At 40.9% G+C, this 63,041-nt stretch overlaps 3 protein-coding genes and 1 pseudogene across 5 annotated transcripts; 2 read left to right on the plus strand and 2 right to left on the minus strand.

Annotated features, from left to right (window-relative positions):
• Window positions 1–1,346: 1,346 nt before the first annotated feature.
• On the minus strand, window positions 1,347–2,916 carry LOC147887355 (gibberellin 20 oxidase 1-B-like). Its single transcript, XM_087394733.1, has 3 exons — window positions 2,439–2,916; window positions 2,021–2,357; window positions 1,347–1,862 (listed from the first exon to the last, which is right to left on the minus strand). The coding sequence occupies exons 1-3, from the start codon at window positions 2,900–2,902 to the stop codon at window positions 1,602–1,604; spliced, it is 1,062 nt and encodes a 353-aa protein (XP_087250859.1). The 5' UTR covers window positions 2,903–2,916; the 3' UTR covers window positions 1,347–1,601.
• A 26,464-nt stretch (window positions 2,917–29,380) lies between these two features.
• Window positions 29,381–30,958, plus strand: BRK1 (BRICK1). Of its 2 annotated transcripts, XR_015543221.1 has the most exons (3): window positions 29,381–29,648; window positions 29,737–30,124; window positions 30,287–30,958. XR_015543221.1 is itself a non-coding variant. In XM_087394650.1 (2 exons), exons 1-2 carry the CDS (start codon window positions 29,519–29,521, stop codon window positions 29,862–29,864), a joined length of 258 nt encoding a protein of 85 aa, XP_087250776.1. In that variant the 5' UTR covers window positions 29,381–29,518; the 3' UTR covers window positions 29,865–30,265. The 2 variants fall into 2 exon arrangements, 1 of the variants encoding a protein (XP_087250776.1); XM_087394650.1 differs by lacking the exon at window positions 30,287–30,958 and having other exon boundaries at window positions 29,737–30,265.
• Window positions 30,959–47,021: 16,063 nt separating this feature from the next.
• LOC147887357 (uncharacterized) lies at window positions 47,022–47,768 on the minus strand. Its single transcript, XM_087394286.1, has 2 exons — window positions 47,355–47,768; window positions 47,022–47,204 (listed from the first exon to the last, which is right to left on the minus strand). The coding sequence occupies exons 1-2, from the start codon at window positions 47,766–47,768 to the stop codon at window positions 47,022–47,024; spliced, it is 597 nt and encodes a 198-aa protein (XP_087250412.1).
• A 6,850-nt stretch (window positions 47,769–54,618) lies between these two features.
• LOC147887358 (histone-lysine N-methyltransferase ATX4 pseudogene) lies at window positions 54,619–57,357 on the plus strand (annotated as a pseudogene). The gene is made up of 2 exons (XR_015543209.1): window positions 54,619–56,709; window positions 56,910–57,357. The product of XR_015543209.1 is annotated as a histone-lysine N-methyltransferase ATX4 pseudogene (transcript).
• The last annotated feature ends 5,684 nt before the right edge of the window (window positions 57,358–63,041 follow it).

Genomic DNA, 63,041 nt, shown 5'->3' on the forward strand with positions numbered 1-63,041 from the left:
ATTCTCTAGGCTTTGTGATTGTGTGGACACTAGTATGTGTGTGTGTGTGTGTGTATGTGTGCATGCGTGTGTGTGTGTGTGCGTGTGTGTGTGTGTGTGTGTGTGTGTGAGAGAGAGAGAGAGAGAGAGAGAGAGAGAGAGACATTGGTGGATGTCAAGAATGGTGATTTTGTGCTTGTTCGACTGCAAGACACAATGCACCCAATATGCTTGGAGTCACACAAAGTGATATATATGTGAGTCAAGAATGGTGATTTTGTGCTTGTTCAATTGCAAGACACAATGCACCCAATATGGCTTGGAGTTACACAAAGTGATATAGATATGAGTACGACTATAAAAAGATTCTTGTACAATAATGGGTGTGAGTTTGCACTCGTCAAAATGCTACAGATGAAGAAGTGTATTTAGGGTGTTGGGATAAAATTGTATTTAAATGGATGCATAAAAGTGCTTAGCTCCCCAAAAGTATCAAAATCCCACCAAAACATGCAGCACAGGGAGGTAAAGGCTTAAGAAAATCTACGCTTGGCCTATGGGGAGGCACATTTGTGATGTAACAAGATTATGAAAGCCTTATAAGCGACGTTATAATCACCACCAATATGAGTGTTCATAAAGGTGTTTCATAAACACTACCAATATGAGTAATATCACCTTGTACCATGTGGATGGATATTTCTAGTTTCATAAATACTACCATAACACATGCCTAAAAAATGGAGGTTTATGGGGTTAATAGCATTTGTATTTCTAGCAAATATACTATTTCATAGTGAGTTCCATATTAACGAAATTCCCTAAGTTAATGGGATTTTTCTCATTGGGAATTCCCAAAGTATCTGAAAATTCCCAATTCTCTTATATGGTGTTCTTACTTCTTCTCCTTCCCTCATGAGGTTTCTCCTTTTTCCTCGACCCTTTGCTACGATCTTAGACAATGCCCATATAGGAGAAAAGATGACCATGAGAGGTCATAGTGAGTCATAATTGAGAATGCCCAAAAGCAACATAGGAAAGATCAAGATCAATGCGTGAGAACATCCAGAAGATTAAGCTAGTGAGGAAAATAGAAACTGACAAAAAAAAAGGCAATAACTATCGGGATGATAGTGAATTAGATGGCACAAACATGATGAAACAAAGCATATATGATTATGTATCTCAACAAAAGCAAGAACTCATGCACATGAGAATTTAGAATGGCAAAAAACATGAAACAATTTGACTTATGGTGACCATAAACGAAAGGAAACTTTTTATTAAAAAAACGGAAGCAAACTTTGAATCTCTACGTTGATGGAGAGAGAGAGAGAGACAGAGAGAGAGAGAGCGCATGCTATAGCCATGACCTTGGCCCATATAATGGTATTTACAAACCCCCTAGACCTAAAGACTCTTAAATAAGAGAGATAAAAGTACGATTAAGATCATGCGCTTAAAGTCCACAAAATCAAGTATTGATGTGAACAGTCTCATAGGGCAACCTCAATATGCTTAGACTTAATGTTCCCGTTCACTAAACAACCCATCAACTAGTTCCTCATGCATTAAGGGCTATATATTCTGTATGTATGTCCAACATGGAGATCATCAGAACGTTATAACTCTCTGCTAGTTGTCCCTGCAAAGATATTGAGGGCTTCCGTTCTTTCTTTGTTTAATGTGGCTCTGAAGCGCTTGAACTCTCCGAAGTGGAAAGGCTTGAACCGGGAGGGGTGCTGGGCGTCTACTAGCTGCTCCACGGGCTTGATGATCGTGTCCACTGTAGGCTGATAGAAGAATCCCAACGATAGCCTTTCTTTGCTTGAGTTTAGCTCCACTCGATGCTCAGTAGATTGATACTCACCGTTCGACCATGCCTGCATCCATATCACCACAACCGGCTCCGTCATCCACGCATTTTAACTTAAGAGTAAGGAGAATTATTGAGGATTCACCTATTGTCATCCATGCATTTCAACTTAACAACATAGAGAATTATTGAGGATTCACCCATTGTAATATTAAGGCTGCTAACCTTCATGACGTCACCCAAATTCACTACCAAAGCATCCGCTCTCGGCTTCACTGCTGTCCACACGCCACCCTTTGTGCGTACCTGAAGACCTCCTACTTCGTCTTGGTAGAGCAGTGTAAGGGCATCGGGATCCGTGTGTGGGGCATGACCTATTGGCAGCGATGCACGTTGCGACTCTTGCGAGCATGGAGGATAATGGTTATAACGAATCCCTGATGAATGATTTTTTATATATTGGGTCACAGAACTCGGTTCCAGGTCCAGTCCTTCCATTAACATCTCTAGAATCGTTTGTCCAAGTTCATTCATCGAACTTACATACTTCTCGAAGCATTTGCTGCAATCCACAGCCGTTGTCACACATGAACGCACATGCTGATACTTTAACTGCAATAGTGTGCCTCAGATTCTCAATTACCTGACTTCGTTGTTTCCCTCCGGCCAGATTATGTCGATTAATGTGGAATGATAGATCTCCGGAGCTGCCGATAGATTAACACCCTCGAGCCACCACTGCGCCAATGGTGAGGGGTCGAATTTCCTTTCATAACCACTAGCCTTCTCTTTTGTGCTGGAGGGCAGTTCAAAGAAGCTACGGCCAATCGATTCCATACTTTTCATGATCTCGGGCGGCACGCCGTGGTTAATTAGCTGGAAAAAACCGCACTCTTTACAGACGGTGCTCAGCCACTTGGCGAGCTGACGCCTTTCTTCCGGAGTATTGCAATCATGAAGAATGGAGAGGTCGAATACAGGAAGGACGTGCGGCAGAGAAGCATCGAAGCTTGGGAAACAGGATTCAGGAAGGAGGAATTGAGAGGGCAAGGTGTTGGTATAGGTTACAAAGGCGGAGGGAGGCAGGGGGGCTGGTGACTGCGCCATAGCCGGTGGTAGAGATGGTGCAGATCAAATTTGAATGGAGGAGGATGTTGATGAAACGTATATATCTTCTATGTCTTGGGTAGAACGGTGCACGTTACAGCCATCTTTCTAGTTGAACACGGCACCATATTGTCTCGGACATCACCGCCCATGTTAGAGAAACTGTCGCCTTCAAATGGTGTGACCTCCCGGGAAAAAGAGGGAATAAGCATCAAATGGTGTGACCTCCCGGGAATAAGGATGCTTTTTGGGAAAAAGGGGGAATAAGGATGCTTTTTGGTCTGCCCTCCGGGTAGCCTTAGCAACTATGAGATTTTGGCAAAGCAGAAATTAGGCATTTCTTGAATTTCTTGAATTTTTGGAAGTGCATTTTTGCTATTGGCTCTTCTTCATCGGACTTAAATGTAGACTTTAAAGTGGTTGACTTTCTCTCTCTCTCTCTCACCTCTCTCTCTCTCTCTCTCTCTCTCTCTCCCCCCTTTATCTCCTCTTCCTTCACACCATTTTCAATGGATTCCTTTTTGTTTACTTTTTTTATCTTGGGCAAGCCTTATGAATGATTGAATATCATTCACTTTGTTTGGATGCTCTTCCCTTGGAAGAGCATATTTCTAACTTATAACATAACAATCCAAGGCTCTCTATCAAGAAATGTAACATAAGTGTTACATCAATGGTTCGCACCCTAGTTTTACGTTATTCCTATTTCCCATGTATTTTCCCTATATTTCCCATGGTGTATTTTGCAGAGCATAACGAAAATACCTCTTTGTGATATAAGACCCCTAGATGTTGCCAAATAAGTTATGATTGATCTCTTTCTATTTTCAATAGGGAATTTTGGACTAAAAACGAGCCTCATAAGGAGTGGATTTGCAAAATGGATTAAGAACTAAGAAGGCCTATAGACAGTCCCATCACCCCCATATGAGTGCAAAAAAGCACATCTCCCTAGGGTTTGGTGGCTCCCATGTGGAGGGGCATCCCACTTACAAGAAGTCCACCGTCTTTATACCCCAAGGTGGTCCCCATTTCCAAAAAGTATCTCGTGGGTACCATTCTTTAAAAAACTTGAAATTTTTCAAAAGTTCCAAAGATGACGTGAAACCTTCCCCCAAACCATACCCTTAGGGGGTGCACTACTAAGAAACCCTATGTATCATGTGCATTCAAATGGTATTAAAAAAACCCCTCAACTAAAATTTTCTCCTAATTCATACACCCCTCTTTACTAATGGACTAAGTGATTTTTTTCTAGTATTGAATTTTAAAACCCCTCTTGTTATTGTAATCTTTTTAAATTTTTTTGAAAAGTCTAATTAAAATACCCCTCCTTTTGAATGCACATGGTACACTAAAATTTTATGAGGTGAACCCCATGAGACTCACTTTCCAACCACTAAATCCTCCTTCTCGCCATAATCACTTTCTAACCCTTGAATCCTTCTTGGTCTCCCCATAACCAATTTCCAACCCTTGAACCCTTCATCTCTCACCATAATTACCTTTTCTTCTTCTCATCATAATCTGAAAAGCCATTTTTAAAACCCTCTCATGGCTCCATTGTTGTGATTCCCCTATGGCATGGTGCTTGGTAGTTGGTAGTATAACAATAAAGCAAAGGATGCAAACTACACGATGCATGCTAATTGTAAGGGACACCCCACTATGATGAAGGGGAAGAAGAGGAAGCAGAGGAAGAAGTGAAGGAGGGTATGACAAAAGAGGCTTTATTGCAAACCCTTTCATATGTTTTGATTGAAAATACTTTTCTCATTGGTATTCAATATGTGAAGAAGCTGAGGAAGGATCAAGCAATAGGGGCACTCTTCGCTTGGAGAGTAGTATTGACTTGAGCTTTCTGAAGGAAGGACTTAATAGATGCATAAATTTGCCACCTGCCAACACAACATCCAATCTTAACTATATGGGAGATAATGCATGACTCAAATCACGCAGAATTCATAAATATGGAGTTCCATGAGATCCGGGTAAAACTATCAATGGAGAGGCAAAAGAAACATTAGAGGATTGAGAGCAGTGTGGCATCCTCATCATCAGCACTACCTATGAACATTGATGAGAGCAAAAACTCCATCAATATTTGTGCAGAGGGTTATGACTAAATAAATGCAAGACAAACTGTAAGCTAATGACATTTTGTTAATATTGATGATTCAATGTTTTTAATTTAGAGATTTTAAAAAAAGATTACTGATCCGCTTATTGCTTCTAATGGGTCTCCTAATCTTAAAAATTCATTATCTACACACTTATGCATCGGATTTTCATGGAATTTGTTCCAGCAAGTTGATAATTTTGTGTTTGAATGGTGTGTGCATTCAGAAAGTGCATTGCATCTACAGAAATTACATTGTTTGCAAAATTCTCTAAAAAAATAGTTGCTAATCTAATTAACAATTTAACCTATGTCAAACTCCCTATTATTAACCTAATTAATCTAACAATAAGTAATCTAGCACCTCGCCTGCCCCTCCCCCTCTCATCACCCACCTCACCTCCCCTACACCTCATTGTCGCCATCCCCTCTCTCAATCTCCACCTCCTCTGCACCTTGCCGCCACCTCTCCCTCTATCAATCTGTAGTTTTTCTCCTCTAGGTACCTTTCTTCCTCCCAAAGTCTTCACTTTCTCTCAGTAGATCTTGCTGGAGCTCCCGCTCCTTCGTCCTTCATTCTCCCATGTCCACCTCCTTATCATTTTCCATAGGTCACAAATCAGATAGGCAAGTGTGCAAGTTGCAAAAAGAGATAAACGAGATAGTGGGGAAGGTAGTGCAAATGTTTCCATACAGCAGGCAGGAAGGGGGGTGGGAAGGACCTGCTGGGGTTGAGAGAGAAAGGATGCAAGGAGAAAGGCATGACCGATGGTGTTGTTGACACATAAGACACAGCGAGGAAGGAGGGCAGGTGTAGAGTGATCAGAAGGAGCAAGAGTGAGTACCTCATCCCGTACTCAGGAGAACTCATAGTGGAGGACAATGGTGCATGGCGGAGCACAGGAGGATGGAGTGGTGGAGGGAAGCATGTAAGGTAGAGCGCAGGAGGATGGAGTGGCAGAGGTGGAGGGCAGGAGGACGGAGTGGCGGAGGTGGAGGGCAGGAGGACGGAGTGGCAGAGGGCAATATATAATTGTGGGAGGTTTCCAAAAACATCGTTAATTTTGCATCTACTTTACGTTAATTGAGCCTTCCTTTTCACCCCTCTTAGCTCTCCTAAACGAATTAATGCTATTTTTTCTCTCATAGCCCCCCTATTAATTTTCATGATGTTATTGAAGTTAATGATTTTGTAATGCGATATGGGGGTTGAGGTGATAGCATTGGTGCGCACTCTGCACTTCTACACTACATGGGGATGTTCAAGCGTCATAGCCTAGTTTGCATGCATTCCTTATGCTCACCTCATGGAAAGGAGGGGCTGATTAGATGCAAGGCACTTTCAAAGTTGGTGTCCATTGTGCCCTTACCTCCATCAGCCCATAAGTGCATTTTGGTGAGATGAGATCTCGCTCTTTTAAGTTTTGGGAAAAGATTGATAGGAAGGCTTTGTGGCTACTACTATGGGGGCTAGGTTTTTATGATGCTGCTCAAGTTGTGGAGACTTTCACACAATTGATTATCTTGGCACCCTAGCAAAGAGCTATAATATTGGACAAAGTGAAGGAGGCAAAGCAAGCAAATATATTGTAGATGAAATCATGCTCATTGATATCATGTTGTAATGACTTCAGTATACCAAAACATTGTAAATACAAATGGAAATCTAATATATACTCTTTGGTGATGTTAATTTGCAACGACACTAAATCTCATTGTGGTAAAATTATATTTGCATTATGTGCATTTATTTTAAACAATTTTAATGTGGATTATGAAATCAAAGGTTTCCAAAAATAGTATCAATAATTTGCCAAGGACTTTGCATGAAATGTAAAGGATTGCCTTTTAAAAAGCCCACTTGGCCAATTTTGGCAAATGTTCTCAGGATGAAATGCATACAATTTGCAAAAATGCTATATGCATGCCTCTGGAAGGAAACCCCCTAAAGAAACATTAAAAAATTGCCCTGTCCATAAAGTTTCATATCGGATGGCCAACGCAGAGACCATCTCATCCTCTCCTTGATAGAACCGATCCAACTGCAACATCAAAGCATTTGGCGACTCCACTACCCCAAATCTCTGCTTCATTACAGCCACCACTTGGTCCCAGTCCTCCTTGGTAGAGTCCAGCAAGGCCTCATACCAACTCAAGGCTACACCTTCAAGAAAATCAGGAAAAATCTCCACCCGATCCTTCATGGAGTATCCAAAAAGCCGGCATCCTCGAACAAAATCCCAAAGATAAGACTCCAGGTCTTCCCCTTGGGTCCCTCAAAACACTGGAATCTTCACCGTGATGAAACACAAAAAGGAAACACCAAGAGCCAAATAATATCCCAAACAAGATCCCATATAGCCTTAGTATACCAAGACCAACTTATTATGTATAACCACTTGTTCAAAACCCTCCACAATGTGATCCTCAACAAAATCTTCAAAAATAAGTGACCAACCAGCACCATGAAAACATTGTGTATACATGCATTCAAGAATCACCCTTGTCACAATTGGAAGTGCACATAACAGCTTCAAGATATTGTACTCTTCATCATTTTCATAGCAAAAGAAGTTGAAAGCATTGAGAATTACCACTCCACTGTTATAGTCAAAAACTACCCAAAGACTCAACTCTTCTTCACACCAAGTTGCCAATGCATGAAACAATCCCCTATCTATCATTGTGCCTACTACCGGCATTCTCGATTCACCAACATATTCAAGAGTGCAAACATAAAGGATATGATCATGATGACTGTGCGAATAGCTTGAGCACAACTTCACAATCTTCTAGTTCTCTTGAATAGGCTGCAATCTCTTCTAACGGAGTTCTTCTAGGCATCTTTTTTATCACATCAGAAAACACAAAGGCACGAGAAACCAATGGAAAAAGGGAAGAGACAATCAAGAGAGAGAACCTGAAGTGACCTTTATTACCAATAGAGTGAGACTCCACTCCAATGAAACTCAAAATACTACAAACCCAAGGGAGAAGAAGAGGTTTCATACGTACAAGAGGGAGCAGAAGCTCCAAGACTACTCATAGAGAGAGAATAAACTAGAGAGAGATAGACTCAAGAGTCTACATAAGAGAATATCTACAAGAGGGAGAGAAGGCTCATGGAAGAGGCTTGAGGAGACTAGAGCTACAGCAACATGAGGCCTAATGGTAGAAGAGATGATGAACAAGGGAGAGGAGGGCTCCTTTTATAGAGATTTTGTCACCCTCCTTCACCCATTTATAATTGTTGCCTGTAGATTCCTTTCCCCATCAATCACATAAGCCCGTATGTCACCATCCATGTCCTTTTTGGCTACTCTTGCCATGTGTCCCATCAAAAGATGCTCAAGAATCTTAAAATATTGAGAAAGTCAAGAGTCTCCCCACATGGAGCCCATAGGGACCCTCTCTTTTCCATATGTCCACATCCTCCTTATTCCACATAGGAATTCTAGAAGGATTCCTCTTGACTCCACACTCCTCCACATGCCTTCCACACGCTTGGCATGTGGCCTCTCTTATATTATTGGAACACATGGACATGAGCCCACCTCTTTATATGACTCACTCTTCCTGTTTTCTAAAAACCCCATAATATCCCATACACAAATAACTCTCACCCCATACCAAGGTATTTATAATTCATACCTATGGTATTTACAATGATCCATTCCACTCACCCTCTCAATCCCATACAATATCTTAGAAAGTAGAAATAAGTGAGAGCCACTAGGCTATCACTTGATACTCAAACCCTTATCAAACATAGAGAAAAACAATACGAATGCCAAATAAAAAATATCAATTTTTGGCATCACACCAGTCAAGGCAAATCACCTAGCTTGGTGTTTATTACCTTAGTGTACCTTCTCTCACCACAACATTGAAAGTGGCATATTAACAATTCAAAAGCCTCAAGAAAATGTTTTTTTGAGCATCACAAGTGCTCACAAAAATAGAATCATAGTATAAAATTCACGGTTGAAATATAAAAATCCCGATGGCATTTGAAGGTTGCCTTTAATTTTAAGGGATATATTTTACATATTTTAGTTATAAATCAAGATAACTGTATATTTTTTAGGGACTTGTATAATTAATCCTTTAATATTCCCTTAAGTTTTCTAAGGGTCAATCATTGAGTCTAGAGAGAGAGAGAGAGAGAGTATGATATATATATATATATATAGAGAGAGAGAGAGAGAGATAGATATATATATATAGAGAGAGAAAGAGAGACATATCAATCATTTTAAAAGTCAATACATTTTGGGGGGGAACGATCCTTCCAAAGTCTTATCATTAGCAGTCTTTTGTCGCTCTATTCCATTAAGTCTCTGCATTCTGATAGCACCCCCCTTTCAATGCCCTGTTCCATCACACCTCCCTCTAGACCATTGACTTGCATGCTATAGTCGATCCACTTGTGGAGCCGGTGCCCACATGAACTGTTCTGAATCTACCCTCCACTGATAGTGAGGCTGCACTACTGCACTTCTCCGCCCACCTTTGGAGCTGCGTCGTCCTCATCCTCTTTGGCTAAACATCATGCAGGTTGGTACATTCTTTGTTTTTCCTAGAGAGAGAGAGAGAGAGACATACAGATAGATAGAGACAGAGATAGAGAGAGAGAGAGAGGCTGACAAACAAAGATAGAGACAGAGACACAAAGAGAGGAAGAAGAAGAAGAAATTTTTAACATTAAGCCACAAGGTAGGGCCGTCATGGGGTCTTCAAATGTAGATCTTGGAATCCACACACACACACACACACACACACACACACAAAGACAGAGAGAAAGAGAGAAAGAGAGAGAGAGAGAGAGAGAGAGAGAGAGAGAGAGAGAGAGAGAGAGAGAGAGAAAGAGAGAGAGGGGGGGGGAGGGGGCGAGAGGATTTTTTCTTTCATGGCACTATTGCCAGCACTATTTTCTACAGATACGAAGGATTGAACCCACACACACCACATGGGGCACTTATTTCATTAATTTTGGACTCATATGTCTACTCTTGGACTAATCCCAAAAATCCTTCCCAATTGAAAAGTTTACTTTATGAAAATATCATTCGAGAATCAAAAGTTCACTTTTTGGCACTATCATTTCCACACAATAAATTTTGCAATCTATCTCTATAAAGGTGCACTACTAATGCAAAAACTTCGATTAAATCCTACTTTTGTACTTCTTCTTTTTAACAATCCTATTCACGTTTTAAAAAAATCATGAGTTATTAATTTAAATCCATGAAAAATCACTTAAAGACTTATTAATATAACTTAATCCAAAAGAATGCACTTAAAATTTGTTGTAGAAAACTATAACACCCTTGAAGGCCCAAAAATTTTAAAGGTTAAAATAGACAAGAGGCATAGAAGAGTCTTTAAATGTGCTCCAAAAATAGTAATATATGTTAATCCATATAGAAACAATGAGACACAAAGTGTAAATCTTTATTCCAAGAGTGGTTACATATATAGGCAACTGCCTCCATGTAGGTAGATCCTAGATCCACAATCATCTCCCTAATTATCTCAATCAATCACCTCCTATGATCACTCACTCATCACACCAACCTGACACACCTAACTAGAACCTTCTAGCACACCTACACTCACACACTTCTTGCATAGGACTCCAATCCCATAGGCACACACACACACACATCAATTTGCCCCTTCATTCCCCCTCACAAATTGATGACCTCATCCCTTAGCAATAGTACATGGGATGCTCCATGGCTTGCCCACTATCATGTGACAACACTCACAGCCCCAACCTATGACTCACTCATAGGATTCTTGGTTTACAACTGGGAGATGGACAAAGACTATGTATGTAAAGCCCAATGAGTCCAACAAGGAAAAATCTTAAAAGACTAACAATCATTTAAGGATGGACTATCCATGGTAGAGAACCATTATTGACCTCATTACACACATAACTCAGAAAACATATGGATCCTTACCCTTGCCAGATTTGACTTGGATGTTGTAAGCAATGAGAGCTTGAGTTTTGACATTCTTTGGTTCTTCTTCTTCTTCAGTTTCTGCTTCCTCAACAAGATTGGCTGAACATCTCTTTTTGGCATAACATTCCTTTTCAAAGTGTCCAGGTTTGCCACAAAAGTTACATTTCATTTTGCTCTTTCCCTTGAAGTTGCTTAAGTTGCTTCTGGCCAAATATGCCCCTTCTTTGTAATCACTTCTTTGTTTGATCTTTCTCTCCTCCTCCAAGAGTGATGCTTCAATTTCTACTAGACTCATCTCTGGAATATTGGTGAGTGTGGTTACAATAGTGCCATATTCTTCATTGAGACTTCTAAGTAAGATGGCAATGACAATATCTTCATCAAGATTAAACTTGATGCCAGATAACTCTGTCAAAATGCTCTTCATTGAATTTAGATGTGAAGAGATGGTCTCCCCCCTATCCAATCTTAAGTCAAAACACTTGATAAGCAAGCTAAACTTAGAGCATCTTCCCTGTGCTCCAAACCCATGCTCAAGATGAGTCCATGCAGCAAGAGCAGTCTCACATCTATCAATGTGATGAATAAAGGAATCACTCAGACCAAGAGCAATTATAGCAAGAGCTTTTTCATCTTTTGGAAGCCATGAAGCTTCTCGTTCTCTATTTGTAGGTTTAGTTTCTTTGCCATTTGCTACCTTCCATATTCCCTTTTTCATAATAATAAACTTCAGTTTTGTTTGCCAAGTATGGAACCCCTCTCCTTCAAACTTATCTATTTTTAGTTTGGAAGCCATTTACGAAGGTCTTACCAAATTAATGGCAGTGTATAATCCCTTTACAAAAGGTCAATCTTTCTGAACAAAAAAATCACCTTCACCATATAGATGCAAATTGCAAGATAAGAATTCTAAAAACCCTAATTGTTTGGCATAATCATAACCAGTTGGCTTCTCCCACAACCTCTTAATTGGGGTCTTCTTTACCTTGTACTTTGTCTTTATAGTCTTCTTGGCACTTGAAGAAGAAGATTGAGAGTGTGGCATTTTGTCAAGAAATCAACATCAACAAAACTTCAAAGAGCATTCTTTGATCTAAAAAAGATGACTCAGGTGCGTCAAACCACATGACAGGTCATGCAGAATGGATGCAAGATGCAAGGAAAATGGAAAAACCAGGATTTGTGGAGACTGGTGATGATACTGCACATCCTATTGTGCAGATTGGCAAAATTCCTTTGTCTATGCAGGATGGGAAAAAGAAATACTTGTCTGATGTATTTCATGTCCCGAACATCACCAAGAACCTGGTTTCTGTTGGTCAAATGGTTGAGCAGGGCTTGCAGGTCAGATTCAATCCTCATGGATGCTTTGTTGAGGATATGAAAAATAATGGTCGCTTGATAGCAAAAGGAAAGAAGAAGGGCAGGATGTTTACGTTGGATGCGGACATGCCTGAATTGAGTACAGCAATGTTTGCACATGGGACCGATGTAGTTGCAGATATTGATATCTGGCACAAACGCATTGGTCATGTTAATATACAGCGACTTAAATCAATGCAAGCCCAAAATATTGTTGTAGGATTGCCTAAATTCAAGGTTGCAGAAATGCACAAGGTTTGTGAAGCCTGTCAATTTGGGAAACAGGCAAGGAAACCTTTTCCTAGGCATGTTCAAGAGAGTAAAAAGCCATTGGAATTAATCCACTTTGATGTGTGGACTACTAAAGCTGCATCTATTGGTGGCTGTCACTATTTTGTCACATTTATTGATGACTTCAGCAGAAAACTTTGGGTGTATTTTATGAAAAAGAAAAGTGAAGTGTTTGGGCACTTCAAAGCTTTCAAAGCTATGGTTGAAAAAGAAACAAGCCTGCAAATAAAATGCCTAAGGTCAGATGGAGGGGGCGAGTACCTCTCAAATGAGTTTGCAAGGTTCTTGCAAGAGCATGGTATAAAGCAGCAATATTCATGCAGTCATACCCCACAGCAAAATGGAATTGCAGAAAGGAAAAACAGGCATATTGGAGAGGTATCTCGGGCTATGCTAAATGAAAAAGATCTACCAGATTATTATTGGGCTGAAGCAGTTGCTATAGCAGTTTATATAATGAACAGGACTCCCACTGCAGCAATACATGGCATGATGCCAGAGGAGATGTATACTGGTAGGAAACCAGATATTTCTCATTTGAAAATTTTTGGTTGCATTGCCTATGTCCATGTGCCAGATGAGTTGAGGTCCAAGTTGTGGATCCAAAAGCTGAGAAGTGCGTCTTTATTGGTTATTCTTTGCAGCAGAAAGGGTATAGATGCTATAACCCTTCTACTCGTAAGTTTACAGTGAGCAGAGATGTTGTTTTTTATGAGATGAGCAGCTGGTATAAACCAGCAAATGTGATGATTGATGTAGATGCACAAAATGGTAATGCTGCACAGAATTCACAGCAGCAATCACAAAATATCAGTGGACCTACAGTGTCGTCTAGCAGTGGTTCACATACTTCGCCATGGATAGGTAGATTGAGATCAGGAGAATCTCCTCAAAGCAATGCAGATAGTGGTACGCAGGTATCACGAAAAGGAAAAGAGAAGGTAGATTAGCCCATGTTTGATGTGAATGCAGGTCACTCTTATGTGGATGGTGAATCCAGTGGCTCAGAACAGAGCATTGATGATGAGTTGGGTATTCCTTCTGTTGTTACACCTGGAGTAAGGAAGACCAGGGATGTTTTGAGAGCACCTGGAAGTGAGCCTATTTTGCGCAGGTCTACCAGGGTTAGGTATCCTGTGGATAGGCTGAAATATGATGGATTTATAGCCATTCACTATGCCTATATGGTCAAAGTGATACAGGAACCAGAACCCACTTCTTTTGAGCAAGCCATGGGAAATGAAAAATGGGAGAAAGCCATGGATGAAGAAATGGATGCCTTGGATGCTAATGCTACATGGGAATTGGTGCCTTTGCCTAAAGACAAGAATGCAATTGGCTATAAGTGGGTTTATAAGATCAAGCACAATGCAGATGGTTCTGTGAATAGATACAAGGCAAGATTAGTTGTCAAGGGGTATGCATAGACATATGGCATTGATTATGAAGAAACTTTCAGCCCGGTTGCAAGGATGGCAACCGTAAGAGCAGCCATTGCTATGGCTGCATCAAAGGGATGGTCTTTACATCAGATGGATGTAAAGAATGCCTTCTTGCATGGTGATTTGCAAGAAGAGGTCTTTATGGAGCAGCCAGCAGGTTATGCTCATACTACTCATCCTGAGTTTGTTTGCAGGTTGAAGAAAGCCTTGTATGGCTTGAAGCAAGCACCTAGAGCATGGTCTGACAAGATAGGACAGTATCTTGTCACTATTGGCTTTCAGATTTCCAAGGCAGATTTCTCACTCTATGTGAGAAAAACAAAGAAAGGGATTATGCTGCTGGTCATTTATGTTGATGATTTGATCATCACAGGTGATAGTGATGAAGATATCCTTCATGTGAAAATGCTATTGAGGCAGAAGTTTGAGATGAAGGATTTGGGAGAGCTGCGTTATTTCTTGGGCATTGAGGTGAAGATATCCTTCATGTGAAAATGCTATTGAGGCAGAAGTTTGAGATGAAGGATTTGGGAGAGCTGCGTTATTTCTTGGGCATTGAGGTGATTAGATCACCAAGTGGGATACAGCTCTTGCAGAGGCAGTATGGACTGGACATGCTGTCCAAATATGGGATGACAGGTTATAAGCCTATTTCAGTTCCTTTGGAGCAGAATGTGAAGGTGAGCGCAGATGCAGGTGAGCTTTTGGAAGACCCTACTATGTACAGACGCATAGTAGGAAGTTTGATTTACATGACTATTACCAAGCTAGATTTGAGCTATGCTGTTGGGTTGGTAAGTCAGTTTATGCAGGCTCCAAGGAAATCGCATTTGGATGCAGCTAGACGCATACTCAGGTATGTGAAGTCCACATTGCAGTATGGACTATTCTATGAGGTTGGGGTTCAGATACAGTTGCATGGATACACTGATGCTGATTGGGCTGGTAGTATTTCTGATAGACGATCTACCAGTGGATATGTGTTCTCTTTTGGGAGTGCTGCAGTCACTTGGAGCAGCAAGAAACAGCCTACAGTTGCCTTGTCAAGCACAGAGGCTGAGTACAGGGGTGCAGCAATGGCTGCATGTGAGGTAGCTTGGTTGCATAAGCTACTCTATGATATGCATTAGTCTACAGATGGGCCAGTTGTCATTTATTGTGACAACATGAGCAGTATACACTTGGCAAAGGACCCAGTCTTTCATGCTAGAACAAAGCACATTGAGGTGCATTATGACTATGTGCGTGAGAAAGTGTTACTAGGTCTTATTGATCTAGTTTATGTCAGCACAGAGGATCAAGTAGCTTACATCTTCACAAAAGCATTGGGTGCAGAGAAGCTGCGCAAGTTCAGAGACCTGCTTGGTGTGCAGGAATTGGGATTGAGCTTGAGGGGGAGTGTTGAGATATCGAGCTCCACTCGCGATATGCCAGGGTGACTGTTGTGCATTTATGTCACCGACTTGTTAGCTGGAGATGCGGTTGGTATACCGCCCACGAATAATAGCTGGATGACAGCTATCCTTATCTACACTAGTTCGTGGCTCAGTTAGTATGCCACCTTAGTTAGTTGAGTTTGGTTTGAGACCCACATATAGGGTTCTTCTATTTCTTTGTACTTGAGTTCTTTTGGCTTTCACAACTAAGAAGAGGAAAACTGTTTTCAGCCTTCACCTTCGTGTGTATTCCCCCATTGTGATTGTGAGAAAGCCCCGAGTGAGACTCCTTCCCTCTCTCCCACTATCTTCACATCCTATATGTACTTATTGGAATAACACACCTACGACCATGTTTTTATATGGTTGTGCATGACGCTAAGGAAAAAACAATGTTTAATTCTTGATCAACCATACAAAGCATATCCGATGGACACAATACTTTGCACACATCTCAACCTAGATGGTATTGAATTGGGTGCAAAGTGGCGCACCCATCCGATAAGTACTTATTCGGATAACACACCTAGGAGCATGTTTTTTACGGATGTGCATCACCGTGAGACAAAAACACTGTTTAATGCAAAAAATGACCATGCACGGCATATCAAATGGAAAAAATACTTTGCATGCACCTCAACCTAGGTGGTATTTACTTGCTTGAAAAGTGACGCACCCATCCCATAAGGACTTGTTCAGATAATACACCTAGGAGCACATTTTTTGACAGTTGTGCATAACACTAGGGGAAAAACAGTATATAATGCATGATCGAGCATGCAAAGCATATATGATGGGCACAATACTTTGCACCCACCTCAACCTAGGTTTTATTGAGTTGCATGCAATGTGGTGCGCCAATCCGATAAGTACTTGTTGGAATAACACACCTAGGATAGTGGTTTTTGGATGCTTGTGCATGACACTAAGACAAAAGCAGAGTTTAATGCTTGGTCGACCATGCAAATCATATCATATGGACACAATAATTTGTACGCATCTCAACCTCGATGGTATTGACTTGGGTGCAAAGTGACGCATCCATCTGATAGTACTTGTAAGGATAACACACCTAGGAGCATGTTTTTGATGGATTTGCATCACAGTGAGGCAAAAACAGTGTTGAATGTGGGAATCAACCATGCAAAGCATATCAAATGGGCACAATAATTTGACATACATAAACCTAGGTATTATTTACTTGCATGAAAAGTGGCACAGCCATCCCATTAGTACTTGTTCAGATAACACACTTGTGAGCGCGTTTTTTGATGGTTGTGCATAACACTAGGGGAAAAACAGTATATAATGCATGATCGAGCATGCAAATCGTATCCGATGGGCACAATACTTTGCATGCACCTCAACCTAGGTGGTATTTACATGCTTGAAAGTGGATCGCCCATCTGATAAGTACATGTTGGAATGACACACCTAGGACAATGTTTTTATATGGGTGTGCATGACACCAAGGCAAAAATGATGTTCAATTCTTGATCGACCATTCAAAGCATATGGGATGCGCATGATACTTTGCACGTACCTCAAGCTAGATGGTATGGGCTTGGGTGCAAAGTTTCATGCCCATACGGTAAGTTCTTATTCGAATAACACACCTAGGACTATGTTTTTTTATGGTGGTGCATAACAGTAGGGGGAAACGGTGTATAATGCATGATCGACCATGCAAATCATATCTGATGGACACAATACTTTTCACATATCTCAAACTAGGTGTTATTTACATTCTTACAAATTGATACACCCATCCGATAAGTACTTGTTGGAATAACACACCTAGGACCATGTTTTTATATGGTTGTGCATGACATTGAGGCAAAAACGGTGTTTAATGCTTGATTGACACTAAAAATCCTATCCAATGGGCACAATACTTTGCATGTGCCTCAACCTAGGTGGTATTTACATGCTTGCAAAGTGGAGCACCTATCCAATCAGTACATGGTGAAATAACACACCTAGGATCATGTTTTTATATGGTTGTGCATGACACTAAGGCAAAAACGATGTTTAATTCTTGATCGACCATTCAAACCATATGCAATGGGCATAATACTTTGCACGCACCTCAACCTAGATAGTATGGACTTGAGTTGAAAGTTGCGCATCCATACGATAAGTTCTTGTTCAAATAACACAACTAGGACTATGTTTTTTTATGATGGTGCATAACACTAGGGGAAAAATATTGTATAATGCGTGATCGACCATGCAAATCATATCCGATGGACAAAATATTTTGTACGCATCTCAACCTAGGTGGTATGCTTACAGAGTTGTGCACCCATCCGATAAGTACTTGTTGGAATAACACACCTAGGACCATGTTTTTATATGGTTGTGCATGACATTGAGGCAAAAATGGTGTTTAATTCTTGATCGACCATACAAAGCATATCCGATGGACAAAATACTTTACGCACATCTCAACCTAGATGGTATTGAATTGGGTGCAAAGTGGCGTGCCCATCCGATAAGTACTTGTTCGGATAGCACACCTAAGAGCGTGTTTTTTTTAGAATGTGCACCACAATGAGGAAAAAACGGTGTTTAATGCTTGATCAACAATGCAAAGCTTATCCGATGGACACAATACTTTGCATGCCACTCAACCTATGTGGTATTGACTTAGGTGCAAAGTGGCGTGCCCATCCGATAAGTACTTTAGGTAACACACCTAAGAGTTCGTAAAGTTAGTGGTTTTAAAAAAGGCGTGATTCAATGGGGATAGCCAATTTTGAGTAACAATTTACATGAAAATTATTTGTGAGGTTAGTAATTTAAAAAAACTTTTATTTATTAAGAAAATAATTGAGCCTAATTATTATGAAATCATTTATGCTTAGTAGGATATTTATTATCAAGAAAAGGATGCCTATAGAAAACTATTTGTGAGGTTAATAGTTTTAAAAAAGGTGTGTTTATTATGAAAATAATTAAGTATAATTAATAAAGAACAATAATTGTGCTTAGTATGAAAGAGAGAGAAGGGTAAAAGGAAAGGAAAATGAAAAAGGCTAGTGAAAGAAAAGAAAAGGAAAAAGAACACAGAGGGGTAGAAAAGGAAAGTCTTAATTTGCCCTAAAGAAGTATAAAAAGGTCTTCTTCTCTTCATTCATTCTTATCTCAATCAATTGGAGCAAGAAGGAGCAAGAGGAAGAATCAAGGAGCCTACAAAACCGAGTCTACATCTTATCTACAAAACCTTCAGCCACCTTAGCCAGGTATGGAGAATTTATATTCATGTTTTCTTTTCTTAAATATTTAAGAAATTGAAATTGAGAGAAAGGATCGATGGAAAAAGGAAGAGAAGAGAGAGAAAGGATGAACGAAAGAGAGGGAACGGGAAAGGGATGGGACGAGAACGGAAATAGATGTGTGAGGAAGTAGGAAAGATCATGACTGAAGGATTAAGCATGAGGAAAGCAAAGATTGCGACTCAAAAAGATCCGTCACGACATAAGTAAAGATCGTGATGCAACAAAAAAGATTGTGACGAAAGGTATGAGGACGAAACGGTATGAGGATCCCTTCCCTTATTCCCTAGTAGCCACGGCCGCCAAGAAATAAGGAAAGGGGTAGGGAAGGGGGTTTGTAAACCCTCTTCCAAACCCCTTCCCTTTACAAAGGGTGGTGCATAGGCGGGGTGTGGGCGGTGCACGGGCCTGTTATGTGCGGGTGAGGCACGAGCGGTGCAATTTGTCACCGGGGGCGGCGGTCCGTGGGTGGGTATTGCACCAACGGGCGGGTGGCAATTGCATCAGCAGGTGGGCGGTGACAAATTGCGCCGGCAGGCAAGGCGCGAGCGGGTGGCGATTGCATCGACGGGCGGGCGGTGACGGAATTTTGGATGATGTGGAGCGATGGTGGAAATTTTGGCGATGGTGGGCTGTGGCGATGGCAATGGCAGGCTAGTGATGGCGATGGCAATGGCGATGGGGAATGATGGAATTTTTGAACATAAATCGATGTAGTAACGGGGATTAGAGAAATCAATGTTGTGGTGATCGGTGACATTAACATTGATGGAAATTTTGATTGACAGACATTCTAGAGCGGGATGGAGGGGAGAGAAAGAGGTTGGAAGAAATTGAGATGGAAAACCAAGTAGAAATAGCAGAGAAGGAAGTGTCGTACTTTTAAAAAATACAACAAAGAAAAAGTGTCGGAAAGATCTCTTACTCCTGTACTATTGTCAGTAAGAGATCTTGGGAAAGAGAATGTCATGCGAGAGAATGTCATGTGTTTTCGATGAGGAAAGGATGAAAGAATGTTTAGGAGAATGTCGGGTTTTTTTGTTTAGGAGAATGTCATATCTTTTATTTGTATTTTAAATTCAAATCCTCCAGCACTTTTAGTTTATATTTCAAATTTGAATCTCCCAGGCAAATTTTCTCCTAAACTCTCTCGAAATTTGAATCTCCTCATTTCTATTCTCACTTTCCTCACGTCTTCTTTTCCTAATCTCCTCATCCCCTAATTCATCGTCATCGACACCGATGATCCTAATAGGTAGAAATTTTACTCTCTCCTTCTATTTCTTCCCACCCCTTAATCTCCACCACCGCCGCCTTAATCCCTTTCTTCCCACCCCTTAATCTCTCCAAACTTTCGTCTTCTTCCCACCCTTTATTCTCTCCAAACTTCCGTCGCTCCATCCAAATCTTCGTCGCAACGTGTTGCGACGAAAGAGAAGGGATGGGACGATGAAAAAAGGAGAGGGAATGGGCATCGAAAGTGGGCGTCGAAAGAGAGGCGACGAGATGGGGAAGGTTCACTACCCCTCCCCTTATTCCCTAGCAGCTGCAGTTGCCAGGGAATAAGGGGAGGGGTAGTGACTCCTCCCTTATTACTCAGGGTTAGTTAAGGGGAAGGGGGTTGGGCCACTAGGGAATAAAGGGTTATAAGGAAGGGGTAGGGGATTATAAGTAAAGGGTTAGTTAAGGGGAAGGGGGTTATAAGGAATAGGGTTAGTTAAGGGGAGGGGTTATAGGGAAGGGGGGTTAGTAAATTAATTAGTTAAGGGAAGGGGATTAGTAAATTAATTATTTAATTAATAAAGGGAGGGCTATAGGAGAGGGGTTAGTAAATTAATTAATTAGTTATTAGTTAATTTGTTATTAGTTGATTAGCTAATTAGTTAATCTAGCGTAAAGTGGAGAGAGAGGTCTACCATTTCATAAATTTAATTTCATTAGTTTGTATATCATTTTTTATTTAAATCAAAATTAATGAATTTAATATATAAGTTTTTTGTATTTTTAAATTTAAGTTCAGCTTAGATAATGTATTTATATTTTTAATTCATTTTACATTAAATGTATATTTTAATTTAGTTTCAAATGTTTAGCTATATATATATAGCTATGTATATATATATATGTATATATATGTATATATATATATATATATATATACATGTATACATATATATGTATATATACATGTATACATATATATGTATATATACATGTATATATATGTATATATAGGCATATATATATGTATATATATGTATATATACGCATATATATATGAATATATATGTGTGTGTGTGTGTGTGTATGTATATATATATATATATATATATGAATATATGTGTGTGTGTGTATATATATATATATATATGAGAAAAAATGAAGGATTTTTTTATGTCGATCATTTCATTCTTTTATTTTTATTTATTTTATCTTAGTTTATAATTTATGTGTTTACATACTCTCTATTTCATGAGTTTGTAATTTTTATTTAATCTTTAATTTTTTATTTATATTATATTAAATGTATATTTAAAGTATATTTAATTTAGTTTAAAATATTTTGCTAAATCAAATATACTTTAATTATATGTGAAAAGAATCAAACTTTGTTAATAACTCTTATCTTGCAGCAGCAGGTAACCTATTAAAATGAATATGAAAAAGAAATTATTTCTTGCATTTTCTTCGATTCGACGATTGGTATAGCTTAGATTAGCATAGATTAGTTTTTCCATAGAGGAGAGAACTCCAAAACAACCAATCAAAGCCATGCTCAAAAATTCCCGACTAGTTCCTAATCAGCATCAATCCTACGTTCACATGCGATTTCACACTCATAACACAACCCTATGAGCAAAGTTTCATATTCAGATGACACATCAGAGTCAGAGTTTCGGTGGGCAGAGTTTCAATGGACACAATGTAATTGTTAGTGATGGATCATAGTTTTATTTTTGCTGATCTCATTGTAAAGCCTTATTGGCTATTTTTTTTTTATTTATGTACATATATTGAGCCTTGTAAAGCCTTTGGGGCCATTTTTTATCATCCATTCAAAGATTTTGTTAAATGGACACACACTTAATTGTATCAGTGGACACATTATAGCTTGGGCACATTACAGTATGATGGGCAAAATGCATTGTCTTTTAGCTTGGGCACATTACAGTATTATGGGCAAAATGCATTGTCTTCTAGCTTGGACACATTACCGTATGATGGGCAAAATGCATCTTGGGCACATTATAGTATGATGGGCAAAATATATTTTCTTTCAATTTGTACTTTAATGCCTTATTGGCTATTTTATTGAAGCACTTTTTCTAAAGTCTTGTGAATTATTTTTTATGTAGGGTTTTCTACTATTATGGAGCACTCTCAAGAGATTAGAGCTTTTGTCTCTATCACCACCTTACATTTCACTGGGAAGGAGTATGCCCCTGGTAACTTTGAAGGGAAATGGACTCACATGCACATGTTTCTCATTCAAAGAAAAACTTAGCTACATCTGATGATGTCGAGAAAAGATATGGAGCAAGATGAGGATCCATGGAATGAACGCTTCTCTAAGAAAGATATAACTTCTAGCATGGTTGTGGGAATTACTATGGAACCAAACAGCCCATACTTGGATATTTTTGTGAAGTGTTCACAACCTAGTATTGGGGGTTGCGAATACATGCTTGGCTCAAGAGAATGCAGAAGCAAAAGAATAGTGTGCAAAGGAGGTGGTGCATTAGGTCGCCCCAAGAGCTGAACCCCAATCAGATGCTACAGCAGCAGGCTGCGAATCAGCCCCAAAGGTGGTTCAGGAGGAGTCCCATCCGCAAAGGTGTGTTGAGGATTTGTGGAAGGTAGTTGGGAAAAAAGGCAAGGCTAAAGAGATGGTTCCTTTCTCTATGGTGGATAGATCGAGCAAGTCGAGGAATTCTAGGGATAGTTCGTTACATGCATCGTCTTTGGTGGTACTTGATCGCTCGAAGTCCAATGTGCCGGTTTCTATAGTCTTAGGCAGGGTTGTTCCATTGCCCGACTCTTATTTGCCATTAGCACAGTACCTCTTATTAATTTGATTAAGAAAGCAGTCCAGCAAGGGGATTTGCAGGGTGTGAAATTGCCCTCGGGTAATCAAATGTCCTCTCATGACATCATGATCTTTGCTCAAAAGAATGAGAAGGGGTTGGTGACCCTCAGGAGGATGATGGATGTGTTCTGTAATGCCTCAGGATCTATATGTAGCTAGCATAAATCTTTTGCTCTGCGTACTTGCTTAGATCCACTCCCCAAGTGGGCTAAGGTGTTACCGATCTCATGGGTCCCTCGTGGCCAAGTAGTTAGATATTTGGGAGCTCCTAGTGGGCTGGGTGTTTTGGTTAAGCAGAGATTTCTCTGGTTTAAGGACAAGATGTTGCAAAAATTAAGGCATTGGCATGGGCTTTCCTTGGGCTGGAATGCACGGGTAATTGTGATTACTATCTATAGCCACCACGTATGTTGCCACTGTTTGGAAGTCAAAAAGTCTCATTGGGCAGAGGTTAGTAGGATGCTACGTGCCTTTCTCTGGGTGGAGGAAGGATGGAGGTGCAAAATGCATTATATTCCTTGGGCCCCTCCACTGAAGCTACCAAAGTTGCAGGTGGGTTGGGACTTATTGACATTGCAACCAAGAATACGTCTTTGCTTGGGAAATGGTTGCCTAAGCTATTTTGCCATTCCATCCCATGGGTTGAGATGTCCAGGTGGTTTATTGAGTGCGGTAAGGGTAAGGAAGTTGGAATGTGGGCGGGACTTTCATGGTATGAGAGGTTATTCTCGTACTTTCCCATTAAATTCTCTGGCTCTGATTTGGTTTTTGGCCTAGTGGAGGCTTGGAAAGGTCGCATTGAGCTATTAGAGTGAAAAGGTCGAGGAGGATTATGGGGGGATGCAAGTCTTAGAAAAGGTATTTGGTGGGGCAAGGTGGTAGATGCAGCGGGTATTCCATTTGCTCAACTGAATCTATCTTGTGCTCGGAATCTCTTCAAGAAAGATGTAAGATCTTGGGCTCAACTGTGGGATCAAGCTAAAGGGGATTGGTTGCCTTTGGAGATGATTCGTGGGCAATTTAGGTTGAGTCAGCGTGAACCTTATCTCCTTCAATTGATGCTAGATAGGGTTCCACAATCTTGGCCAACAAACTATGTGGAGTTTGTTGGATTGAGACCGAAACAATGGGTTTTGGCTAGGACCTGTAGATAAACTGTCAGCAGCAAGAGTTCTTTACACAGGCTTCGTGGGTAATAGTAGAGATGCACAAGATCTGAACAAAGTTTGGGGCTTGTGTAGATCCCCTGGATGGTGGATGAGAGCCTTAAAAGTATATGGAAGGACTGCAAAGTGAGACAAAGCAATTTTCTCTTGTGGAAGATGCTACATAACTGGCTGCCACTGTGAGCTAAACTCATGAAAAGAGTTGTGGTTAATCCATTGTGCCCCTTATGTCGGAAAGCGATGGAACATGTTCTTCATCTGTTATGGCGTCGTCCGGCCACGAGGTTGTTATGGTGCAAGGTGGAGGTGGCAATAATGAATGCACAATTAATGTCGAATTTCAGGCTGTGGAAGCGGGGGGTCCTAGATGATACCTCAAGGCTACCATCTACCCTTGTGGCATGCTGGCAATATATCACAGCTGCACTGGCGAAGGCAGTTTGATCTGTTTGGAACAGGATTTGTTTTGGTAATATACCTTCTCAGGGTTTCAGAGATTCAGTGATGTTGGTTTGTTGCAAGAGTTCACTGCTAGACTTTTTGAGTATCATGTTCAAAAGTGATTCACTAGTTGCTCAGTCTTTGAAGGATATAGTGGGCTTCATGCCGGTGTAAATATCATCCCTTATAGACCTAGGGTGTTGTGTTTGGGTGCTAAATTTAGCATGGTCCACGGGTGTTGACCCTGTTGAGTGGCCTTTTTTTTTGTAAGGGGTTTCGATTTGGGAGTGCCCCCTCCTGCTTATGCAATATAAGTCGGCTGTTTATTATATATATATATATATATATAAACATGAAGAAGAGTTTGGATAAGGGTTCTCGAACCCTTATTTCTTAAATGACGTGGCACTTTAAGCCTCTCTCTAAAGTCCCTCAAAGCAAGTCAACACAATGTTGGTATTGTTTCTTTCTTGCAACTTTTTGGCAAGTATGTTACTTGATGGATCAAGAGCCCCTTATTTGTTAATCTTCTTTAGAATCCTTTACTTTCAAGTGTGTTCCTACACATACTCAAAATCTCTTGTCATCAAGAGATCATCATTGCCATGGAATGAAGAGAGGAAAATATGACCACATATTGACTCTAAGTACGCTTAGGTTTTGTAAAGCTGACTTTTATGAAAGTGCTCTTTGTAATTATGGAGTACACATTGCCCTTGCCCGTCAAATGAGGCAAGAGGTAAGACCCTCCTTTCTATACCATATCAAGAGTCGCAAGAAGTGTTTCATATGAAACAAGTAACATGAAATAATAAAAACCACACGACCCGCGCACAAACATACTTGTAAAAATCTTGCCTTAGATACCTAAGATACAAGACACATAATCCTTGTAATCTAGGAAACATGGTTCTATGTGTAGCTAATGTAACTCTTTCTCAATGTTACATTGAGGGAGGGTGTTAAGAATCATGGTGTAAAAATCACTCCCTAAGGTTAAGGGTCATTGTATGCACATGGTTCACATGCAAAAAATCACATGAAAGATCATGGACTCCATAAATGGTGCCACATGGAGCATGCCTAGTGTAGTTTGTGGTGTTGGATGTAGACAAGTATGTGGAGGAGGATGTACACAAGTGTGTGGCTTGTAATCCTCAAGGGTGGAACTCTTAGCCTCTATTCAAAGGGCCTAAGAGAGTCTTATCATATGGACACAAATACAATTGGCCTTAACCTTCTATATAGATCAGATTCTCATCACGTGTGTCTCTGTCTCTCACTATCTCTTCCATGCTCAGGTATTTTCTCTCATGCAAGTAGCTTCCATTGTCTACATTCTTTCTCTCTCTCTCTAGAGTACATCGATCCTTTAGAAATCGTAACAAAACTGAATGCATATGGAGTTGCCTTTAAACCTATAAGTCCCCAAATGCGTGTTCCAGTTGTGCCATGATGCACATGCTTTCCTCCTTTACTAAATCTAGAGCTACTAGTAAATCCATGCAATGGTATGGAGTTCCTTGTAAATGCAACAACGTACATCTATTCACATATATGATGTAGAATGTACCTAGGAAACGGTCTACACCTCTCCTTTTGCAATCAGATGAGTAGTCGATGCACAAATTTCTCCTTCATGATGGCGGCAGTGCACATATACTCACCACCAGTTAGTGTGTGGTGAAGCACAGTACCAGTTGGCCTAAAGCTACCAAGAAATCATCGCAACAATATGGGCCTAGTTTTAAGTCCAAATCTGTGTGGTCATGCATAGTATATTCTCAATCCAAGCAATTGTCAAAAGAGAGCGGACGGTGTGGTAGAATGCCATGAAATGGTTTTATTCAATAATAGGCAACAATATGTGGGTTCGGTGGATTTTCATCTGTTTCTCAGAAGTGCCACGATGGTGCTGTGTGTCTACAAACTTAGATCAACTCTATAGATGGCAGTTTGACCCCACCTAGCAACAACAAAAGTAACCCCACACTTGTTGATGTCCTTGATTCTTATCATAATGGGATTGAGAATAATTTTGTGTATCATTTTGGCTTCTCTCCCTAGGAAGTTTTTTCTTGGTGTGTTCCCAATCGGATCCCATGGTTTCCCAGATGCCAGAATTACATAATGACACACAGCTTCAGCATTTTGGGTGTTTTCAAAGTATAGGTTCCTATGATTGGACATGGTTATTTTGTTGAAAGTGGCCCTCCTAGTGCTTTTCAATGCATTGAGAGGATGGAACAGATTCCTCTTCATCTATGGTCCTTTTATGATGTTCTTTGCGAGATTCTTCCCATCATGACCATGATGTTCGGGATGTTGGTACACCGCATGTCGCAGATGTTGGAGCTTCACAGACACATCCGATCATTCACTCTCAACTGAAGACACATATGATGCACACTAACTTTCATGCATCTGATGGTCTACTCCATGCACTTAGGAGCTCAACTAATCCATCTTTGGTTTTCTTTGTACATCTTGTACAATTCTCATTATCTCATGTTGTATCTTATGGGTCCTCATGCTTGGTAGTGAGTCCTAAAATGTTGTAAAATCCTTAGGAAAATTTTCACTACACTGCTAGTCCACACCATTGTGGGTTCAACATATTTCCATCCAACCATCATAAATGCCAATGTGTTGGAGGTACACACCATTGTGGGTTCAACAGATTTCCATCCAACCATCATAAATGCCAATGTGTTGGACGTCCGACCGCTCCAACTCGAAAGAGTCTGAACTTAAAGATTGCAAACCATCTCCAACCGTGCTTAGGTGCCAACCACCACTAGGCTTGGAGTTATGCACATAGAGTGGTATCTTGGTATCGTATATGATGAGATCGTAGCATTTATGGAGGGACAAGTGAACACTGAGATAGACGTTAGAGGACCCCTACCTATATCTTTGTATGCCCATTTTCATTTTTCGATGATGATCAACGCCCACTTTCAAGACTTGTATGTGATTCACCTTTCTATCTATATGCAGTTGTATGTTTTCCTACCAAAGTTGCACGTTGATTTTCCCATGCATAAACTCCATTTACAAGGAGACTAATCGGCATCTCAATGAAGACATGCATCTTGACTTAAGCTTTATCAAGGGCCTCCTACATTATGTCCTGACACTCTGATTAGTTGTCAGGTGTAAGCATGATTAGAAAGCAAAAGTAGCACCACTATTGCCTTTAACCTTTCCATTACTGATAAAAAACATGCTTCTAGTGCCTTTTAATTTTAAGAGCACAATTATTTGTCCACCTATGCTTTGAGCGCCCTAAATCAATCCTTAATGGTAGAGTCCTTGACACTTCTTTTTAGTCCACCCAATCATGCCGACTCCATATCATTAATTTGAGTTGGCTACTTTGGAGAGTTCTCTTACCTCTTCTTGATTATTTTAATGACTGTTTCTTGTTGATTGGACATAAGCATAGGGAAAAACATAAGAGGAAATGTTGAATTTTTTGAGATGCAAAGGTCTCTTGCAATTTCATAGATAATTATGACGATTTGTAGCTTTGCCTTGTTTCAAATACTCAAAGTTCCCTCTCTATTTTCTTTCATGCTTTATTCTTATGCCTATATATTTGCCATACTTGTAAAACAAATGAACCCACTGTGAATGGTGGTATGACTTGAGGTTCGTAAAGCAAAGCCTAAAAATAAAATTTTGGATTCTAACTGTTCATGTCTCCTTGGTATCATACATAGTTGAGTGGCGCTTCTCCCCTCTACCTCTAACTCCCTAGTAAAGAGAAGCACAAAGCTTGAAGTATTAACAAGCATCATCCTAGAAGGTGAAGAATCCATCATACGAGGAGTTTTTAAGCAATCATTACAAGTGAAGGGAGATAATGGGAGCTTGTTGTAATGACTTTGGAATTGCTACAAGACAAATCTTAAAAGTTGAATGTCCCAAGGCCAAGAATCCACCATCCCTTTAGGTTAACTTGAATATCTAAGCCTAATGAGAGTGTTTAAGCCTACTTTTGAGGGGTTTGTAAGCAATCATTACAAGTAAAGGGAGTAATGGGAGTTTTATATCCAGTGTTGTAATGACTTTGGAGCTGCTATAAACTTAAAAGTTGAATGTCCCAAGGCAAAGATTCCACATCCCTCTAGGTTAACTTGAAGCTCTAAGCCTAAAAGTCCATCATTCATCTACTATATTCCACCTCCATTCAAGCTTGCCTCTTTGATGCTCTCCTCTTCCTCTATCCCCCTTTTGCATGAATATTTGAATTGACTGGATGGCTTGTTATGGGTGTTGGCACGAGTACTAGCGAATGTCCAAGGGAGGAAGGCAATAGTTAAATCTCTAGAACTAAGATCACTATAATCATAGCAATTACCTCAATGTGGTGGCATGTCCGTGGAGGCCTTTCTTGTGTGAATAGCAGCAAATGTCCTAGGAAGGAACGCAATCGTTAAATCTCTAAAGGCAAAGAGACGATGAATACCCCCTGCTTTGATGGTCTGCAAGGCTAAGTTCATTGTAGTCATAGCTACTACCTCAATGCAGGGGCGTGTCCGTGGAGGCCTTACTTGCATTCTCTCTCTCATTTCATTGCCCATCTGTAGGTAAATGTGCAATCTCATCATCCTTGTCGAGCAAGTGGGGGAATTTGTAACTCTCCTATGCGTGCACCATCTATGGTACTTTTTCGAAGTTCAGACAGCTAGTGAGTGTGGTGGCATGCGGTATCAACACGATGCATTTACTGGATGAGCTACTCGATGAGCTCAAGTAGAGGATGAGATGGGGAGGAGGAGATGAGGAAGCTGAATCTTGAAGGCGAAGGATTGATGATGACAGAAAGAAAACAACTAAAGAAAGAATACAACTCAAAAGGCCAATTTTTATAACTTATGTAAGCTCAAAGCTTAAGGGTACATTGTCTTCTTCCATATGAAGAAGGGTTACCTTCCATTTTCTGTGCGAGTGCTTGAAACCCTACCCTAGCCCTCTTCTTCTTCTTCTTCTTCGTCACCTCAAGCTTTTTGCGCCATGTCCAAAGCGAGTATCAGTAACAGTGTCCGTGTTGGAATCGCCGTCCAGGCCGACTGGGACAACAAGCAGTTCTCCAATGCTCTCTCCCTCCATGTCAAACGCCTCTTCGAATTCGTCCTCCAGTTTGGTACGCCTACCTCACCCTTTTGAAGCTCCACAATGCCTGACTCCCTCGCCTCGTGATTGCTTCTGAATTCTCGTTTTCGGTTCCATAGAGTCCACTACTAGGAGTAAGCTGGCCAAGCTCAACGAGAAGTTGACGTCGCTAGAGCGGCAGCTCGAGTTTCTGGAAGCTCAGGTGAATTCTGCGACAGGAGTGTCTGGAACGGAACGCGACGATTAAGAAGCTGATCCGTTGAATAAGTCTTATGAATCGGGATTCCCTTGGCGACAAATGTTCAGCATTCAGGACCCAGGTGGCATAGCGGCTGGTGTCGGTGAGATCCATATTCTTTGAAGACGGGGTCGATGGGATCCGTATTCCAAGGGCGGCGAGACTTGAAGATGCTTATCGTACTGCCGCACTATTTACGAAGTGCTTACTGTGTAATTGTATCTCATAACAAGCAAATGAGTTACGACGAAGTTAAATCTGTGGTGCAGGTCCGTGACTAGTAAACTCTCTGCGCGACCACATGTGTAACATAGGAAAGTATATACAGCGGAATTCGCTGGCCTGCGAATGTCCTTAAAAGAGCTTCAAAACTTTTGTTCTGAATCATTATTTCTCCTTATGCAAATTTCCCACAATTTCTCGTTGTGCAGCCCTCAGGAATACAACACAGAGAGTTCCGGAATAGATATCTGATTGACTAAATAAGGCATGAAAATCCCAAACGAAAATAACAACGAAGAAATGTTATCCAGCCATTGCATCGTATACGGTCTATGCACATAAAGTGCTAAAGGATTCGGTGAGGTAAAGTGGATAAGGGCACAATGCAGGAGCCCTTCAGAGATTATTTATAAGGGTCTGATACAGGGCCATTCGGCCTGTTCTACATGGGGGATGACAGTAGGCCAATGGATCGACTGATACAATGGCTAGAGTGAGAAAAGGTGCTCCTACCCGGGGGCAGGAATGGCATGAAGCCTCGGCTTTCAAAGCAATTAAACACGAACACATTGAGGGGGGTTTTGTGAGTGCTTGAAAGAAAGTTTTGGGACAGTTTTGTGATATATTTCCGACCCATTGTTTTCTTTTGGGGAGGCGGTTCAAATCTGTCACTTTGCAGTTCTAAAGATGTTAAGTAGGAAAGGGTATACTATGCTCAGATGCCCGAGCTTACTTAAGCGCAAGCCACATTGGCCTGTCTGGGGAAGATCACTCGGACAGGCAGTTGATTGGCTACAGGCAGGGCAACTAGCAGCTCTTGGGCAGCATGCGGCTTACTGTAGACTGGACACAGGCCTGCATCTTATCATGTAACGCATGTACCTGAGGGAAAAAAAAATTAGTGGCTTCTAAGTCATGAACAGTTTACATAGCCTCGCATCATAGACATCTATTCTTTTAGTTTCAAAAGAGAGTTTGTTTGAGTATGCTTGTGTTTTCTAAGTTAGAAATGTATTTTTGCCTCTTTGTAGAAACGATACATAAGTGTAAAGGGCCATTTAGCTTTTTATGTTTTAAATGAGAGAGAGAGAGATTCCAGTTTTTTGGAAGATTTTGTTTCTTGACTTGCTTGTTTATTTTTGCTTAGTCACCTGCATCCTTTCTTCTTTATGTCTTGTTTTCTTTCTCTTTTGTTTATTTGACGTATTTTAGTAAGCACTGGGTTTGCCCAAGAGACTCCGCGGGTCTTTAGAAACCTAGTATAGCTGCTTATGCTTGATGACGACATAAGTGTTGCTTTGCTTGCTAAGTATGTCTTCCTTTTGTTTTTCATAAAAGTTTTTGTTTAACTCTTTTTTCTTCTCTAGGTGGGAAGTATCAATGTTTACAAAATACTTTTCTAGAACAGGCTGAGAGTAATGAGTTTGGCCTTTGCTTTTTCTTTTCTTCAGCATCTTGTGTGGACTAAAAATACAGGTATCCACTATGCTTTGGCAATGCTCATTTAGAAGAGACTAGAATGCTCCTCACAAGCACTTGTAGCTTGAATGAATAGAATGTGGACTACTTTTTCATTACTCTTCTCCTTCAGTGCTAGCTTGAGCCTGTGTTTGACCTCCTCCAGAGTGCTGATAGAACTCAGCACCAAAACCTTTGCGTATGGATGCTCGAGAGTGAGAGAGTGTGTGTGTGGGTGTGTTGGGCACCAATAGTCTGGTCATTATAAAAGATCATCATGCACACTAGGTGCTATAATAAACTTACAATTCAAGTAGACTTTGATTCAAGAGTGACTTCCTTTTGCTCCCAAATAATAATATGAAGGGTTGATGCTAAAGCTTTAAAACCCAAAATTGCATTGACAAGTATTCAAACTACATGCAAGCATTGCAAGTACTTTAAAGTATAATAACTCTAAACTTCAATTTGTATATGATCACTAAGCATGCTCTTAGATGTATTCACATATTGAATAATTGACCATTTACAGAACCATAAAGGGTATATTCATTTAAGGACAAACACTTTTGAATGTAATCCCAAAGTATTGCTCTTAAATGTACTTTTGCGAGGGTGAAATTTTGAAATGTGAGTTGTTGAAAAGCCTTGATCAATTGATTTTACATTAGTAAGTCCAAAGTAAAGAAGCATGTTGATTCATATAGCTTTTGAGCTTTGTCTTCTAAATATGAGTTAGTATGGCCAAAGTGATTTTGGGCGTTTTGCAAATGCTGCGTGCTAAAACAAACACTTCAAACCAAAGGATAACACACACACACACACACACATACACGTCACCCTCCTTTAAAAAAAGAGCATAAAAATGCCATCATGAAACAATGAAACTCCTTGGACACTGTTGCATGTAATAGTCTAGATGAGAAGATAGAGAACATCTATTTAGCATTCTCAAGCAAGAGTTGTTGACTAAGTAAACTTCTATTTGAGGATGTAGTAGTCTAAACTAGAAGATAGAGAACATCTATTTATTGATCTCAAGCAAGAGTTGTTGACGTAAGTAAACTTTTATTTGAGGCTAAGGACACAAACTGAATCAACACCCTTGTCCCCACAATGATCTACTCAATACCTAACTAAGATGTGGGAGGTGTCACCATAACCATTTGTTATGAATGGTCAAATAGCCCGTACTTCTTTGACATTCAAATGCATGCCCATGCTTCCACCTCATAACCTTGTCGAGACTATGCATTAGGTCAACCTATTGGACCTAATGTCCCTCCGTATGCCAAAACTAAGTGATGTTGAGAGGAATTCTATACATAAGCTAGTTGTAAGTTCCAATAAGCCTCTTTTTAAATGTATCCTATAATTTGTGCTTGTTTCTTTTTGTAGAGTTTAGTCTTTCGCATGCTCATACTTTTTGTTGTAGGAATTATGACTCGTTAGATGGTGTCAAACATCCTTCTCCTGTCTGTAAGTACTGCTCGGACATAGTATTCGGTTTGTGTATTTTGCATTCCTTAGCATTGCTTTCATTAGATTTTTTGTTTCTGGTTTGGTCTTGAAAAAATATCCTTTCCATCACCCCATAAATCCTTGCATATATGTGGGGCAACTCGCCCCCCTTGGCCATAGGGATACCAGTCATTCCTTTTGGCCATAAGGATACAAATCATTTTTGCAATTTTTTTGCATATGGTGTACAAACTACACAAAAAGGTTTCGCATGCTCATACTTTTTGTTGTAGGAATTATGACTCGTTAGATGGTGTCAGACATCCTCCTCCTCTCTCTTTGTACTGCTAGGACATAGTATTCGGTTTGTGCATTTCGCATTCCTTAGATTTTTTGTTTCTAGTTTGGTTTTAAAAAAATATCCTTTCCATTGCCCCATAAATCCTTGCATATATGTAGGGCAACTCGACCCCCTTGGCCATAGGGATACCAATCATATGGGATCCTATGATGATTTGTCCCTACAAAAACTCTTCTTCCCACCATTACATAGTGCCTGCATACCATGGGCCAGTGGGACCCCCTTGGCCTAGCCTATACCAACTATTTATGAAAATCTGTTCATTCAAAACTAATAAAAAAGGCATTGGGTAAAGCATGCAAGGAAAAATGGGATCCCATGTCGATAAAAGGCATTGCGTTAAGCATGCAAGCACAATTTTGGATCCCATGCTGATTTGTCCTAGCAGCCTCACCACTCCCTAGGGCCTTGATTACATGTGGGAGAATTGACCTTATTTGAACCAATCATTTATGAAATATTACTCACCATGGTGTGAAAACTATTGGAATCTCAAGGTGATTTGGCCTATCAAAAACCTCAAGTTGATTGCCGTGGTGTGAGAACTCAAAAAAAGGCATTTTCATGGGCATTGAAAGGCAAATGGGATCTTGTTGTGCTATGCAGTCCAACTAAAACACTCACTCAAAGATGCTCTCAAGGATTCAAACCAAGTGATGGAACATGAGGATAGACAAGAAATGCAACTTTATTACTAAAGAAATGGAAATGGAGGAGGACACCCTCAATACAAGCTAGAAGTATAGCAACCTAGTTGAATGGAGTGAGTGTATACACCAAAATGACTCATTTACTATAGTAGGATCTCCACTTACTTTCTAAATCTTGAGGTATCATTGATATAGTTTTTTCAAGGTGGGTAGGAACCTCCTCTAGAGGCTGTAACCACCATCTGTCTCATCAACCCCATGTGAAGCTCAACATGACATAACTCAAACTGTGACAGGAAATGCTCACGGAACCTGCAAATCCTTGAAAAACACAGCAACACTCTTCGAAAATACGCACAAACTCTCAAAACTCACAAACGGAAGAGATAGAACAAGCGTGCTGGGTACAATCTCCCCCCATAGGAGTGGTGCTCTCCTTCCACCTCCTATGTATTTATGTATATTTCTCCAAAAAGCTTCCGAGAAAAAATTATACAAAAGCCTCTGTGCTTTCCTCCATGCATCATTTTACAAAAAGCCCATCCACCTTCTAGAATAGCTGGCTTTTTCTAAAAATAAAGCTTTTTCTAACTTTAGTTTATGCACAGCCAAGTCACTAATATTCCAAAATTCAAATATGTACATAAGCTTTTGTAATATCAAAAATTAGGCATAAGCCTTATTCATCCCCGTATCATTGGAGTTGCACCTACGCACCCAAAATATGGCAGATCATGCTTGCCAGATGCCATCGCCCGATCAATTACTCTTTCCCTAGATTCACACGATCAATAGTAATGAAATATTTCAATCATAAGATAACCTTGGAATTAATCGCCACAATCAATCAACCTTTCAGTATTATAGCAATGCGAAATCAATAAATCACAGATGAATGGTGCACACATGCGACACATACCATCTCATGGTGCACCTGATGCTACACATGAATAAAATCGTACGGATGGTGCACACATGCTACACATACCATCATCGCATAAGTGGTGCACACAATGCTACACACTCATACAGCTGCAGTCATATATCCAACCATGTAGGAGCACACATGCATCACTACGGAACAACGAACACACATGCATCAGCTGCGCGACAAAAATGTTGGATCTCACTAAACTAAATAATGAAGGATTAAATTAATGGGATAATTCCAATTTTCATAACATCCCTCTTGCTTGAAATCGCAACTGCCCTCAATTGTGTGACAAAAAAGTAGTCAATAAATCAGGGTACTGGGGAAAATATCGCTCGAGCATCCACTTAGCATCCTCAATGGGGTGGTTCTTAAATGTAAGAAGATAAGTAGGATACGAGTTTCCACGTCTCGTTTGAGTGATTTAGTGATCAATGATTTGGTCTAGCTCTAAGAGCTAGGTCTCTCCTTGAAGCAATGGTGTATTGTCTAAAATAGGTCGAACTGGTGGGTCTCCATGGAAAGGTTTCAAGAGGTGCACATGAAAAGAATTATGAATTTTCCAATTGGGTGATAATTCGAGCCGATAGGCATTGTCATTAATGCGCTCCAAAACTTTAAAGGAACCATAGGATTTAGGGGCAAACTTAACGACAGGGTGTGTCTCAATACTCTTAAGTCTGCGCTTCTCAATACGTAACATGACTAGGTCACCTTTAGCAAATACAACTTTCTTTCTACCCTTATTTGCACGTGTAGTATACACAGCTTGAGCATGCTCGACATTCTTTTTGACAGTAGCCAAAATGCTAGAGAAATCTTCAGTAAATTGATCAGTAGCCTCTACTTTGGTGCTTAAGGCAGGTCAATGGAGTAGGAATGGTCTTTCCATAGACAATTTGGAATGGAGATTTGCATGTAGCAGAGTGCTTAGTGTTGTTGTAGGAAAATTGTAATATGTGTATAAATTTGTCCCATTTGCCTAGCTGACCAAACACGTAAGCACGTAACATGTCACAAATAGTATTTTGTGTGACCTCGGTTTGGCCATTAGACCTCAGGATAAAAAGCAGTGGAAAAATCTAACTTCGTACCAAGATTGTCAAAGAGTGCGGTCCAGAAGTTACTACAAAATATTCTATCCCGGTCTGACACGATTACTTTTGGAAGGCCATGGTGTATAAAGATGTGCTTGATGAACAAATGAGCAGCCTGAACTATGGTCAAGGTCATCTTACAAGGAATAAAGTAAGCCTGCTTGCTAAATCTATCAATGATAGTCCAAATCATATCAAAACCTGAGCTAGTTGTAGGAAATCCAGTAATAAAGTCCATAGAAATCTGCTCCCATGGGTCATCAGGGATTGGTAAAGGCATAAGTAAACCTTGACATTTGCCCTTGTAGCTCTTGACTTTTTGACAAATAAGACATTGTGCAACAAAAGTTCATCAACTTTAAGCTTAGGCCAGAAAAAATCTTGAATTACAGTCTGATATGTAGCAGCGACGCCTCTATGTCCCATGTAGGGTGGCTGATGCACCTCTTCTAGTACCAAGTGTCGAAATGGTGTAGTGACACACAAGCGCTTTTCGTAGAATAGATAGTCATTATGAATGGAATACAAGGCCATGGGGGTGCTATTAGTTTGCTTAATCTTATGCCAGATTTCTGAAAAGTCTCGATCAGTAGGATAGTCCGCCTTCATAGGCTCGAAAGGGTCTCCCTCAATGACTGAGATATTATCTATGCTAGGTCGATGGCTCAGTGCATCGGCAACTACATTGTCTTTGCCTGGTTGATATTGGATCATCGGTTTAAAGCTATCAATAAAGACAGCCCATTTAATGTGCCGATCCGAGATCACCGGCTGAGTAAGGAGATGTCTAAGACTCTGGTGATCAGTCTTAATGAGTAACTCAGAACCCATAAGATAGTGTTTCCAAAGTTTAAGGGCATGCACCACAGCGGCTAATTCTTTATCATACGTGGAATAGTTTAGCTCTGCTGGTTTTAATTTACATGACTCGAATGCAATTGGATGGTTATCTTGCATGAGCACAGCCCCAAAACCCTGTCCACTAGCATCAGTAACCATGACAAAGAAGGGTCTCGTAAAGTCCGGCATGGTCAAAACTGGTGTGTGCGTCATTGCACCCTTAAGTCGTTGTAAAGCTAAAGTGTGCTGCTCACCCCAAGAGAAAGCACGAGTCTTATCTGGTAGTTCAGTCAATGGATGTGCCTTGTGTGCAAAATTTCTAACAAATCTGCGATAGAGACTACACAGACCTAGAAAAGATTGTAACTCATGGATATCTTTAGGCTGTGGCCAATTTACTATCACTTCTACCTTCTTGGGATCTACTTGAATGCCTTCAGCTGAAACAATGTGTCCAAGATTTTCAATTTTAGGCTAGAAAAAAGAACTTTTCTCCGGGTTGGCATACAGTTGGTTTTCACGTAAGAGAGAGAAAACAAGATCCAAGTGTTTCTCATGTTCCTCTCGACTCTTGCTATAAATCATGATATCATCAAAGAAAACTACCACAAAGTCTTGATAGGGTAGGAAGATACGATTCATCATCCAACTAAATGTGGCAAGTGCATTGGTCAATCCAAAAGGCATAACAAGAAATTCATAGTGACCAGTTTGGGTTCTAAAAGCAGTCTTGAAAATATCGGGCTCGATCACTCTCACTTGATGATATCTTGACTTAAGATCGATCTTGCTAAAGATTGTGGATCCTTTTAACTTGTCGAGTAGATCATCAACTCTCGAAATGGGGTATCAATTTTTCACTGTGATTTTATTTAAGGCACGATAATCGATGCACATTCGAAAAGTTCCATTTTTCTTCTTGACAAGAAGAACAGGTGCCCCAAATGGTGAGCTACTAGGTCGAAGTAGGCCTCTAGCCAAAAGATCTTCCATTTGGGATTGAATCTCTTGCTGCTCAGTAGGATTGTGTCTATATGGTGGTTTACACGGTGGTGCACTACCTGGAATAAGGTCAATCTTATGATCCTCAGGTCTAGATTGAGGTAGGCCAGGGGGTAAGTCTTCCATAAAGCAGTCGTCATAGGTAGCTAGAAAAGGATCCAAAGTCTCTTGCTTAGTTTTCTTAGTCTCAGGACTAGCCTCAATCTTATTGACCATAACCAGATATGTATTCTCACGTTTGCGCAAAGCTCTTTTAGCTTGGGTATGTGACAATATAGGCCAAGAGGAACGATTCTTGTCGCATTCTAGAGTCTTAGTCTCAGTGCCTTGAGTCACAGTAATGGTGCGTTCAAGATAATCAGGTTTGGCATTATGATCGACATGCCAAGGCATCCCTAGAATGAGATCTTGCTCATGCAAAGGAGCAAGTAAAAAATCACGGCTCTCAACTAATGGCCCTAAAGTCACCTCAAGATCCTTAACCATTTGCAAACAATTATAATTCGATCCTTGAAAAGCTGATTTGACTTTATATTTTGTTTTGATGGTTGCGAGCCCTAACTTTTCAACTAAATGTTGCAAAATGAAATCATGGGTGCTTCCATCATCAAATAAGAGACTATGTTCTTTTTCGTGCAATAGTGCAGTCATATGTAACAAAGAAGTACAAAAATAAGATGCACTTTTACTTGAATAACACTTACTTGAAGGGGTGTAGTCGACATCTTCAGTGTCATTGTCCTCATCCTCGCCCTCTTGCTTGAAAGATTTATCATGGGATCCATCGTCAATGTAGTTGATCCGTGCGGAGTTGTTGCCCTGACTATTACCATTGGTACGTCCATTGGTTCTCCCTCCATTGCCTCCATTGTTGTTGGTAGCATTCTTTGCTTGGGTACCTATCTTGTGTGTAGCAAGTGGATTCTTTGGACATTCATAAGAGTAGTGTTCCTTCCCATTATATCTACCAACTTTACCTCTTACACCCTCCTGCTTGAAGTATGAAGTATGCTTCTTTGCTCGAGGGGTGCGAGTAGCAAAGCTTCTTCCCTGCTTTCTTTTTTACTCTAATGCCAAACCCATAGCATCAGAAGCTATAGATGGTCGAAGCGTACGTACATCAGCACGACTACTAGGGCATAAACCCTCAACAAAGGTATGCCATTGCTCCTTTTGTGACACTTTCTCAATGGTTTGCAATTGAAGGAGAGAGGAAAGATATTTCTCGGTGTATGCGTCCACACTTTCATTATCCAATTGCCTCAATCTTCGCCATTGCCTGCGAGTATCCTCTTCAAACTATGTAGGTAGGAAGCGCTTCTTGATTTTATCTTTGAATGCTTCCCATGTCTTTGGAACATGAGTGCTTTCGGCAACCACACTCCACCATAGTTGTGTATTGCTTGTCATGTGACTCACAGCAAGTTTTACCTTCTCGATCTCTTCGTACCGTTCTCTCAAAAAGTATTGATTGAAATAACTAATCCACGCAAGTAAAGCTTGTCCATCTCTTTTACTATCATATTTTGGAAAAGAAAAAGTTTTGCAATCAATCTTACTAGACTTTTTCTTATCACGAAGCTTGAGTGCTTTCAAGATGGCCTTTCCCACATTGTCTTCATCGCTGGACTCATGTGAAGGAGTAGTGTCATGATGTCGTCATAGTGAAGTCTTCACATGTCGCTTCTTCTTCCTTTGATGTCTCGTCTTGCTTCTTCCATGCTCACTATCACTGGTGTCTGATGATTTGCTTTCACTTTTTTCATCATCTCTGTCCTTCATACGCTTCTTTATGACTTTAATCATCTCTTTTGACACTCGATTTGCACATTCTTCATTGGCTTTATGCGTGTCGCACATGTTGTGCATGTACTCAAGTTCCTGCTCAAGGTCCCATGCATGATGTTTCCATGCATCCAGTGAATCTGATGCATGCATAGGTTCCTCATCCTCAATCGATATATGTGGCTTCCAAGTTGTTGTCACTTGGCATAGAGCATCTTCAATCTCTTGACATTGTTGCTTCTCATGCTGATAGCGTTCTCACCATTCTTCCTCAGTAAGTGTCATTGGTGTTGAACTTCTTCTTGATCGATGGTGATCATTTTCTAATCCTCATCATGATGCAGTATTTACTTTCATGAGATCCAGCATTTTTATCGCGCAGCTGATGCATGTGTGCTCATTGTTCCGTAGTGATGCATGTGTGCTCCTACATGGTTGGATATACGACTGCGGCTGTATAAGTGTGTAGCATTGTGTGCACCACTTATGTGATGACGGTATGTGCGGCATGTGTGCACCATCCATATGATTTTATTCATGTGTAGCATCAGGTGTACCATGAGATGGTATGTGTCGCATGTGTGCACCATTCATCTATGATTTATTGATTTCGCATTGCTATAATACTGAAAGGTTGATTGATTGTGGTGATTAATTCCACTTCTCGTAACACAAACTCAAATTCAGGCATAGAATGAAGAATCGAAGCATCTATTGTTCATATCCTTCCAACCCCATATGAGCCCAAGGATCCGTACCTCTTAGGCCTTAAAGTCTAGCACTTGGGGATTGGTGAATACCTAAAGATCTACCCTGCATCTGCAAGATCCCTCCAATCAAGTTGGTAGCCTCTTGTCGGGCTAGGTTTGTGGAGCCTCCTACAATGAAGGGGCTAACTCCCCCCTACTCAAGACATAAGCCATGGCCATTCTCAAGTGCAAGCTAACTACTCATTTGTGGCCTTAAGTCATTAGCTATGTGTAGGAAAGGGTTGGATCATCAGTTCGGTTATCGCGCCAACCATAATAAACTAATCCAAGCTAGAAGGCTTGGTTACCTGGTTGAAGATTCTTTAATGGACCACCTTGTAATGGAAGCTTTCCCATGTGGCTATCATGATGATTTAGGTCACAACAACATTATGGTAGGTATTACAAAGCTTGGTGAAGTGGTAACCAAGACCTTTACCCCAATTGAGCTCAACTACCTGACATTGCAAAACTCCCCTTTGTCCCCATATAAAGAGTGCCTTTGCCTTTGTGAGTTTGAGCAAGGAATAGAGAACCACTACAAAATCCTCGATGTGATTTCCTTTGTAGTTGGCCAAACCCATAAAGCTTCTCAATTGGAACTATTAGTGCGAATAGGCCACACCATGATTGCTACTGGCAATGGCAACTCCATCTTGGGAATGGCTATGACAACTCCATATTGGGAAATGACAAAACCAAGATATTTGAACATGGGAAAACATAAGCTCACACATCTTTGGATTCAGATGAAGAGAGTGTTGAGCAAGGAGAGAGAAGACCTAGTGTGTACAAACCAAGTTTTCATCATGTGCCATTGAGTAAATGAGGTTTCATCCATGTAGATGATGACAAACTTGTCCAAGAAAGGCTTGAAGATGTCATTCATGGACCTCATGAATGTTGTTGGATCATTGTTGACTCTAAAAGGTAGAACCGCCCACTCATAAAGTCATTGTCTTATTTTGAAGGCTGTCTTCCATGTTGTTAACTCTGTGGCAACAAGAATCAAAAGCATAATCAAGAGCAACCAATATGAGATCATTATGTGCTTAGAGTAGCGGCGCAACTCTACTTCAAGAACTTGAACTTGAAAGAAGATTTTATGGAACTAATAGGTTAGGGATAGCCAAAACACTCTCTAGAAAATATTTGATCGTACCTGCAAAATCATGATCTAGAGACAAAAATACTAAAAGTAGAGAGAGAAATACTTAAGCTCTGATGGGGTAAAAACCTCCATCAACCATGGTGAACTTTCATACTTCTTCATTAAGCTAAATGTGAAAACTTTTTTCCATGCTTAATCCTACATCTCCAACCAGAATACGACCCGAGCTCTTTGCAATCACCTATACTACAACAAGCAATGAGATAATTGTAAAGAACTTGGACTTAAAAATAAGAGAAAATTGACAACATTTTGGTGCCGTTTTGGGGAATAAGCTCGGGTTACCTGCGTGCCAAGCAGGAACATTCACCGCTATACTACTATGACCCTTAACTCGTTTGATCCATGAATTGTATCCCCGATTTGAACTTTCAACCTTTTCTTGAACCCTACAACTCCTTCTTCCCTTAAAACTCCCGATGGAGGCAAAAATCTCCATCAACCATCACAAACATCCATTCTTCTTCATTAAGCTACATTTGTAAACATCTATGCTATAACAAGCAATGAAATAACTGTAGGTGATAAAAACCTCGAACTTGGAAATTTGATAATATTGGCACCATTAACGAGGAGACTAGAATCTTAAGCAAAAGTGGGTCATGCATAAGCTGCATGAGGAAGAAACCCCTATGAAACTATCAATGAAAAATTCCTTCAAGCAAAGGAATATCTATCAATGAAAAATTCCTTCAAGGAAAGGAATATGACAATTCTTTCAAATATAGGCAAACTTGATGAGATTCTAGTGTAAACACTTACTAGACTCCTTGTAAGACCATAATATTGCTCTGATCAATATTGTAAGACCAAGATCTAAACACAACATTGAAGTGATAAAAATTTTGAGCATTTCTCCTTTTGTTGTTCAAGATTCTGACATAAGCAACAAAAGTTAGAGCAAATTGGTTTTAGCCAACAAATCATTGACATTCGACTCTTCCTTAGTAGTCCTTATCACTTATAAAACCTCTTCCCCCACTCGTACCTTGTTTCCCATTCTTTTTATTGCACACCTCCATTTCCTTCTCTTCGTCCCTTTCTTCCACCTTCTTCCTCCCTCATCCTACCAACACTTTTCCTTCTTGTTCCTTCCTCTTCCACCTCCCTCTTCTTTACCTTCTTCCTCCCTCGTCCCACTAGCACTCCTCCTTCTCATTCCTTCTTTTTCCACCTCTGCCATTGCCTCGTCCTCCTCCAACCCTTGTTTCTTCCTCCAACCACCTCCACCTCCACCCCCTTTCTCTTCCTCCCCCTCTTGCCTCTCAAATCCCCCATTCTCTCTCTTTTCTCTTCTAATTTCTCTGTCTCTTTTTACCCCACATCCGATCCTGTTTTAGTTCCTTCTTGCTCCCCACATCCTTATTTAGTCCTACCCCTCCCTTTAATTTTAGAACCTTCATCCCCCCCCCCCCCTTCGTTACGTTCTTTTGCCTTCCTCATTTCAGCCCACTCCCCTACCCTCCCCCTTTTTCCTCTTTCCGTCTTCCCCTTTAGTTTCACCCCACTCCCCCCCCCCCCTCCATTTTGATTCACGCCCCTCTTCCTCCTTTTCAGCCCCTTTTGCTTTTCCCTAACCCTTAGTTTCATCCCCTCCCTGTCTTTTATTTTAGGCCCCCTTCCTTTTGTTTCCACCCCCTCCCCCTTTAGCTTTAGCCCCTTCCCCCCTTTTTCTCTCTTTTTCCCTCTTAGTGTTTCAAACCACCCCCTCCCCCACCGCCCCCCCCCTTTTTTCTCGTCTGCCCCTTTCGATTCAGCTTGCCTGCCCCTCCCCTTTCAGCCTACCCCCTCTTCCCAAGACCCTTTGCTTGTTGAGGTCCTTTTCTCTCTCTTAGCCTAGCTCATAAGAAATATAAAATGACTCAAAAGTGTGATGCCCTAAGTGGAAGGCGCTATAGGATACACGGAACACATACTCAAGCAATGTAGAATACACAGAGACTCAAGAATGCAAAAAAAAGAGACACATCTCTGCAAAGACTCAAACGTGTGAATAGATAGCATAGAATAGAATCCCAAGAGATACTGGTTGCATGAATATAGAACGTGTAGTTGCAACTGCCATCCGCATGTGGTTGCGGGTACTTGCGCCCCTAGGAATCCACGCTACTTGCGAATTGTTAATGCCTTAACACATGGCACTCACGATGGACTGTGTAGACCCACAACTGACAATTGTGGCATGATAGAAGTCAAAACTAGTGCTGTGTAAGTGCATTACAATCATTTTGGGCTACACCCAGGTACAGAACCTGTGTAAGTAGAATGTTTGAAATATACATGAAATACAGCTGCATGATAACCAAGTAAAGAACTAAGAACTTTTTATTTATATCCGTAGGATCATCGTTTTCTGATCTTGACCATGACTTGGAGCACTCTGACTGAATGCTCTCAGTCTGCACACTACAAGATCGAAGATCCTGCATCGTTCAGCTCAAAGAAGCTCCATTGATTTTGCTCAGTCTTGCTCCACCCACTTCACATCCGCCTACTCTTCATTCCTGCCTCCACTAAAGATGCTCTCATCTACGTGTCTCTTCTAAGTCCACTAGCCGTTGCATCTTATTTCACTAAGAAGGGTCCACACCAGCTGGCTCAGACCACTGTTCTTGCAATAGCTGCTCGTGGATTGTCACCCCAAGTGGTAGGTTCAGGTCTTGGTGCTCTTGTAAGGATGTCGTCTATTCAATTTCTTACGACCACAGAGATGGGGCATCAGGTAGAGGGGGGAAGGGAGTGTGGAAATCAGCCTATTCATTCCCACCTCCACTAAAGACGCTCTCATCTACGTGTCTCTTCTAAGTCCACCAGCCGTCGCATCTGATTTCATCGAGAAGGGTCCACACCGGCTGGCTCGGACCACTATTCTTGCAGTATAGCTGCTCGCAGATTGTCACCCCGGCTGGTAGGTTTAGGTCTTGGTGCTTTTGTAAGGATGTCATCTATTCAATTTCTTACGACCACAAAGATGGGGCATCAGGTAGAAGGGGAAAGGGAGTGTGGAAATCATCATAATGCACTAGAAGAAACTGATATGCTTCTTTCCACAAGGAGGACGGGGTGGCAATGTCAGTGCAAAGGAATGAGCTGTGCACTCCAGCCAAAAACACAACATTTGCATCTTCTCCTTCAACCAGTTGATTTGGGCTTCTTGCCCTCTGAATGAACTTACTTCAGCTTCCACCCCAGGGTGTTATACCTCGGCTTCCAGTCTGCCTCAATCGGGTCCGCTATGGCTTTGTCTTTATCTACAGCACAACTACTTTTGTCCGCACCACTGGGTTGTGATCCAGTCGAACACATCCGTGGTCCTTTGGCTCTGCAAGTCCACAAATGTACTCTGGTGGCTCTCTTCATGGAATGTGGGCATTTTTTGCAACCAGCTCCACATCTCATACTCACACTTCAAGAGTCCAGAGTCTAGATTCCAACTACTACACATGCTCCACTTGACTCTGAATGGGGGCGTTATGTGTCCGTAGGGCCTCGTTTTTACTCCACAAGTTGCTGCTGAGTCTCTTGCTGCACCATCGATTGGCTTGCCATACCCATCAAAATCTGCCATAAGCCTCCAACTAGGCAGGCTATGACACAGACATCGGGGGCCTCCATGGAAGAATAGGAACGGAGCTCTTAGCCATGGTCAAAATTGCTGAAGTAACAGAGAGGGACAACCAAACATGAGTAGACGCCATAGAAACACCCTCCGCTATACTTGTGACTACCGGTGTTGAAGTTTAGGTTGACTACAAAATCCTCTCTTGCCACTGTCGGAGAGAGTCACCAAAACCCATTGCACCTCCCAAAAAAGAACTAATACTCAAGATAACAACAAACTCACCGTCCACATGAGTCGTTGCAGCCGCACTAGTGGTCATTAAGGTAGGTGGCACCTTTGCGACACTTGACACTGTTACAACACTGGTTGTGGCTCCTGGAGTGCTCACTACATTTGAGATTGGTTGCACTGAGATTGGCGGTGGTAGAGGAGAAGATGAGGGTATCAATGGTGCTATTAAAGGGAAAGTGTGCTAATTGAGTGTCTCTGGCTGAGTTGAGCTTCCTCCTTCATTATTCCTCTTTTTCCTCTTTGTTGGCACCGGCATCTTTTCCTCGGCCCTTCATGCAACAAAGCTCACATCACCTCTGGCTCAAGGATGACTTTTTCAGGTTAGTTTCATTAAGAAGCAAAACTTTTACATTGTTATCGAAAGCTCATATACCCTAATAAAAATAAATTTTGAAACATTCACTAGGATTTGAGACTTTTATGTGAAAATTTTTTAAGTTTCGCCAAGATTTACATCTTTTACTTCAAAATTCACAAGAAAATATATAAAATCGTAGTGTGTGCTCTCAATATTGTGAAACTAAAAAAACTAGCTCGATAAACTTTCACCAAGATTGAATATTAATATATAACTATAGATTCGATAAAAACATCCAAGCTCTAGCTCATCTGTGAGTGGGAAGAGAATATTCAACACCTGCCCAATCTTCATGTGAATGACTTACCCCTTAGCTATTGCTTTTGCCACTCAAGCTCCTTTTGTTGGAAGGTGGTCCTTCAACACCCGTGCCCATGCAATCGGTTGTGGCTCTGTGAGTGTGATGACTCCTCGTGTGTACAGAGAGATCGTATATGTCTTTTCCTGAAAGAAGACAGACTCCAAGACCCATCTGAATCTTTCTCAGAGTCGCACATTTTCTTGGTCACTTAGCTGATACTTCCCTCGAATGGGCAATCCAAACTCCGCCTCCATTGCCTGCTGCACCCAAAGTTGGGAAGATATGGCTCTCACCATCAATGGGCAGGTACAGGGGATCATATATCAACTCCACCGAGAGGGTCCATAGGCCACTGAGCATCGTCAGCTGATCTCCCTGTGCTAACTGCTTGCATAGCAAAACCATATATGCGTGAAAGACGATCTGTATCCAATCAATACTGGAAAATCTACAAATCCTAAGTCGGGGCAACCATCCGTCAATATATTTGTCACTCATCAGTAAGATAATAGGAGACAACGTTACTAGCTAGACGAGTGACATCCCCATGGGTGTGGGAGCTACAACAAGGAATGGTTGAAGAAGGCTGAAGGAGAGCATGCTATTGAGCAGGTGGATGAGGGCAATAGTGGGAAGTACTAAACTTAGCTTCCATCAAACGCTCAACTAGAAAGACATGCAAGGCAGCTGGCATTGAACTCGAGATAGCAGTGGTAGTTGAGTCCCCATCACGCCATAGATTTCACAAGCTAGCCGTAGGATACGGCTCTTCCAACTGGATCCAAGAAATGAGCACCTCACGCTTTATGGCAAATGGACATTGAAGGCGCCCCTCATGAAAGTACCACCACAATCGAAATGCATTCACCGGTAGTGGTAGTACACAGCCTTGAAGATCCACCAAGTAGAATGAGGTACCCGCAATACTCAAAAATCTAGAATGGGCCAGACCACTGCATTTTCAACTTGCCCAACATCCGTCCCATGTGATAATTGAAAATCAGGACCAGTTGCCCCTTTCTTGAGGAATTTCTTTTTAGAGGCCTCTGTTTCCAACATGCTTATACCACCCGTGTCAAGATAATAGCTCTCCATGTGGTCTTCCTCTAGCTGTTCCAACACGTTCAGTCGGAATTCCATGGATTCTTATAGAAGTAGTCAGTCCTCTACCTTAATGCAAAAGCTTGGCAAAACATATTCCAATGGGGTCATAGCCTCCATTCTGAATGCGAGTTTGAACGGTATCATGCTAGTGGCTACCTTGAAAAAAGTGCGGTATGCCCACAATGCCGATAGCAATTTCTCATCCCAATCTGTCCGGTGATTGTTGACCAGCAAGGTCATGATCTGCTTGAACTGCTTGTTGGATGACTCAGCTTGTCCGTTGGCTTGCCGATAGTATGAGGAGGATTTCTTGTGAATGACCATGTGAAATGAGGTCATCTCCTTGACCACCTTGGCTACAAAATGTTTCCCACGATCACTTACCAACTCAATGGGGCAGCCAAATTGACAGAAAATATCCTTGTACAAGCACTTGGCTGTTGATCTTGCTATGTTATCCTGCAAATCCCATGCTTCAACCCATTTGATGTAATAATCTGTTGCGATAAGCACATAGCAGTTCCTGGTCTTTGCAGCAGCTACAGGCTTGAATGGTCCCATAAAATCCATTCCCCTTTTTCAGAATGGTCCAAGAGGTAGCACCGACTGCATCGGCATTCAATTTTGATCAGATGATTGACCTAGCTGTTGACACAGGTCACACCGTAGTGCGAATCGTCAAGCATCCTTTTGAAGCATTGGCCACCAAAGTCTAGCCTATAGCACTTTCTTTGCCGTGATGGCTACTGGATGAACTTTGGTGGCCAACGCTTCAAAAGGATGCTCGCCGATTTGCACTGTGATGCAACTTGTGCCAACGACTAGTGCATCCAATCCTAATTCCGATTAGACGGCTGTCCTAGCCATTGGCACAGGTCACACCGCGGTGCGAATCATCGAGCATCCTTTCGAAGTGTTGGCCACCAAAGTCCAGATTGTAACACTTTCTTTGCCATGATGGCTCTCGCAAAGTGGCCACCTGCCACTCCACAATGTCCCTCCATGAGCACTGCTTCTTGTTCATGCAATAGCACACATCTCAGCAATGCGTCTATCAAATGTCGTCGATAGAGTTGACCAATTGCCACTACAAATTCTTAGCTCCGCAAGTCCAACTGCTTGTGTTGATCTCTTGTTAGGTACTTGGGGATCGTTCCTGAGTCTAATCCATAGCCTCTAAGCAATCTAGCCTCAGGATTACTCTAGCATAGTCTCTAAGCAATCTAACCTCAGGAATACTCTAGTGCCTTAACACGATTTGCAATTCCCCTGAAAGAATGCTCATGAGAAATCTAGCCTTAGGAGTACTTTAGTCTTTCAACATGGTTTACAATTCCTTGGGCAACATTCCCATGAGATTCAAGTCACCTAATACATAGTATCTAGAAGCATTTAGATTCAAGAGCACTCTAGTCTATTGACATAGTTTGCTATTCTCATGGCAAATTTCTCAAAAGAATCAAGTTGTCTAATGCATAGCCTCTAAGTAATCTAGGCTCAATATCTTAACATGATCTTGAATTCCCTTGGTAGAGCATTCACAAGGATCATGTTGCCTAATGTGTAGTCTCGAAGAAATGTAGCCTCAAGAACATTGTATCTTAACAGAATTTGTGAATCCTTATAAAATTTGTGTTCTTGAGTATCCTAAGTCAATGTTTTACACTTTGTTCTCCCTAGTAGTGAAGTAGGTAGAAGTGTTCTATTGAGTACTAGGGTGTGTAAATGGTGCTTGTGACAAAACTTAAGTGCCTTATTTGGTTGGACAACATGTCTTCGCATAAGTAGCATCCACTTCAACTTACACTAAAATGTACAAGAGGAGGGCAAAACATACATGCTTTTCAAATTTTGAATTTATAGAATGGATATAATTATTGACCCAGAAATTCATAGTAAGGGTATATAAAAGAGGGCAAAAGGGGTTCAAATGGGCTTTTAAAATACCTTTTGAATGTTATAGATGGGTTTTGAAAATACCTTTTGAATGCACGTTGTATGCATAGCTTAGATAACGTGAACCCCCCAATGCCTTGCCATGACAATAAGATGAGCTACAAATAGTGTGGGGTAGTTCAATTCTACGGTCCAAGTGGTAAAAATGTGTGGGTGAGTATGGTCCAGTTCTCAACTCAAGTTCTAGGGGTAGCTCAGGACTTTGTCTTGGTCACCTCATATGGGGCACTGTTTGGCACTTCATATAAAAAAGTAGATTGTTTTTTAAAAAAAGAATGTGGTCCAATGAGGAAAATGCCACATACAAAGATAAGTGAATGAGAACCAAAAATGGTGGTCAAAAGAAGATCCAAGAGGCAAGTCAAGATGGAATAGGAGCATAGAGGGACCCAACACAATCTCTTGGCCTTTGATCTCCAAGGCCCTTTCCCAAAGAACTTGCATGTTAACCTTTCTAAGGTGATGATGTGGCAAGCTCCTATGCACCTATGCATTCTTTTGTATACAAGATTTGGGAGAGTATAAACCCCTCTTTGGCCTTCCCTTATGGAAATTTCACCCATCACCAAAGGAGATCAAAAGTGCTCAATGGGTTTCCCAATATGCATGAAGATGGACCACCTTCCCCCTTGCAATCACAAAATTGGGTTCCATCTTGGTTCATGGCCTTGTCCCATGGAGCATGATGAGCTCTAGTATCCTATCAAGTCTAGTCTCACTTGGATAATAATGGGACCTCATTTGACCATTCTTCCCACCTTTTGAGTCTCAAACTCCCACTGCCCCCTACCCTATGCAGTGAAGAGATGCTTAAGGAGCATTCAAAGTACATAATACATACCTACAAGAGACGTTTTCTCAAATTGGAAAACTTCTCAAGGAGTGTATTGCAAGAAAGATGGTGAATCAAACGACACTACATAAGCTATCTTTGAAGCTCACTAGTTTTTCATGAATCATATTTTAGATGATATATTCAACTATGTTGATGTAGTCCAATGCATAAATGGGAAAACTTGTAAGGAGTGTATTGCAAAAAATATGATGAATCAAAAGAAATTACATAAGTCATCTTCGAAGCACACTAGGTTGTCCCTTGGGTATGAGGTCATATTTCATATTATAGTTGACTATGTTGATGTAGTGCAATGCCGAAATTCAAATTATTAGTGAATGGTGTATTGATACCAAAGTATGTAGAGTTACTTCAACAATATTTCATATATTTGAAGGTCCATCTGCAAAGCCTCCCAACAAGGATATCTTCATCTCTCAAAAATAAAAGATTGGATGTGGGTGTTTGGGGATTATCTTCCAGTGGCATCTACTTCTATGTCTCCCCGTTCAAGTTGGAACATTGTTAATAGTACTAACTTTGAGGATTCATGGATAACAAGGCATATTCATATTGCAAATAGGAGTGCATTTTCTCATTTGCATCCTCTCTTGAATAACATCTCATATCTCTACTATAGGGGATCCTTGGGCTAGCAAAACAACATCAGTAGTTGACATAAATACCACATAAACAAAACATAAGAAGTAGCAACAATCACCGTGGATGCCAAGTAGGCAGCCATGATAGTAGGGAAGCAACAACCAAGGGTTCGACTTCCACACAGATAGTCAAAATCATGCAAGCAACCAAAAGGACCTAAAGTGCTACTTACCTACCACATCATCAATCGAGGCAATTTGAATAGTAGCTACATGAACAGGGGAGTTGTCCTATAGTCTACTAGTGGTCGGTGCACGTAAGGGGGAGCAAAGCCTGTAAAATCAGTTCCCCACTCCTCCACTCTAGCAAGAAGCATTTGATCCACAATAGTTTAACTTCTTTAGTGAGCAACAACTTTAGATTAGTGGCAGCCCCTAGGCTCATCAAAAGGAGGCTCTTCCATTTTTATCTTTGTATTCTGGCCCTAGATGCTCTATAGTGAGCTCTCGTTCCTACTCCTAACTCACTCACCATGGATGCACATTCCCACTTTGATCTCCCATGGCCTAGTGAATGCTCCTCATTGAAATTCTACATCAGCCTTGCCACTTCTTGAACCATGGCATTGATTCAAAACCATATCTCTTCTGGAAGTATTTGGTACCATTACCTTTCTTCTTCACATCCCGCTTCTTCCTCAGTGCCAATGTCCTTTTTCCATTCTTGTAGACCATCTTCTTTCATTCACATATTCGATGCAGAGATTCCCTAGCAAAATCACCAAAAATGTTAACTGCAAATTGTGTGATGTTAATATGTAGGTCGTCTATTTTTGGACCTACATTTTGTCAATGCTTTGAGCTCCTACAAAGTCAATATTCCTATTTCTAAATTTCCTAAGGAAGCATTTTGGACTCGACATGCTCACAATTCTCATGTAGTTAGCATCGTTTGTAGATGCAGAAGAGCAATGGACAAATGTGAATGGATATGATAGTAGACAATGCAGTAGTTCTCAAAGGTAACATTGTTCTTGAAGAAAAGGGTTTTCTATTCATTGTATCAACTTTTTAAACTATTTAAGGAAGCATTTGGTTAATGGAAGATGGACTCAACATGCTCACAATTCATCATGCCCTTAGCATCGTTCATAGGTGCAGAAGAGTGATGGAAAATGTGAATTGGTATGATAGTAGACAATAGTTGGTTGCTCAAAGATAGCACTGTTCTTAGAGAAAAGGCAAAACTATTCTTGGAGAAAAGGCAACATTGTTCTCAAAGGTATGGTCAAATGTGAACTAGTGTGATAGAAAACAATGCATTGATTGCTCAAATGTAACACTTCCTTGAAGAAAAGGGTGTTCTATTCATTGTATCAAATTTGTACAAGGTGATTATATACAACATAAGACTATCTATATATGATTGTACCTCTCAGAGTAGATAGGCACTCTCAACTCATGATTTTGTAAGTATCAAATGTCTATCCTCAAAAAATCATGGCAATGCCAAAATTTACGCAACACACAATGTCAAAACCTACTCAATAATCAACAATCTCCACAATTCAACTCCAGAACTTAGAACTATCCATCCCCAATTTTTCATAAGCTAGACATGAAGAACAGAGATCCTTGCTCTTGTGCACTGCAAGGCTCCCTATATACCTATCCGCTACCCTTTGCCTCTGCCCTCCACCCCTTTTACTTCTCTCCACCCCCTCGCTACTCTCATGCGCCACCTTCCACTTTTTTGTACTACCCGCCCCTACCTAGAGGGCACCTTGTGCACTTCCTTCCCCTACCGTGATACCCATGAATACCTTGTATGAAATTGTTCTTGGTGTTTCTTTCCTCCACCCATGCCACCTTTACCCCACCCAATCTTGGTGGACAGTCCCCCCCCCCCCCCGTCATTGGTATTTATTTGAGGAGCTTTTCTTTGCCCCTGCTACCTCCTTGTGGTTGTAGCTCTTTCTCTTGACTTTTTAGGTTGTATACCAGTGTGGGTAGTTGCCAAGTGGGAGTATTGGAGCAAGGATGCAATGCTTTGCTCAAGCTTCCTTGTTTGCATCCCCCTTTGTTTGGGGTTGTTTCTCTCCATGGCACCTTTTCTCCCCTTTCCCCGCTTTCCCCAACCTTCCTTTCCCTTCACTCTTTTTCCTTGCCTCTTCTGTCCTAATTCCTCTTAGATGGAGGGGCTCTCGTGGAAGCTCCCTCAACTCCTACATCCATTCAAATTATACTTTCCATAAAGGATAAACAATAGGTGAAGATTTCCCTTGAGTCCCTTCAGGAAAAGCACTGGTGGGATGCATTGTAGGTTCATTATTGGATACAGGTGATTTTGGTCTTAGAGCGTGACCATATTGAAAAGGTCACCACCAATGGGAGGTGTTTTTTTCGCCAACTGGGTTCCCCCAACACACCAAGGCCCTTGTGGACCATAGCCTAATTTTCCTCAGCCCACATCTAGTGTTCTTTATACCATGGTACCATGGCTTCACCAGTTGATAACATGGAGTTGGTGCACCATGTGCCATGCTTCTAGTGACACTTCATTTTCTTGTCCTTCCAAATGAGTATCATTCCATTCTATATCCTATCAAAGAGTCTTTTAGCACAATATTGGAGTCCATGCCTACAATGCCCTCGGTTGTTGCATATGAAGGGCTCCTTGGCTCAGGCTGATTGCAAAGTACCCAAGTCCCTACCTGTAGATATATTTCTTGAGACCCTAGAGGGGGGTAAGCTCTCAAAGAGGGTTAAGTGTTGAGGTTTTAGGACTCCCAAGGCTATGTATCGATGAAGATAGATGGGACATCTAGTGAGAGGCTACCCTCATGATATAGGTCGAGCTGCTACTTAGTTGGAACCTCATGCAAGTTAGACATACCTCTTCGCATCTATAAACATCAACATGATATGCACAGTCGTAGTTTTGAGCCTTTCAAGGTGACTTGGCCTCGGATGGACCAAAGGAAACCATGATGTCAAGCACAATGTCATCTGCTAGCAAGCAAGCATGGGGCCCTCACCAACTCCCACGGCCCAAGAGAAGTACGTAGAGTAGTCGACCCTTATCTTTGACCTTAGGATGAGGGATCAAATGTTAACTTTGATTTATGTGAAATTTGTGCATGTGTGCATGTGTAGACACTGATGTGCTGTGTGTGTGTGTGTGGGTGAGAGACAGAGAGAGAGAGAGAGAGAGAGAGAGAGATTTCACACAGAAAAAAGTGTGTGAGAGAGAGAATTTCTTTTGTTTGTTTGTGTGTGTGTGTGAGAGAGAGAGAGAGAGAAGTGATAGAGAGAGAGTGAGAGAGAGAGAGAAGAGTGCTTTGGGAGGGGGGTGTTAGGGCTGGCTTGTGTGTGTGTGTGTGTGTGTGTGAGAGAGAGAGAGAGAGAGAGAGAGGAGAGGGCGCTGGTGAGTTGTGAGGCTTGAGGGTTTTGGAAGCTACGACCATCATTATCATCATCATCATCATCCAACGCAATTCACAACACACACAAAATACAAGAAAACCCACAACGCAGAAGAACGAAAGAAAGAACAGAGCACAAAATACACACACACACACACACACAAAAACACACACAAACACAAAACAGAAATACAGAGAAAGTCGACCCAACCGACGGAATTCCGAGCGTCCAACGAACTTCAAAAAAATCGGCGGACAACTTCTTGTTCTTCTTCACAATCACAAAATATATAAAACAACAAACAACAAATACAATCAATCAATCTCTCTTCTTCATCTTCAAACACACAAACACACACACATATATATATATAAGCAACCCATTCATCCTCTGGTGGACGTAAGTATATATTGCCTGCTGCAACCACCCAAACAATTCGCCCAAAATTTTTCACACTCCTCTTCTCATCTCTCTTATATGTTTTTTGTTTTTTTGCCTCCGCACGCACGTAAAGTCTTCTTCTTCTTCTTCTTCGTCATCGTGCTTTCTGTTGTTTCTTGCTTGCCCTGCTTCGCCCTCTTCCCTCCTCTCTGCTTCAACCATGCCCCTCCAATTCTGTGGCTTCTCCTCCCCCCCCCGCCGTAAACGCGCTCCCCCCTCCCTCCCCCCCCATTCCTCCTCCCACCCCTCCAAACGTCCCCGATTCCGTATCCTCCCCCCCACCAGCACTTCCTCCGCCGATTCCTCCGACGATTCCACCCCGATTCTTCTTGCTCGCGACCACCGCATCGACGCCCTCTCCCCCTTCCAGCCTCCTCTGGCTTCGCGCGCTCCTGCCCCCGTTTCCCCTCCGCAGATTGGAAATGGTTTCGGAAGTCGCCTGGGGAAACGCCCTAGGTTTGATCCTGTGCCCAGTTGCGACGCCAAGCGGCCAAATGTAGGCAAAACTATTCAAACCCTGCATGCCTCTACGGAATTTGGTGTTGGGGATATTGTTTGGGCCAAATCCCGCAAGCGCAAGGATCGTGCTTGGCCTGCAAAAATCGTGGATCCCGTGAGAGCAGCTCCTGAAGGCCTGCGCAAATCGTGCCCGCCTGACCGCCTCTGCGTAATGTTTTTCGGCCCTTCCGCAGGGAAGGGCCGAGATAGGGATTATTCATGGGTGAACTCTGAGGAAATTTTCCAGTTTATTGACGATTTTGACAAATTCCAGAATCAGACATGCATGGATAGTCGGCCGAGAGATTTAGATCTGGCAATCGTTGAAGCAGCACTACAATTATCCAGACCTACCCGAACAAAAAAGAAGGAAAGCCAGGAAGATTGCCCTACTGTTCCACGCTCACTGCCTGTCATCTGTTATGGCATGGAGGCTGCCTATTTCCCGAATTTGCACCAAGTTATCTGCAGGTGCGAAACTTGCCGAGAAGGGAGAATGATGGGATTATCGAAATGGGAGGCCCATACTGGTTGCAGAAGCAAGAAGTGGAAAGTGAGCATTAAGCTCAAACACTCGAGCAAGACTCTGTTGTCGTGGATTCAATCCATGACAGAACGTGGTGCAGAAGGTCTTGCATTCAAAGTGCAATCACAGGAACAGGTATTGAGAGCACGTCTTCAGGAACCATACGAGCCCGTGGTGGTAAAATGGACGCCAGAAAAATGTGCGGTGTGCCACTGGGTGGAAGATTTTGACTACAATCAGATTCTTGTGTGCAACAGGTGCCAGATAGCGGTGCATGAAGAATGCTATGGAGTGAGAGCTTCTGAAACTGGTAGCTCCTTCATATGCCGAGCTTGTGAAACTCCTTCAATAGAACGGGAATGCTGCCTGTGCCCTGTGAAAGGTGGAGCACTTAAGCCTACCACAATTCAGGACCTTTGGGTGCATGTGTATTGTGCATGGTTCATCGAGCGTGTGTTTTTCCGCAGTGTAGTAAAAATGGAGCCTGCAGATGGTCTGCTGGACATCAACCCGGCTAAATTCCGTCAGCAATGTGAATTGTGCAAGCAGGTTCATGGAGCTTGCATCACGTGTGATGAATGCAGTACCACATATCATGTGACTTGTGCTCTCAGAGCAGGCTACCGAATGGAGCTGCGGACACTCACGGACAATGATGGCATCCAGACCATAAAAAAGATGTCGTACTGTGCCTTACACAGGGCTCCAAATCCAGACGCCAAATTGGTCCTCACCGCATATGAAGCAGAGCTGCTCAAGGAAACCAAAGTCGACAGAAACGTGGATAGTGTTGCTGATCAGCCGGAGGCAAATGCATCCGAAAAGTCCTCTATCAGCAGACCCTGTGAGCTGCCATCAGCTTCTAGGTGCTCTCTCTACAGTCCACAGCACTGGACGCTGAAAAAGAATGTTGATAAGGAAGCTATTGCCCACACGCCAGCAGGTTACTCGTGGCATTCCTTAGAGGACATTGAAAAGGTGAGGAAGCAGCTTGAACCCAGGGAGATGTTGTCAATCGAGGAGAGACTAGCGCACCTTGAAAAGACCCAAAAGTTCAGAATTTGCTTTGGGAAGTCGGCCATACATAAGTGGGGGCTGTTTGCTCGTCGTTCTATTCAGGAGGGCGAGATGGTGGTGGAATACAGAGGGGAGATTGTGAGGAGAAGCATTGCAGATTTACGTGAGAGGAGGTATCTATCGGAGAGAAAAGACTGTTACCTTTTCAAGGTAAGTGATGATGTTGTAATTGATGCGACAGAGAAGGGAAACATAGCACGCCTGATAAATCATTCATGCTCCCCCAATTGCTATGCACGCATCTTCCAAGTTAACAGACCTGGCGGAACCTGCATCATCTTGATTGCTCGGAAATTTGTCAAGGCTGGAGAAGAGCTAACATATGACTACTTATTTGATCCTGAAAACAGGAAAGTTCCTTGCCTTTGTGGAGCACCCAATTGCAGAAAATTCATATGTTAGCAACTGGGTTCGGAATTATCTTGAGCTGAGTTCGGAATTTTCTCGAGATTGGAGAAGCTAATCTGCCACTCGGAAGAGCAAGTTTCTTAAGTTGATCCCGTAAATCCCAATAGTTCCAACTGATTCGTTGGAATCATGTTTGGGAAAGGGACAGGATATCTTTCTTAGATTCAGTTGTGGGACGCTCAAACAGGTCTAAATGAGCGCTGGAGGATGACTTGCTATCCTCCAGACACTACTGTTTATACATTATTTTGCCCTGGTTTAACAGGGCAACAGGCCTTTCAGCCTGTGCTTTAGATTCCTCATGTAAGAAAGCTTTCTGTGACTTGGCTGTCTAGCCACTGAGCTCAGCTTTTTTTTCATTCATCTGTCGTTAATTTACGTTGGCTGCTTTGGAGGAGGAACCCCCTCTTCATTTTTAAAATCGCTTTTGTTCTCTGTGTGGTCCTTAATTAAACAAATGGCGTTACTTCAAAGTCGCAATGTTTTATTATACGTGAACTCAAATGGATCGGTTGCGATAGAGTGCTTTCAATACAATGCAAAGGTTTGAATAACCGTAACTATGTGCGTGGTTTTATTTAGAGTTCATGGTGTTAGGAAGACCTTGCATGCATGTGTTTGGCTGATGAAGTTTTGACTTTTTAATCGAGTTTCTTTGTGGTTATTCAATTCGTATTTGAAACTTTGGTTTCAAAGCTTTGCTTGGTCGACGGTAGTGGGAAGTGAGCGGATGATGAAATTTGACTTGTAAACCGTAATTTGTGATAACTTAGCTTTGAGTGGTTGATTGTAGTGGGAAGTGAGCTAATTTGAAGATGTGCATAAAGCGTTGCGGGTCATCTCACCTATTAATAGGGTTTCATTATGGTTATGTAATTTGTATCTAAAAATTTGTTATGAGACCTTATTTGGTTGAGGGTGGTGGGAAGTGTCCTAGTGGAGCTTTTGGTTTACAATAACAGTGGCGATAGATAATAGGAGTGGAGCTTTTCATTTGAAATAGCATTGGTCATAGATAATCAAAAAGGTAAAGTGGGTAGAAGTTGTTGCTCAAAGGAGTTTTGGCTCATTCACATCCTTGGAAGACACTAGGTCATTAAGTGTGATAAGAGTGTTATAAACCACTTGGTTATAGTGGTCTAGGATGCATATTGGTAATACAAGTTCCTTGGTAGTTCAATTTGTTGAGGGCTAAGCCATCAATTTGAGCCACTCCAACAACACGAATGTTTTCCAAATTGGTCAATAAAATGAGTTGACATGGTGATTTATTAATAAGAGATCAATTGATAGAGTTGTGTAAAGTGTGATCTTGGGAATATGAGAAAGAAGGGTTAGCATATGTAGCATACAGATAGATCTCAGCTAGATTGATGTTCCTTCTATAAAATTGTGAACACTTGACTAATAGTATTTAAAAATTTTGTTTTCTCTTTGTCGATTGTGTTGTTTGTTTGCATGGTATGGGCATTACTAAATCTAACCCAGTTGTAACGTCTCTCTAGGGCCTTAAAGTCATAGCTAAAGTTACATTAAGCTTATACCTCTCTCTCTCTCTCTCTCTCTCTCTCTCTCTCTCTCTCTCTCTCTCTCTCTCTCTCTCTCTCTCTGTGCATGCGCATGTTTGTGTGTGCATGCATCGCGTGCACGTGTGTGTGTGTGTGTGTGTACTATTTTCGCTTACCAGTTTTTTTCTGGATAGCTATCTTGCAATATAAAGCACTCAAAGTTTTCACTTAGAAAAAAAATGTGTGTGTGTGTGTGTGTGTGTGTGTGTGTGTGAGTGTGTTTTTGCCCCAAAAAAAAGTGTGCGTGTGCGTGTGCGCGCATGCAACTGCCTTATGCAAAGTTGTTTCCATAGCTTTCAGGTATAAGGACTTTTTGTCTCATGTATCTCAAGAAAAGTATGTAAATATGTTAATATTTCAAAGGAAAGTTGTAAAGAAGTTTGCTAGTTAGTAGATGATAATTTAACTAGAACAATAAAGGCAAGTAGTGGGGGCATGTAGCCAAGTTCTACGTTTGGCGTGAAAAGGAAATTTCAAAAAGAAGAAAGGTAGAAAGGAAGATTGATGGTTTAGATAAAGGATTGTCCAAGGAATGGAAATAGTTGTTCAATATAAATGGGTTCTAGTGAGTATGATGGCAATCCAGTCAACCATAGTGTAGTTGTGTTGTTTGACTCAACAACTATTCACAACAATATTAATTCCAAGCTAATAAAGCGATTGAATCTTCAAACTAGCCCCATTTTGGTATACCGACATAGTGAAGAGACTATATGAAAGTTTAACGAGGTTAAGGGACCAAAGGGTCACTCTCTTAGCACATCAAATCCAAGATTATGCAAAAAAGATGCAATAGAATTAGCTAGGCTAGTTCATACAAATATAGCTATTGGGATGGCATGGAACAAGGGGAATCGTATCATCAATTGACAAAGACACATCCAAATTAGGTGGAATGTTGTGCCATATACACCCTAAGGTGAAAAGGATCTTCCTCAAGGTTATGGCATTTTGTGTATCAAGGTTTGACAAACTTTACATAAATCAACCATGTGGTGGTAGAATCAATAGTGAGATACATTAATGACTCAAAGTCTACTCAAGATGGCGAGATGTCCATATCAACAGGTGAAAACTTTTTTGAACTCTTTTTATCAATTCAGGAATGAGTTACCATCTAGGCTACTCTACAATGGAATGCTCAACATTATTCTTCTTCTTCTTCAATAATTATGAACCCAAGATAGATAAATAAGGCTACCTAGCTATTCGCAATTTTCTTCTTCAATAATTATGAACCCAAGATAGATAATACATTGCACCTAGTATTGATTGATGAGCGTTGAATTAGTTCACCATTGTGGCCAATCTATTAGATGCTTTAAATGGCACTATCTTTAATAAGACATCAAACCAAGATACAAATTGAGGATGTGTGTAAAATTAAGTGTAAAATTTTATTTCGTCTACTTGGTCATGTAAAATGTTAATGCATCTAGGCCCACCTCACAAATTGTCTTATATGTCCTCCTCTTGCACTCATCATCTTGTCTTTTGGCATAGTTAGCTTGTTACTTGATGAGGTAATCTATAGCCTTTTTTTACTTGCTTAAGATAAAATTAGAATGGGTGACTAGAGGGAAACGAGTTATGAACAGCATGTCCTAACTATTGAATAGCATCAAAAGGTAAGAGATTCAAAGGCATCATCATTGGTGGGTGTGCATGGTCATGAGCCTTGCTATGAAAGCATAAAACACATGAAGATAGATGATTTTATTGCAAAATTGAATTATTTAACCAAGTTTAAAGGATTGAGGCCAACTAGGTAAAAAGCTATGTTGTTTATATCTCAAACAAATATGAAACTACTAGGTGAAATGACTAGGTCATTGTCCTAGAAGGAGAAACATAATTCTAATGATTGAGTGTATGATGTGTCACAATCCAAGAAAAATGTGTCCTATAGAATAATGCATATGGATTAGTGACGATGTCCTCATTGTTGTAGACCCATGCTAGCATAATATATTTTATGTAGATTATAATATTATTCAATATACATATAGTGGGCTATTAACGAAGAGTTTATCCTTTTCATTTAAAATACATCACCCAAAGTCCATTGTGTATGTCATTGTTCATTGCATCGATAATGTTGGATCCATCACTGTCGTGCAATTCTTCCATTGTATTTAATTGCATCCTTTGATACATTCAAGAATGACTAGTGAAAATATCCCACAACCCTATAATGACATTGTTTGTTTATTCAAGGACTTTGAAAATGATGTATCATCCCACATTCTAGTGAAAATCTTCCAAGCATATTGGAAGCGCATCCTCATATGATTTTATCATCCCCCAATGTAGTGAAAATCTCCCATGTAATCTTATTGGAAATGGATTTTGAGTTGCATACAAGCACTTTCATATGTACTTTCTTGATCATGATTGCTTAGGAATATTACCAAGTATCTCACATTATATCATATTGGAGATGCAGTATTTCTTGCATTTAAGGATATGTTTTTCTTTTGTGATGTTGGATCTAATGTTTTGATATGTTTATTTCTAGTAATGTTGGATCTAATGTGTTGGTGGGTTTCTCCCATCATATCATATTGGTTATGCATTGCTTGTTGCCTTTTGTATGCAATTGTCTTAATGTTCTTGGGTTTAATGTGCTAGTAAATCTTATAATGTTGGCCATGTACATTTTATTATACAAGGATATATCCCCAAAATAGGTGGAAAACTTGTGTATGTGGACGCGTATGTATGCCTAGATTTATTTGTGCCTATAAGTCCTTATCCTTATTTCTAGTCTTCTTGACATCATCAACCTTCACCCTAACATCATAAAAAATATGCTTAAGATTAGTTGACAACTCGAGACAGGCATAGCTCACATATTGTTTGCTATTTAAAGAACTAGCTACTTCATAGAACTAGCTAGTAAATTATCAAAATGGTAAGTAAACCATTTATCATTTACAATTACATAAACAATAGCCACACAAAACGTAATTATTCACAACATACTCTTTCAACTATGGGATGAGTGAATACAGCTATAGATGATATTTTATGGTAGAGAACCTTGATATGGGGATTGGGCACAAGATGTTTAAGGGAAACAAGCCATACTACGTCAAATACAAGAGCATGTGCTACTAGAAGACGTACATATGCCCTTTCCAATAAGCTTGAATGACCTAAGGAAAAACTATAGTGGAGCAATAAAACACAAAGCTAGAAGCATGTGCATCTCAAGTCAATGCCAAATTTATTAGCCACTTGGAAGCTAACCTTGTGTCACAAGAACGAATAAGTTTGATAACTTCAAGTCTCTACTAGATCTAGTCCTCAAGAGGGAGTTTTGGAGTGGCATCACGTGGAAAACTGTGCATTACTAAAATAGCAAATATTCAAAAACATTCATATTGAAGCACCAGAGAAATAGAGATGGCCATTGACACATAAGACCACTGGACCAAAGGTAATATATCACCTAGCCAAGTCAATCCCAAAATACATCCTCCGCTATTTCACAACTTAGTGGCACGACGAGCATCGTAAGACTTGCCTTGCAACCTTCCACAAGGACAATCTTCTTTATTATAAACTTTGAAAGAAAACACACATGTGAAGATCGAGAAATAATTTAAAGCACTCATTGCTACAAGTAAATAATATTTTTAGCATTATATATATATATATATATTCCATGACAGTGTCCCGGTTCTTGTTGTTAGATCCGTCACATCCTTGGGCTTCATCTCAATTCCTTTGATAATTTCCCATATGAGCCTTGCAACTAAATGACTGCATTGGGTTCTTCCTTTGATTGAATTGGAATAACCCAATTAGCAACAGATTTACAAAACTTGAATTCCAGAAGTGCATATTCTTCGACCTCTAGAATCTCTCCATATGAAACTATGGATCCGATCTCCATAGCGTGCACATGCGCAGCAATGTGATGGAATGACAGTTTTACTCCAGAACTTGGTTTGCATGTGAACGAATTCAAAAGAGATCACCATTGTTGTGGGATGCTCAGGTTCATGTAGATGGTAGATTGCCTTTGGGAAACTTGGTTAACAATGACTTGGTTTTTTTAATGGGCATCGCACCATTGCGGATGGAGAGAAATGGTTGCTTGCAAGTATGGGTCTTCTGCAAACAATATCAATGCAATTTTGGGAAAGATCGTTAAGGGTCTACACACTCCTGAGATTTCTGTTCAACATCCTTGCTCCCCCGATCGATTCTCAAAAAGGACGGCCCTGTCTATAAACCGAATTTGAAGCAGCTTCGCGTAGAAGCAAACAAGAAGGTGGACAGTACAACAGGAGACTGTTGCAGACTGACAACAGACGAGGCAAAAACAAGAAAACAAAGATGAGATCTAAAAAGAAGATTGCAAGCAAGTAGACAAGGCAAAGAAAAATGAAATAAGTGGAACTGACGTAGCAACAAGAAGGTATCGTACAACTGTAAGAAGGAATCGTGTGGGCTAATAAGGACAAACAAGAGTAAAAGAAAACGAAAGGCAACGAA

The sequence above is a fragment of the Dipteris shenzhenensis genome, chromosome 23, assembly GCF_047967505.1.
Source record: "Dipteris shenzhenensis isolate YYH24624 ecotype China chromosome 23, Dip_SZ_1.0, whole genome shotgun sequence".
Lineage (NCBI taxonomy): Eukaryota > Viridiplantae > Streptophyta > Polypodiopsida > Gleicheniales > Dipteridaceae > Dipteris > Dipteris shenzhenensis.

Excerpts from the sequence above, each read along its gene's own strand:
- LOC147887355 (XM_087394733.1), bottom strand. The coding sequence starts at position 2,902 with ATGGCGCAGTCACCAGCCCCCCTGCCTCCCTCCGCCTTTGTAACCTAT. Across the intron at positions 2,358-2,438 it reads GAGGGAAACAACGAAGTCAG|CAAATGCTTCGAGAAGTATG; the intron begins GTAATTGAGAAT and ends TGTGGATTGCAG. Across the intron at positions 1,863-2,020 it reads ATTTGGGTGACGTCATGAAG|GCATGGTCGAACGGTGAGTA; the intron begins GTTAGCAGCCTT and ends ATATGGATGCAG.
- BRK1 (XM_087394650.1), top strand. The coding sequence starts at position 29,519 with ATGTCCAAAGCGAGTATCAGTAACAGTGTCCGTGTTGGAATCGCCGTC. Across the intron at positions 29,649-29,736 it reads CGAATTCGTCCTCCAGTTTG|AGTCCACTACTAGGAGTAAG; the intron begins GTACGCCTACCT and ends TCGGTTCCATAG.
- LOC147887357 (XM_087394286.1), bottom strand. The coding sequence starts at position 47,768 with ATGGATTTTATGGGACCATTCAAGCCTGTAGCTGCTGCAAAGACCAGG. Across the intron at positions 47,205-47,354 it reads CATACCGCACTTTTTTCAAG|CTAGAGGAAGACCACATGGA; the intron begins GTAGCCACTAGC and ends GTGTTGGAACAG.